The 72,089-nt window shown below is 42.7% G+C and overlaps 1 protein-coding gene across 1 annotated transcript; it reads left to right on the top strand.

Moving 5' to 3' along the window:
- The first annotated feature begins 9,608 nt into the window (after window positions 1-9,608).
- On the top strand, window positions 9,609-30,831 carry LOC117359137. Its single transcript, XM_033941356.1, has 2 exons — window positions 9,609-9,695; window positions 28,726-30,831. Exons 1-2 carry the CDS (start codon window positions 9,609-9,611, stop codon window positions 30,829-30,831), a joined length of 2,193 nt encoding a protein of 730 aa, XP_033797247.1.
- The last annotated feature ends 41,258 nt before the right edge of the window (window positions 30,832-72,089 follow it).

Below are 72,089 nucleotides of genomic sequence, written 5' to 3' on the forward strand. Positions count from 1 at the left end.
CTAAGGGCTCCTTTTACTAAGGTGCGCTAGCGTTTTTAGCGTGCTACATTATCGCGCACGTTAACCCTGCGCTACGTGCCAAAAACTAACGCCAGCTCAATGGAGGCATTAGCGTCTAGCATGCGTGGCACTGCCGCGCATGCTAAGCGTGCGCTAAAACCGCTAGCACAGTTTAGTAAAAGGAGCCCTAAGTTAGGGACGCTGGATCATCTGTTGTTCTATTGTCCCTTGATACTCAATTTTTGGAAGTCGATATGGGGACATATCAATAACGGTTCATAGACAACAACGCGGAAGACAAAGGCGCGCGCCGACAACTGAGCGCAAGACGGAGGCGCGTGCCGAAGAAAATTACTGTTTTTAGGGGCTCCGACGGGGGTTTTTGTTGGGGAGCACCCCCAGTTTACTTACTACAAATCGCGCCGGCGTTGTGGGGTTTTTGGGGGGTTGTAACCCCCCACATTTTACTGCAAACTTAACTTTTTCCCTAAAAACTGGGAAAAAGTGAAGTTTTCAGTAAAATTTGGGGGGTTACAACCCCCCAAACCCACCACAACGCCCCCACAACGCGGCGCGATTTGTATTAAGTAAAGTGGGGGGTTCCCCCCCACACACCCCCGTCGGAGCCCTAAAAACAGTAATTTTCTTCGGTGCGCCTCCGCGCTACGCTCAATTGTCTGCTCGCACCTTTGTCCCGGCGCGCTTTTGACCTGACACCATCAATAACATACTGGAATCATCAATTCCACTAACCTATGATGTAGTCATCTGTGGGACACTATTGCATGTAAAACCCCCATTGGACCGGTATAAATGCCGGCTCTTCATTATCATGAACTGCAAGGTATTGGCGGAATATAAGTCATTAATGCAATGCAATGCAATGACCGGGATTGCCATGCAATTGGAAAAATCGGGATCGGCATAGTTTTACCATTTGGTGGGCAAATTTATGTTTGTGTTATAAGTATGAGAAAATGAACGCTGACATGTTGGGGCATAATAATTTATTCAGATTAGTTTGGGGTCCATTAACGGCTTTTGTTACTTCGGTATAAGAACATAAGCATCGCCTCTGCTGAGTCAGACCATGGGTCCATCTCGCCCAGCAGTCTGCACCCGCGGTGGCCCCCGAGGTCCATGACCTGTATGTGATCTTTTACCTAAAACATTTTATTCCCTAATTACTTAATATCTTGTATAGAAACCATCTAACTATACTCTTCAATCCCCTTTTCCTTCAGGAAATCATCCAATCCCTTTTTGAAACCCAAAATCGTACTGTATCCTACCACCTCTTCTGGAAGCGCATTCCAGGCATCCACCACCCTTGTCTTTTACCTTTAATTTCCTTTAGATTTATACACACATCCAGGGAAGGGGGAAGGGGGGGTTATCTCCTTTGTTTTATTCCTTGATTGAATGTACTGGAAGGGGGGGGGGCGGTAATTCATTTTGTATTGTTACTGATGGATTGCAAGTGCTGATTCTGATTATTAATATATGTATAATTTTATGCACTATGTATCAGCCTTGAAAATTTAATAAAGATTTAAAAAATAAAAAATAAAAAGGTTGCTAAATCAAATCAATGAGCTTTCAAGCAATTTCCAGGTTTTTAACAATTCAAATGTATCATCTGGAATTATTATAAAATGAATCCTATGTTGCAGAGGGGCAGAAATGGGAAGTCACACTCTGATTTCCCCGGTATTTAAACAAAAAGGTTTTGCTAAATGCGTGGCTCTTTGTAAAATGCATATAAGGATCCTACTAAATATACAGCATTCCCCCGGATTCTACATATGGCCCCAAAATATTCAGCCGGTGTCAGACTGTGCAGTAACTTTCTGAAGCTGGTGGTCAATGCTGGGCTATATCAGACAACCAGCATTGAATATCTAGTTTCATTTTTGACTGTAATAACAAACAGTTGAACAAATGTTCAGTGATAACCGTTTAAGTGCTTTGCAGTTAAACATAGGCCTGCTATTTATGCAGCCTATTTTAATCGCTAAATATAGCCGGTTTGGCACTGAAGATCTGTTCCCACCTGGCTTTGTTGTAAGATATAGACAATTAGGGCCGGGTTCTACAAATAGCACTGGTATCGTTGGCCACCTAAAAAATGGCTGTCGATCACGTTTCAATCAGGCAACGGCATTGCTTGTAGAACTACAGAGTTCATAGACAACCCCGCGAAAGACAAAGGCGCGCGCCGACAACTGAGCGCAAGATGGAGGTGCGCGCTGAAGAAAATTACAGTTTTTAGGGGATCCGACGGGGGGTTTTGTTGGGGAGCCCCCCCAGTTTACTTAATAGAGATCGCGCCGGCGTTATGGGGGGGTTTGGGGGGTTGTAACCGTCCACATTTTGCTGTAAACTTAACTTTTTCCCCTAAAAACAGGGAAAAAGTGAAGTTTTCAGTAAAATGTGGGGGGTTACAACCCCCCAAACCCCCCCCAACGCCCCCCCCAACGCGGCGCGATCTCTATTAAGTAAAGTGTGGGGGGATTCCCCCCCATTCCCCCCCCCCGTCGGAGCCCAAAAAACAGTAATTTTCTCTGGCGCGCGCCCCCTTGCTGCGCTCAATTGTCTGGGCGCGCCTTTGTCTCGGCGCGCTTTTGACCTGACACCGAACTACAGCTATCTCAAACATAGGAAATGTAGGCCAGGGTTTTTGAGGCCTACATTCCCAGGGCCTATATTTGGCATGAATCATGTCTACGGAGGCACTTAAGATCATTTCCAGTGTTAGCCATGCCTACTTCAGCCTTAGGCATTCTAAGGCATCCCTGTAAATGTGATCTAGGTGCTGATTTTGTAGTCACCTCTAGGCATGTACATTTTGGATTATAAACTATTATAAAATCAGTTTTAAATGGCTTTGCTCTTAAGTTAGATGCAAAAAATAACAACGTAACAGTTCAAAACATTTTACAGCACAACTTAAGCAATAACTTCAAACAAGGACCTAACCTGCATTGGCGATTCAGCAGAAACATCCACAGCTCAGTGCAGCTCTACGTTTCACTAAGGCTTCCTCATGAACTAACAATGGCCTTCATTATGCTGCTTAAGCGCCCAAAGATTTCCTTAAAATAACCATGGAATAATGGGTTAATGCGTCCAACTTGGGCACCAGCATTTACACTTAGAACTGAAAGGTACAGGCGGAATATAAGCCAGTAATGTAATGTAATGTTTCAGGAGGCGTCCACCCGGGCGCCGAAACACGGACCGTGTCGGGTTATCAGCTGGATCCTTTCAACATAAGGACATCATGTTCATAGCCTTTTTATACGTGTTTTTATTCATGTGCGTCTGTATTTATTTTGAATTTATAGAAATAAAAGATTGCTTGTCTCAAGGCTGATGTGTTCTATCCCACTCCCCACATGTTCTCTTTTTCTAGTTTCACAAAATCTACATTCAAGTCCTGGCATATACTGTATGTTCTAGAGTTCCTATTTCAAACTTCTTTCGATTACCTAATGAGGCCACAATTTCCACTTTCTTTTACTTTAAGACACAGATTTTTTTAAAAATGTGTGTATTTTTAACCTTGGCTAAAATTAACACTTTTCTAAAAAAAAAGGATATGCATGCCTCAGAACTGGTGCAAAACTCAGTGGGGAAATTGTGTGAAACACACATATAAGGTTTCAAGAGTAGGCATGAACTATCTTGGCCACCTGACAACAGTGAAAGGAACAAGGTTCTAGAGAAATAAAGACCCCTGAAGTGGGTTTTATAGCTGAAACACAGTCGTATTGGGATAAGTTCCTCATATGGATTGTACAATAAAGTGTTTAAAAGGAATTCAACTGGCTTGTTTCTTTCTGTCATCCCCATTGTGTTTCATTTAAATTTTCAGCCCATTCTACCTACTGCCTCTTTTGAACTTTCTGCGTTCTGTCCATCAGGTATAGATAGCATATGAACATAAGAGTAGCCTAACTGGGTCAGCCCAAAGATCCATCAAGCCCAGTAACCCGTTCTCATGGTGGCCAATCCAGGTCACTAGTACCTGGCCAAAACCCAATGAGTAGCAACATTCCATGCTACCGATCCAGCGCAAGCAGTGGCTTGCCCCATGTCTTTCTCAATATCAGGACAAAGTTGCAAAATCCCAAGAAGGCGTTAGCAGGTACAGGAAGGCATTGACAAATAGTTGTGTTTTCAACATTTTCTTGAAATTCATCCACCCATCACAGAATTGCAAAATACCAGGTAGCGCATTCCAAAGCTTAATGCCATCCACATTGTTGCCCCGATCTTAACATGAGTGATTGACGTCTTACCCTCTAAACTCAATTTCATACTATTTTCTGGGTTGGTAGATTTCTAGAAACCCCAGTAGCACCATTGGAGAAATGTGATAAAGAATTTGACATATGATACAGAGAACCTTAAACTGTACTCTTTGCTGCATAGGTAACCAATGCAATTGTTTCAACACTGGAGGTATATGAGTACATAAGCATCGCCTCTGCTGAGTCAGACCGTAGGTCCATCATGCCCAGCAGTCTGCTCCCGTGGCGGCCCCACAGGTCAATGACCTGTAAGTGATCTTTTACTTAACATTGTCCTGTATAGTATCCCTCTAATTGTACCCTTCAATCCCCTTTTCCTTCAGGAACTCGTCCAATCCCTTTTTGAAACCTAAAATCATACTCTGCTCTACCACCTCCTCTGGAAGCGCATTCCAGGTGTCCACCACCCTCTGAGTGAAGAAGAACTTCCTAGCATTCGTTCTGAATCTGTCTCCCTTCAATTTTTTTGAGTGCCCACTTGTTCTTGTTGCCCCCGCCAGTCTGAAGAATCTGTCCCTCTCTACCTTCTCTATACCCTTTATGATCTTGTAAGTTTCTATCATGTCCTCTCTAAGCCTCCGCTTTTCCAGGAAAAAGAGCCCCAGCCCCATTCTTGAAACCCCAGTAATCAGTCTTGTAGCAGAGTTAACATCTGCTGTGCCCTCATCTTCACGTTAGAATTCCCAGGTATGCAGAATTACAATAATCTACCCTACTCAGGATTTATGCTTGCACCACACTATGGAAATCAAATGCTGGCTTAGTGAGTTTTCACTAAGGCATAGTGTGTTGACATTTGCATGTGCATAGTGCTATGTGGCCCATATGTATAAAATAGGAAGTGCAGCATTTACTTGTACTGCATGCTAATGTCCATTAGCTTGTGCCGGGGCAGACTGACAGTGATCTGGGCATACTGTATTTACATAGTAATGAAATGTTCCGCATGTATTTGCATGTTTTGCATCTTATTGCTGTCTAGCACAACCAACATTAGAATGCTTTAACAAGCATTAAAGGGCAAATAACACAAGTTTGTGCCCTAACACGGCCTGATTACTACCTCTAAATGAATTAAAGGGAAATTTAAAAACTGCAGGTTCTGAATTCTTCAGGCAGTTTCCATAATTTTCAACTTAAAATGACCAGCAAAGGGAATCATTTATAGTTAATGCCAAGACCGCCTTCAGGGAGAAATCCACAGTTCCAATACACATATCTGCTTTTCCACCTATACAATATTAAAGTCTACATTTGAAAACTTAGAAATAGCTTATTGAGTGAATGAACATATCTCAGCCACTGTTCCACAAAACAACCCTTCCATTTCTGTGAGATCAAACTCCACATATTTTAAATAAATATTGTAGGGGCTAGACCCTGCCAGTATAACTACTCATATAATTCATAACTTATCAACAACTTATTCTGTCAGATGAAATAAAGGGTCTGAGATTGCTTAACTGAGGAGGAGTGGAGAATGTTGATTGCAGGGTGCTGGTCACTGATGTACTCTATGGTCTGGACTGTTTTATGGTTATGGTGCTGTTTGTCATTGATGTGACTTGTTTGTTATATGTTATTTGATATTTTGTGTGTAAGTGTGTAACTCGCCCTGGATAAGGGCGTGAGATAAAAATAAATAAACAAACAAACAAACAGACTCTTGGAATGAATAATACAGAAGTGTGAGGAAAACACTACAATCCAGTAAAGACTGTTCACCACTGGATATACTTTCCTGAATATTGGGCCAGCACCCACTTAACCACTTTACCCTTAAAAACCCTCCCAGTCTTCCTCCTGGTCCCTCTAAAAGCTTTGTGTAGTACCATGGACAGTCTTGAGAGGTTGTGGCAACCATTTTGAACAGGAGCCACAAGGGGCAGCAGTGAGGGGGCTATGCTTCTGTTTCTACTGACTCCTGCTGGACCTCCATGGAGAAAGGTAGGTCCAGGGTGGCCTATTTAAATCACTGGTGGAGGGTGGGATGTTAGAGGCACATTTTTTTTTGGGGGGGGGGAAAGGAGGGGGAAGAACAACATGGCCTAGGGATGGGGGGAAGAGAGGGAAGGAGCTTTTAGAGAGCCTAGAAAGGGGATTGGGAGGATTTTTAAGAGCTGACACCCCCATAGCTAAACAGCTTTTGAGCTATCCTAAATCAGGCCACTTAGCTATGTGGGTGCAAGCACTGAATAATGCTAGCACCCACATTATCCCAGGCTCCTCCACATTGCCACCTCCAGTGCTGCCCATGACCTGCCCACGTTTTGGTTGGGCAGTCTGTGGGGATATTCAGCAGCAGTCTCCAGTTAAGTGCCACTGAATATCCGCACTTAGGCATCAGGAAAAGTTTTTAAGTGAGCATCAGAGACTCCTACCCGCTTAAAACATTGAACTTATTTAAGTATAAAAAAAAAACAATATTCTGTACAATTGTTCAAAGTTCTGGTTGCTGAACTAGAGGAAGAGATTTTCAACTGGCAGGGTTTTGTTTATAAATATTTATCAACACATATAATATGCTACTTAATCCTAAAGCAAAAAAGAAAATAAATATAATTTTTTTTCCTACCTTTGTTGTCTGGTTTCTGCTTTCCTCATCTTCTCGTCATTCTATTCCTTCCATATACTGTCTGCCTTCTCTCAGCCTCTTACATATGGAATCTGCTCTATTGTTATGTTTCTTCCACAAACTGTACCTCTCCCCTCCATTTCTCCCTCTATCCCCCCCCCCATTAGTCTGGCACCCATCTTCTTCTCTCCATACCCCTCATAGTCTGGCATCTCTGTCTTCTTCCCTTCCATCATTCCTTCCCTCCCCCAGGTGTTATTTAGCATCTCTCTCTTCCTTTCCTCCTTTCAGATCTGGTATCCATCTCACCAATCCAACATGTATCTATTTTCTTTATCCCCTCCTTCCATCCAGTATGTGCCTCCTCCCCACTTTCCTTCAGAGTTTTCTTCCCTCTCTCTCCTACCCATTTCCCTTCAGCATCTGTTCTTCGCTCCCCTCCCCCTCTCTCTCCACTTCCCTTTAGCACCCTTCACACAGTCCAGCAGCCCCCCTCCCTCCCTCCCAATTGCCACAGTACGGACATCTCCTTCCTTCCCTTCACCTTCGCTGGCGATTTTCATTTTTATGTCTCCAAGTGGCCTGAGCCTTTTCTCAAGTCGCGTATGGCTGCACTGAAACTTCTCCTCTGAGGCAACTTCCTGTTTCTAGTTGTGTCAGAGGAGAAGTTGCAGGCAGCCGCTTGGAGACAGAAAAATGAAAATCTCCAGCAAAGGTGAGGGGAAGGGATGGAGGGAGATGCCTGGACCATGGTGATTGAGAGGAAGGAGATAGGGGTCTGCTGGAACATGTGATTGGGAGGGGTGCTAAGTGAGGCAACATGCACAAAATACTTAACTGTGGGGACAAGGCCATTCACTGCTCCTCAGGGTGGTGTATAGCCTTGAACCATACCCATGGCAACCAGGTTTTTTTCCTCCCCATTTCAGCGGGTTACTTGCGGCTAGCCACAGGTAACAGTCTAAACTAAACCTTAAGCTTAAATACCACATCTTCTCTATAAAAATAGGGATCAACACGGTTTAAAGAAAATTAAAGAAAAAAATACAATAAAGATAGGGATAATATAGAGGGAAACAAAGATCACAATTTTGAAAAAAAGCCAAGTTTTCAGATGTTTTTGGAATAATTGGAGATAGCCTAGATCACACAGCTAGACAGGAAAATTATTCTAGAGCTCAGTAATTTTGAAAAGAAGACACTTCCCTAGTTTTCTAGTATACAGTAGAGGACGCCTTTTAGCCTAGGAAAGGATAATTTAAGTTTCTGAGTAGGTCTGGTAATCTCAGATCTTGTAGAATTCCAAAATAGAGGAAGGAAGGAAAGATGCCATGCTAGATCTTAAATGTAAAGCAAGCACATTTGAAATAGACTCTAGAAATGATTAGAAGTCAATGAAGTTTTAGTAAAAGCGGAGAAACATGATCAAATTTACTTTTTTCAAAGATCAGCCTAGCCGCTGTATTCTGGATCAACTGAAGTCTTTGAAGACTTTTCTTAGTCAGGCTTAAGAAGACCGCATTACAATAATCCAACCTCGAAAGAATGATTGATTGTACAAGAACAGAAAAATGTTGTTGATGGAAGCAGGATCTCACTTTCCACAACATATGGAGGCAGTCAAACGCTTTGCTATAGTCAATGAAGCAAAAGTATAGGGACATTTGGTATTCTCCAATATATAAACATCAGGTATACAGTAAGTGTACTTTAAACGATAATCAGAACGCAGAAAGATAGCGAAGAACTCCAGAGCGACTTGTATCAGTTAGAGAAATGGGCAGAGCAATGGCAGATGAAGTTCAACGTGGAGAAATGCAAAGTAATGCATTTAGGCAGTAAGAATAAGGAACACGAGTATAGAATGTCAGGAGCAACTCTGGGTAAGAGCGAACAAGAAAGGGACCTGGGTGTACTGATAGATAGGACCCTGAAGCCGTCGGCACAATGCGTGGCAGCGGCAAAGAAAGCGAACAGAATGTTAGGAATGATAAAGAAAGGAATCATGAGCAGATCGGAGAAAGTCATAATGCCGCTTTATAGAGCAATGGTCAGACCACACTTGGAATACTGTGTCCAACATTGGTCTCCCAAACTAAAGAGGGATATAAAACTGCTGGAGAGGGTGCAGAGACGAGCAACGAAGCTAATAAGAGGTATGGAGAACTTGGAATATGAGGAACGACTCAAGAAACTAGGACTGTTCTCCCTTGAGAAGAGGAGGCTGCGAGGGGACATGATAGAGACGTTCAAAATACTGAAAGACATCGATAAAATAGAGCAGAAAAACAAATTATTTACACTGTCCAACGTGACACGGACAAGAGGACATGGTTTAAAGCTAAGGGGGGACAAGTCCAGGACAAATGTCAGGAGGTTCTGCTTTACGCAGCGAGTGTTGAACGCCTGGAATGCTCTTCCACAGGAGGTTATTAAGGAATCCACTGTGCTAGGATTCAAAGGCAAATTAGATGCACATCTCCTTATGAGAGGCATAGAGGGATATGGGTGGTAAAACTACATCAGGTGTATACCTGACTGGGCCTCCGCGTGTGCAGATCGCCGGACTCGATGGACCATGGGTCTGATCCGGAGATGGCAGTTCTTATGTTCTTATGTTCTTATATGTGCCTGTTCTGAGCAGGTATAAGTGATCAAGGGGGCAGTCCTTTAATTGATCACCACCATGATTGGGAGGACTGAGTGCCAGTTCTACAATGTTACCTATGTGGATGGATGGCATTATCAGATCCTGGCTTAAGCCCAAAGATGAGTGCACAAGTTTAGGCATGCTCACAGTAGATGTAAGTAATTGTGCCTAGGAGCTACTGATCATACGCACAATTTCTTAGATAATCCTTTGATGATGTTTATAGTGTTCTCATGTTACCTGCACCACTACTCAAGATGCTGATAAATGACAGCATGAATGTATGGTAATCCTTGTAATATCAGAACGGCAAACTTCATTCCAGAATGTTCCATTGGCTTATAATAACCAGCTTATGCTCAACAAAAGCAGCTGAGTCCTCAGCACAAGAGACAGTTCAAAACAAAAACAGTAACATAATGAGTCTTCTACCCATGTAAACTATGACTTCATATCTATATACAACGCATTTTAACCTCTGCTCATATCTACATATGCCCTCTATTTCTTAGATTCAAATAGTCTTTCTGAGAAGATTGGTTTCATGCAGAGACAGGAATGGAATAGTAATCAGCAATTTCTCACTTCATTCAGAGGAAATCATAGTGAATGCCTGCACGTCTTAACCACACAGAAGAAAACTAGTTACCATGTCTGAATAACATTATTGCTGCATTTTTTGTGTGTGTGTGTGTGTGTGTGAGTTAACTCAAAAGTTTGCAAATTTTTTTTTATCATCAATGAGAAATATATTTGGCCATGAGTATTTGTAATTGTTGACATCCTTTTTCCCATTAATTGCTGAAAAATTGCTGGGGGATCAGTGAGGAGTGCTAAGAGATTTACAAACAGCTAAGGGAACTATTTGTGGGGGGAAAAAATGGCTTGAAGCCATGATTTTGAAAGCATATTTGTTAATAATCTGAGGCAGACAGACTGTGCTCTTTGCTTCTGAAACGCACACACATTTTTTAAAAAGGCATTAGTTTATGTCAGCAAAAGTGACCCATCGAGTGAGATATAGAATTTGAACAATTATACAGAAAGAAAAAATTGTAGTGTCAGGAAAATACCTTTTTTTTTTTTTTTTTTTAAATAATGGGAAAGAGAATCAACACCTTGGTCTATTGTACTGGAAGAACCGCACAAAGCTTTATTCAAAATAGAGAGAGAATCAGAAAATGCTGAAATTACCCAGGACTGTGAGTTAAAAGGAAATTGGCATTCAGCAAGGTGAGGCTGTCCAGACAGTCCATTATCTGCTTAACCACCTGACAGAAGTGAGACACAATTTCCTATGCAATCTGGAACCAGATGCTGTAGCTAAAAACCCAGTTTTACCAGCTTGGCATCTGGGGGTCTGTGATTGCAAAAGTGAAAGAAAATGGACGGCAGGAAAGGCATTCAAATGAAAGTTGAAGGAGGTTAGGATCAATGTCTTGGTCTGGAAGTAAAAATGTGGTACGTGAAAGCTAGGTTTATACCAGGAAACTTATTGTCATCCGGTATTCAGTAAAAATCAGAATGATATGTGAAAACAAATGGCAGAGAAGCAATGATGCAGCACTTTGCCTTCATGAAGCTATATTTTGACTATGAAAAATAATTTTTAGATAGGAGGTCATGATATGAGATTCAGATATGGTAGATGCAGATTAGAGAATGACACGGGGAAAAAATTTGTCCCCGTCCCCGGCCGACTATCCTCTGCACCGCCCCGTCACTGCCATTCCCTTCACCGCCCCGTCACTGCCATTCCCTTCACCGCCCCGTCACCGTCACCGCCATCCCTTTCACCTCCCCGTCACCGTCACCGCAGTATGCATAAAAGCCTCAAACAGGTATGATTTTATATACTTATCTTTATTAACGTATAAAGGAAACATTCTTTACAACTTTACAACTTAGTTAACTATACAAAAACAAAACACAACCTGTACTTTTAATTGTCCTTATTTTTTAACCCGTGGATGAACAACAAATCATCTGCACAAGTGGGTTAAAATGCAAACCTGCTACCATGAAATCTGATTTTTAAGGGCATGCATTCGTGCAATTGTGCCACAGCAAATGGACTTTGGTGCATTTGCCAAGGGAGAATCGCTACTGTGGCTTTGTAAAAGGGGCCCTTACTGAGTGAAGTCCATAGTCACCTAGACCAGTGTTTCTCTCAACCAAGTTTCCCAGGCCAATCTCCACCCCTGACCCCCATCCCCATCATAATAGTAAATAGTTCTAATTGTAATGCAATTTCTTCCATTCATTTTTCATGTATATAATATTAATTCATTATGGTAACCACAAAATTAAAAGAAACACAAAGCACACTGTATGCAGAGAAAATATTAATTAATATTTGTTTCATTTTTCAAAGAGGTCAAGACAGATGACTAAAATATGCAATGTCACTTCAGAAACAACTATAGAAAAATAGACAAATATAATGCAAAATATAGATAACTGATATAAATTCTCAAAACTGACACATTTTGATCACTAAATTGAAAATAGTCATTTTCCATACAATTTTTCTATCACTAATCTTCCCCCACCCCATATATATTCTGCAGGTTTTCAAAGAGATCAAGGCAGATGATTTTATGCAATGTCACATCAGGAACAACTATACAAAAATAGACAAATATACCCTCCGGGGCTCTATTGTGTGCGTGCTGGCTACCCTTCTCTTCCCTCCGAAACCAGAAGTAGCGTCCCGGGGAGGGGAGGGGGGAAGAGAAGGGAAGCCAGAACGCATACGATAGAGCCCCGGCCCGGAGGGAAGCTTACAACTTGCTGCTTTTACTTGCTTCGGGCCTTCCTCACTGCTGGGTCCTGCCTTCGCGGAAACAGAAAGTAGGCAGGTCCTAGCAACGAGGAAGGCCCGAAGCAAGTAAAAGCATGCTGGCAAAAAAAAGCAGGCGTCAAACAAAATTTTCGGCGGCGAGTTAGCCCGGGAAGGAGCATCGGCGGCAGCAGCAGGATTAGCTGGGTGGTCATCTAAATCAGCCGGGGAGAACACTTACTTGTACCTGACGAAGTGAAACGAGTGAATCCAAGCGAGGCAGCGACTGCAAACAAAATTAAAATCCTGGGCTCGGCTCTGAAATCCAATCGCTACTGCTGCGCTACAACCCATTAAATATCAGGTGTGGCAGTAGCGATTGGTCCCCTTCTTTGAGCAAAAAGAACTGACCAATGAAGAGCCTGTATATTAGGGGGCGGAGTCAATGCGGCAACGTGCAAGTCGGGTAGAGACTAGAGAGTTGAGGAGACAGACCACACAGAGACAAACATGGCCGCCGGAAAAAAATCTGACATCCGGTCCCGAACTAAAGACTCACGGTGAAGACAAGGTAAATAGCGGTACATAGAAGGGGGTACATTTGCCTGCGGGGACAAATCTTTTCACCGTTTTTGCGGGCGGTGAAAACTTTTGTCCCCGTGTCTGCGGCGATTTGTCTATGGAGTCTCCAAAGCCCGCAGCCAAACCGCAGCCAGCCCGCGGCTCCCTGCGGGGATCGCTCCCCGTGTCATTCTCTAATGCAGATGTAACCATTTCTTCACAGAAAGGGTAGCGGATGTATTGAACAGCCTCTCAAAACACACGTGAAAGCAAAAGAGAAGCATGGGATAAGCACAGAGGATTCTTAGGCCCCTCTTACTAATATGTGATAATCACTTAGGGCCAAATTCACCAAACGGCATCCCGCCCTTAGGCAGCGGTATGCATCCTACCGGTGACCTGTCAGAAGTGTGCCAGACATTGGCGCCAACAATCCCACCCCGACATTTGCACGCACGCAACTGCTACGGCCACTTTAAGGCCTTCCCCTTTGCACTCTGATGGGGATGTGGGGGGGGGGGGGGAACACCCCACCACACTAACAACTCCTTGCACTTCTTCTGGGGGTGTGGGTGTGGAAGGAACCCCTCCCCCCACTACACTGAAAACTCCCAAAGAGCAAAAATGGGAAAGAGAACAGAAGTTTTCAGTGTATTGGGCGGTCCCCTCATCCCCAACCCCCCTAATGGGAGCACAAGGTGTTGTAAGTGTAGTGAGGGGTTCCCCCTAAACCCTCCTCAGAACGCAAATGGGAAGGCAAACCGGCAGAAGCGGCGGTGCACAAATATCCTGCGCGCAAATGTCGGGGCTTTCGTCAGTGTACCCAACCTATCACCAATTGGGATGCATGTTTTGTTTACAAAAAACTGTAGGCGCCGTTCTTAGGTTTTTCTCTCATGCCTACAGAGGTAGATAGGGATGCCTAAGGCTGGTGTGGGTGTGGTTTGTGCCGGAAGTGGCATGTCCATAGCACACATTAGCATTTAGCGCACGCTAAGATGCACTTAGTAAAAGGACCCCTATATTTTTTTGAGATCCACTTCAATTAGAACAATTCTTCAAAGACTCTGAGAATAAATTATCTTGACAAAAGAATATTTAAGCAATTGAAATGCTGATAAGGACCGTTGGGAAGGTATATCCTAACATATTAATTTCTTTAAGCTATTGAAGACAACTCCATTGAGGGGGGCTGTTTGGTATTTCTTTAAATTGGGTTTTCTTTGTATAATTGAAATGATTACCATTTTTCTTATAAGCTTTTTGGATTGTATGTCACAATTTGAAAAATTCAATTAAAAAAATGAGTAAAAAAGTTTATTTTTGTTTTTAAATTCTTTATTCATTTTTAAATCTTACATCAAGTGTACAAATAATGTAGCCGCCTAGATCACTTCATGCATCTCCCTCTGCATGCTTCAGGATCTACGGGGCAAATTCTATAAATGACATCCCGATTGTAGGCAGCGGTAAACATCCTACTGCTGTTCAACCAGCCAATCAGGATATATGTTTTTATTTTTTTAAAAAAATTTTAAAACACCCCGAGACATGCAGCCTACATTGTAGGCATTTTTGCAAGCCTAGGATTAGAAAATCTGGCAACCCTAAATACGGTTAATGTTTAAAAATTACTCAAATAGCCCGCCTTTCTAAACCAAATCAAAGCATTTCTATCACACTCCAAAGGTGATGAAAGCTAAGCATGAGCATAGTACTGTGGGAAGAGAATGATGGTCTCCAGTTCAAGGGTCTACTAGACTCATGATGCTTTACAGTCAATAGGGGGCGATTTACCATCAACACCTTTTGTCATATCAAGCGGCTTTATGGGGTAAGGATTTGGAACATCTGATAATGTCCTCTAATTCCTTTGAAGAATTTAGGAGAAATTTAAAAACATATTTGTTCTCCAAATACTTGGGTAATTAATTTGCACACACATAGATATTAAAATTTCAGTAACTTGTTTTGTTTAGTTGTAATTATCTGGTCATTTAATCTTGATTTTATTCAGTTGTATATCTTTTTAGTAAACTTTTGAACTTCACGGTCTTGCGGTATATAAGCTGATTGTTATGTTATGTTATGTTATGTTAATAGGCATCTATAGGCATCCCTAGGAGCGTCCATAGGCACTAGACAGATGCCTTATATATAGGCCTTTAAAATGCTGGCCTATATTTAATCAGTACATGCTTCAAGAATGCTATAAATAATCAACTCGCCACCGTGAAATGGATTATTTATAGCGTTCTTGAAGCATGTATTGATTAGATTACAGAACGTTGTATATCCAAACAGCCAGACAGGCATCCTATACAGAATTGCACCTAAGCCCACCTAAAATGAACCCGATTTTTTAACCAACATCCATGTTAGAGAATCGGGTTCCTGCTGAGCTTATTGCGACAAGGGATATCCCTGCCACAAAAAGTTTAACAGCAACCTGTTCCCATCCCCCATGAAGATTACAGGCAGAAGGGTTGCCCAATCCTACATGCCGGAATCACCCACCCCCCATAACGATCACAGCAGCAGGGATACCAAGTCTCTCCTGCTCAGCCACCCCATCCCTAACAAATGCAACAGGAGGGATGCCAAGTCCTTCCTGCCCGGGAACCCTGCTCCCTAATAAATGAGGCAGGAGGGACTGGGCATCCCTCCTGCTGGCGATGTATGGGGGGATGGGTGGTCAAGACTGCTAACTTATCGCAGCAAGGAGATCCCTTGCCACAATAAGCTCAGCAGCCACATCTACTTACAATGTAGGCCAGCATTTTGCTGGTCTACATTGTACACGTCTCCCGCTGATGTACGGCCACCTAGGTCCGCCTAAGGCTACTTTCAGGCCAAACCATACCCACGCCTAGTCTTAGGCGAGCTTAGACAGGCTTGCACGCCTCCCTAGGCTCCCGGAGGTGCCTCAAATGTAGGCAGTCTGCCTCGAGAGTTAAAAAAAACAACATGCATCCCAATGGCGGTTTAGACAGTGGTAGGACGCCTACATTCGGGACGCCATTTATAGAATCCGAGCCTAAGTGTTTCTGTGTGGATTTACAAATGGGATGTGCCCATGAGAAGGGCATGGATGAGTCAGGAGAGCTCCCTTAAAATGTGAGTACATAGTGTTATAGAATAGAGTGGATCCACGCTGAACTTGCACCCCAAGATTTTCACCTGATTTCAGTTGGTGGAGCACCTCACCCCTAAAGTTGAGTATGGATCCCGGCACTATGTGCTATTACATACTAACATAATAAATTACAACATGTTTACTATTTAGCAAGAAAATTGTTTGGTACACTCCAAAAATTAAGGAGAGTTAGACCCTACTTTTACCAACCACACTATAGAATACTTGAACAATCAATTATTCTTTACTTACTGAACTACTACAATATACTACTCTCAGCAGGTACAAAATACTGCTGCAAGACTAATATTCTACAAATCAAGATTCGATCATGTCATGCCGCTACTTATGGAGTTGCATTGGCTCCTGATATAAAAACGGGTTGAGTTCAAGCTATGCTGTATGTCATTTAGTTGAAATTCCTCCTACGTTACCTTAAATGGAAGCACCTAAGTCAGTGATTCCCAAACCTGTCCTGAAGGAACCTCAGGCAGTCAGGTTTTCTGGATTTGCGCTATGACCTGCGAGATAGATTTGCGTGCCATGGAGAAGGAAATGTAAAACGGCCTCGTGAATATTTAGGGCTCCTTTTACAAAGGTGCGCTAGCCGAAAAACTACCACCCGCTCAAGAGGAGGCGGTAGCGGCTAGCGCGCCCGGCATGTTAGTGCGTGCTATTCCGCGCGTTAAGGCCCTAACGCACCTTTGTAAAAGGAGCCCTTAGTGAGGATATCCTAAAAACAGGCCTCAATAAATTTTTACAAAATCTTTTTTTTTTTTTAGTTCAATAATTTTTTATTGAGTATTTTTAGAAAATACAGGAAGCAGTTCAAATACATAAGATCAAAATAAAGCTTTCTGTATAAAGAACCTACAAATCTATATTCAACTATAGAGGAACATAACAGTAAGAAAGGTTCCTACTATTAGAACTGCATGTGAAGAATATATAAGAAAAAAGTGAGGGAGAACAACAAAAAAAAAAAAAAAAAAAAGGGGAATAGGAAGAAAAAGTAGAAAGGAAAAGGAAAGAAAAGGAAGACAGGAGTGTCTACGGAGCAGAACGTACATAGGTATCCAGGAATGACCAAGGTGATTTGTTAAGCTTCAAGTTCATGGGGGTTCTGGATGCATTTTTTTTTCTCATATGCATAGGATTCAAATCTATGATACATACACAGAGAATTCCACCAAAAAGTATAGTCTAATAACGAAGATGATTTCCAATTTTTCAGAATGTGCATGAGAGCAGTCACAAACATGGTATCAATGAGTTTAGGAGGACAATTTGATTGTGCAAAGCAGGGAAGTTGAGAGCGAAGGATTACAATGTCCATAGAGATCTCTTCCGAGCAGTTAGTAATAGATTGCATGGTGATCCAAATGCGAGTCCAAAAGGAGCGGACTAGCGTACAGTGAAAAAGCATGTGGTCAAGAGTTCCCACATCTTTTAAACAGTTTTACAAAATCTAAGAGCCAACAGCCGGACACCCCTCTTGCTTCTCCTTCTCCATCCTTCTATCATTGTCCCTTGACAAATTTAAGTCCAAACTAAAAAAAAAACGTTTCTATTTTTGGGCGCTTATGAGACCTAAGAAAGGACGCTTTACATATCCAACAAGATCAACTTTAGTAATGAACAAGAAACGCTTTTCAGAAGCGACCTCCCTTCTCCCCTCCCTTATGTTCTTTCCACCCTCTCTTACCTCCCTTTTAGTTTTTTCTTTTATTTCAATGTATTTTTTAATTGTCCTTCCCTCTGATTCCTACCATATTATTGGACTTTGTCTCGTCTGTCCACCGTCTTTTAACTATGAAACATTTCTCTTATTTTTGAATGTTATTTTATCCTTTTTAATGTTGGTATTGTAAACCGTCTAGGTATACTTTGATAGATGGTATATCGAGTATAAAATAAACTTGGATCTCCAGTAAAGGGGGGAAATCCCCTTCTAGATCAGCAACAGCTCTTTTAGAAATAATAATAATAATAACTTTATTTTCTATACCGCCAACACCCGAAGAGTTCTAGGCTGTTTACAGATAAGAAGAACTGGACAATTGGTTATAAAAATACAGTATACAAAAGACACAGATATAAAAACTCAACTGTTTCTAAAGTATCTAGACAACTGACCCACTCATCTTCTTTCTCCTCCATAGTGATTCCTCTGTCCTATTAATCTCTTTCTCCTCAACAACGCATTTCCGGTCCTATTAACTTTCCTCTTCCCCCCTCTTAAATTCAATCAATTTGTACCTCGCTTAATCTATTGTAAACCACATAGAACTTAACGGTATTGCGTTATATAAACTGTTATTATTATTATTATTATTATTACATAATTCTTAGTCAGATAGGAATTTCTTAAAAAGTAGGTCTTTACTAGTTTCCTAAAAGAACAGTATGATTCAGTTTGACGGATCATATTATCTAGCCAAGATTGAACTTTGCCTGCTTGAAAGGCCAAGGTTCTATCAAAGAACTTCTTGTAGAAGCAGTTTTTTGGATTCGGAAATATAAATAAGCTGGTTTAATAAGGACTTTTTCCCTTTTTTGTGTCTCTGGGCAAATAAACTTTTGTAAATCAGATTCATATAGTATCTCTGAAATCACTGGCAAAAACCTGCAGTCTCCCTTTCCAAAGCACCCTCTAGATAGAGGAAACAAAAAGGCAATTGAATAGCGAGACAAATCACAATGGAGAAGTAAAAAAAAACATGCCTGGTAGTGTTACAAAAAAATACAAAACAAAACACTAAAATTCAGAGAGGTGGCAATAAATACCAGATGCCAGTGTACAATTTATAGGCTACCTTGCCCCCAGGATTTGTCAAGCCTTGCCTCAAAATAGGGCAGGTTTGAGATTGAGCATGTTTTGAAAATCAGTCCTCTTAAACTTGTTAGTGTCTTGCATATAATTTTGGTGACTTGAATTAGCAGCCTAGCAAAAGAATGCTGGACGTCATCGAGCTTCAGTATGACATTTCTTGCATTCTCATATCTATGAACAGTCGATAGTTTTACTCCAAGGACAATTTATTTTGTTACTTAGGATTTATTTCCCTTTAGGTGTGTGTGAAAGGGTTTGAAATTTTCAGGCAACTCCGTATAAAGCCAAAACTTTCCTGTGCAGCTAAACAAAATTAGCACATTGTAGTGGTCTATACCAGTGGTCTCAAATAGAGAATGACACGGTGACAAAATTCATCACCGTTCCCGTCCCCGTGGATAACCGCGGGAAACCATCTTCATGTCATTCTTTAAAGAGAGAGGGAAGAATTAGAGTATGAATGGCCACAACCACTGACCCACAAGCTTTGCTTCGAAGAATGCTGGTGTAGAAGGACTGAGGTTGAAATAGACACTAGAAAATGACACGGGAAAATTTCCCGTGGTTATCCACGGGGACGGGAACGGTGATGAATTTTGTCACCGTATCATTCTCTAGTCTCAAACTCAAACCCTTTGCAAGGCCACATTTTAGATTTATAGGTACTTGGAGGTCCACAGAAAAGATAGTTAATGTCTTATTAAAGAAATGACAATTTTGCATGAGGTAAAACTCTTTATAGTTTATAAATCTTCCCTTCTTCCGAAGGCTTGCATGTTCCCCCTTTCTTTGCAGCGCCCTCCAGCTTCCCCCCTGGCTTCCCGGTCTTAGTTTCAGTTAGTTACCGCAGCCTGCAGAGAGGATCGCTGGTGCTGTAGTGTTCCTTGCAGGTTGCCATCGGCCTCTGCGGCATGTTCCCTCTGCCGTGGTCCCTCCTCTGCCGTCAGGGGCAGAATCGCGGCAGAGGGGAACATGCTGCTGAGGACGACGGCAGCCTGCAAGGATTGCTATAGCATCAGCAATCCTCTCTGCAGGCTGCGGTAATTATCTGAAGGTAAGAGCAGAAGGCCAGGGAAAAAGCAGGAGGACACTGCAAAGAGCGGGCAGCACTAGTACAGACAGCACTAATACAGACCGCGAGCCACAAAATAGTACCTGGTGGGCCACATGTGGCCCCCGGGCTGCAAGTTTGAGACCACCGGTCTGAACAGTATGTCGAAACTAAGTAAATGTTGATATCTATAGTTAGCTAGGTGCCATTGAATGGTGTTTGAGTCCTAGCGACTTGATGAATTACAGATATAAAAATGAAATTGGTTTTGTGCTAGTCCAGTAAGGTCATCTGGCGTCACCCCCATGGTTGTTTTCAACCTGTCCATGTTTGTATGACAGCAGATCAAGTGTAGCGTGAATCACTGCACATTTTTACAGAATATAGGAACAAATCTGATATGCTCAAACCTTTCTTTTTTCTCTCCATATATTTTTCAGAATATTATAAAAGAAACATAACCTGTTGCTCTTACTCTGAAATGGAAAACATCGTTTGCAGTTTACTTGCGTGTCCACCTTTTTGTACAACGCAAGGCAAGTGCATTCTGACCTTTGGAAAAATGAAATCCAGCTCTTCTTTCACATCAGACACCCTGGGGAGAATCCCAGATTGGACACAAAACATAGGTTTCTTACTTATCACTTATCCATGCTAAAGAATCACGTCTGCAGCCTAGCCAAAAAAATACTGTATGTATAAAATGATTTCTAGATGGAGAACTCAAAGCCTTTCATCAAAGAAAGAAGACCATCGTACAAAATATGAACCCATGTTAAATCTATTATGATTGCAGGTAACTAACAAATGTGTCTGCAGTATGCATTGCTTTTCCCCTTAAAATCCCTTAGAACCACAGTATTATCTCACCAAAGTATACAGTACAGACTTCAACCATAAAACGTGATGAAATGTGTGTGGAAGGCTACTCATTGCCAGCAGTGTTTATTAAGCTCCTTAAGGGTTCAATATGCTCAATATATATATATATGATTTATGTGTATTGTAAGCCACTTTGAAATAAGGAATCCTTTTCAAATCTGTGACCTATGGGCTTTCCTGCCTCAATACATGATGACTGAAATGTTGGTTCCGTTCAAGATGCAGGCTTTAATTGAAAAAGTACAATTATAAAATATATCTAGGACCTAAACTCAATTCAAATTCTACTGTCTTTTATTTAAAGTAACCCATGGTACTGCCCCCAGTTACCTAAACAACTGCCTATACTGCTACCGCACACCCAGAACAAGGAGAACTCAGAGCATTACCGCAAGGATGTACTGAGACTTGAGTCAGTCCAGCGAATGGCCACCCGGATGGTCTCGGGACTCAAAGATCTCCCGTACGAGGAACGGCTGGATAAATTGCGGCTATACTCACTCGAGGAACACAAAGAGAGGGGAGATATGATCGAGACGTTCAAGTACCTCACAGGCCGTATCGAGGTAGAAGAGGATTTCTTTTTTACAAAGGTCCGACAGCGACAAGAGGACATCCATGGAAAATCAGGAGGGGAGAAGTTGCGAGGCAACACCAGGAAATACTTTTTCACCGAAAGAGTGGTTGATCGCTGGAATAGACTTCCACTTCAGGTGATCGAGGCAAGCAGCATGCCTGATTTTAAGAAGAAATGGGATCGTCACGTGGGATCTCTGCACAGAGTTAAATAGGGGAGGGTCATTGGGGTGGGCAGACTAGATGGGCCGCGGCCCTTATCTGCCGTCTTTTTCTATGTTTCTATGTTTCTATGTTCCCCCCTCACAATGGCACCCGACGCAAGAAACTATACGACAACCTTCTAGCGACACAGGCAGCAAAAATTGACCCTACCATCACCAAACTGATGAGAACAACAACAGACATTAAAGTGTTTCGAAAAGAAATCAAAACAATTCTATTCAAAAAACACTTCCCTACTTACTAATCTCCTCCCTACTCACACATGCTTTCCCCCCCCATGTTAACACATTAGTTAGTTAACTCCTCGAACCATACCTACCAATATATATTCAGAAGCCTAATTAAGCACCCTTCTTCAGTATCCAATAAACTTCTTCCTTCAATGTTAGATAATGTTTTTCTGTTACCCGAAAATATTGTTATTCTCCACTGTACTCTGCAATTTACTTGAATCTTTGCTATATAATTCTCTCAAAAAAATCCAGATATCTTCTATTTGTAACTCTCTACTATAACATGTAACTTACATGAATCTTTGTTATGTAATTCTTACAAGAATCTTTGTTATGTAATTCTCATGGAAATGTCCAGATCTCTTCTAATTTGTAATCCGCTTAGAACCGCAAGGCACAGGCGGAATAGAAATCACTAATGTAATGTAATGTAATTGTGAGGTATGGACCCAACACGGTCCGTGTTTCGACAATGCTGTCTTCCTCAGGGGTCCCTAAAAATCCTGATATTAAAACACGTGGATTAAATGCAGAAAATGATACTGAGTCGTGACTCTGTGCAGCTTTTGAGGAATCCTCATCCGCACAGAGTCAAGACTCAGTATCGTTTTCAGTGTTTAATCCACGTGTTTTAATATCAGGACTTTGAGGGAGCCCCCTGCGGAAGACAGCATTGTCGAAACACGGACCGTGTTGGGTCCATACCTCACAATGGTTTAGATCCTAGATATATTTTATGTGGATTATCCAATTGTACTTTTTCAATTAAAGCCTGCATCTTGAACATCACCATCTCCACAGAGTTTTTCATTTTCGCTGGAATTTGCATTTTCTGTGGGACTTAAGGGTCAATCTTTTTTGTTTGTTGAAATGTTGGCTCTACATACTCAAACATGGTAAGACATGGACAACTGCAACAATTGTGATGCTGGCTATGGAGAACAAGGGGCTCTTTTACCAAGCTGTGGGAAATGTTGGAATTAATGAACCTTTATGTGGGTTTTAGCCAGAAGATGGTTGGTTCACTATTTCTTAATTACTGGTCATGTGCTAATGTTATTATTATTTTTAGTTATATATATACCGCTTACCAATGGAGGTTGTCTAAGTGGTTTATATTCAGGTACTCAGGCATTTTCCCTGTCTGTCCCAATTGGTTCACAATCTACCTAATGTACCTGGAGTTAGAGAATGACACGGTGACAAAATTCATCACCGTTCCCGTCCCCACGGGAAACCATCTTCATGTCATTCTTTAAGGAGAGAGGGAAGAATCAGAGTATGAATGGCCACAACCACTGACCCGCAAGCTTTGCTTTGAAGAATGCTGGTGTAGAAGGACTGAGGTTGAAACAGACACTACAGAATGATAGTCTCTGGTATCCAGAGCAGATATTATGATGTCATAATGCCTCATTCCACCAGTGCCTAAGAGCCAATCACATCAGTGATGTCACAATGGCTTCATTATCCTTGGCTCACATAAGAATGAGAGTATGAATGGCCACAACCACTGACCCGCAAGCTTTGCTTTGAATAATGCTGGTGTAGAAGGACAGAGGATGAAATAGACACTAGAAAATGACATGGGTTTATTTCCCGCGGTTATCTGCGGGGATGGGAACGGTGATGAATTTTGTCACCGTGTCATTCTCTACCTGGAGTAATGGGGGGATAAGGTGACTTGCTCAGGATCACAAGGAACAGTGTGGGATTTGAACCCACAACCTCAGGGTGCTGAGGCTGTAGCTCTAACTACTGTGTCACATTGTACTCCAATGCAATAGCAGAAGTGAGCATCACGTATAGCATGATGAAGCCCTTGTGACATCACTGATGAGGTTGGCTCTTAGGCCTTGGTGGAATGAGGTATTATGACATGTGGGAAAGGAATTAAGACTTGTATACTGTCTTTTAACATAAGAACATAAGAACTGCCATCTCCGGATCAGACTTTCGGTCCATCAAGTCTGGCGATCCGCACACACGGAGGCCCAGCCAGGTGTACACCTGGCATAATTTTAGTCACCCATATCCCTCTATGCCTTTTGTAAGGAGATGTGCATCTAGTTTGCATTTAAAACCTAGAACGGTGGATTCCGCAATAACCTCCTCTGGGAGAGCATTCCAGGTGTCCACCACTCGTTGAGTGAAGCAGAACTTCCTGATATTTGTCCTGGACTTGTCCCCCCTTAGCTTCTTGTCCGTGTCACATTGGACATTGTAAATAATTTTTTTTCCTGCTCTATTTTGTCGATTCCTTTCAGTATTTTGAAAGCCTCGATCATATCCCCTCGCAGTCTCCTTTTTTCAAGGGAGAACAATCCCAGTCTCTTAAGTCATTCCTCATATTCCAAGTTCTCCATACCTTTTATTAGCTTCGTTGCTCGTCTCTGCACCTTCTCCAGCAGTTTTATATCCTTCCTTAGGTTGGGAGACCAATGTTGGACACAGTATTCCAAGTGTGGTCTGACCATTGCTCTATAAAGCGGCATTATAACTTTCTCCGATCTATTTGTGATTCCTTTCTTTACCATGCCTAACATTCTATTTGCTTTCTTTGCCGCTGCCGCGCATTGTGCCAACGGTTTCAGGGTCCTATCTATCAGTACACCCAGGTCCTTTTCCTTTTTTGTAGTTATACAACCATACTTAAAGTGGTTTACATACAGGTACTTCAAGCATGTTCCCTGTCTGTCCTGGTGAGCTCATAGTCTATTTAATGTACATGGGGCAGTGGAGGATTAAGTGACTTGCCCAGGATCACAAAGAATAGTGTGAGGTTTGAACCCACAACCTCAGGGTGCAAAGGCTGTAGCTCTAGCCACTAGCTACTCCTCTCCTTGGCATGAAGCTATTATTTATTTAAGCATTTACCGTATTTGCCGGCGTATAAGACGACTCGCCGTATAAGACTACCCCTTCTTCCGCACACCTTCTCTACCGCCCCGGGTGCAGCACAGCCGGCCAGGTCCCCTTACTTTTGTGGCACTTCCCCGACCGACCGACAACAGCCCCGGTCCGACAAACCTCCCTGCCCTTAACCGCGAATCTAAATTACCTTCTTAAAGCTGCTGTAAGAAGGTAATTTAGATTCGCGGCTACAGGGCAGGGAGGATTGTCGGACCCGGGCTGTTATCGGTCGGTCGGGGAAGTGCCACAAAAGTAAGGGAACCTGGCCGGCTGTGCTGCAACCGGGGCGGGGCGGCCGCCCCTCTCTCTAGGTACCGCGAGGCTACTCTCCTTCTCCTTATCTGCCCTGCCTGCAGCACAGAGCCGAACGGAAGTCTTCCCGACGTCAGCGCTGACGTCGGAGGGAGGGAGGGCTTTGTTTAAGCTTTGTTTAAGCCCTCCCTCCCCTCCGACGTCAGCGCTGACGTCGGGAAGACTTCCGTTCGGCTCTGTGCTGCAAGCAGAGAAGGTAGGGAGAAGAAGAACCGCGTACATCCAGAAGACTGAGCATCCAGCCCCGCAGGAGCCCCGCGACCCTCGGAGGCGTCCCCATGGGATCCCCGCGACCCTAGGGGTCGTCCCCACGGGATCCCCGCGACCCTAGGGGCGTCCCCGTGCAGCTCTCTAATGTAAAGTAAGGGCATGTAAACAGTACCCGGCGTATAAGACGACCCCCGACTTTGGGGAGGATTTTAAGGTACTGAAAAGTCGTCTTATACGCCGGCAAATACGGTATATACCACTTATAGACTAAGTAGTTTGCATTCAGTTACTCAAGCATTTTTCCCTGTCTGTTCCGGCAGGCTCACACTCTATCTAATGTACCTGGGGCAGTGGGAGATTAAGTGACTTGCCCAGGGTGCTGAGGCTGTGGCTCTAACCACTGCACCATACACTCCCCCCCCAAATTAGCATGTGAACACTTACCGCCACCGATTTTATTGGTGGTAAGGATTCACTTGCTAATCCTATGCTAACTGATTTGCATAGAAATGCCCTCCTCCCTGATACACCCCCCACCCCCATGGAAAATATTATTTTGCATGTGATTTGTACATATGCAAATGTTGCATACTGCAGTATACCTGAAAGCGACCTGCAAGAAGCCCCTATAAGCTGCATTAATAATAATACTAATAATAATAAATAAGGCATGTTTTAATGCCTAATGCAGCTTTATAAAAGGACCCCTAAGTGATTGTCAGTATATAAAGTTCTGAACATGCAAACAAATCTGATAAAAGGCCACACAAGAGTTTTGAGAGAAAAATAGTACTTTTAAACACTGAAATGGGTAACTCAAAAATAAAAAAATTAGCCTGGATATCTGACTTTGTGTATTGTATGGCATTTACCCCTACTCCACCCCCTTCTACAAAGTCAAATTAGCAGCTGCCGCATGGCAAAAGCCCCAAAGCCCTTTAAATTCATATGGCTTTGGGGCAGTTACCACAGCGGCCTGCACTATCGGGCTTTGTAAAAAAAAGGGGGGGGGGTTAATGCTTTCCATTTCATCTGTGACCCTCTGAAAGGTGATTCTTTATATCACAGCACCATCAAGTATGCCTTACTAAGAGCAGTAGATTCGTTATATTTTAAATGCTTTTCTCTTACCTTGTTTATTTTGGATTTAGAAGGTAATTCACAATATTAAGGAGGATTGACATTGGAACTGCTCAAGTAATGCTTGTATTGAGTCACCAATCCAATCAGAGGCTACTTTGACTCTTTCTTGAAGAAAATGAATGTGTACAGTAGGGAAAAAAGCCCACATGCACACAATATGAAAACCACTGAACATTCAGAGAAGTGCAAGCATAATGCAGTCAAACTGGTGATGCCTTTCAGCGTGCTCAAATATTATTAGCACGGATATCTTGAGTCCTAAAAAGAAAAGACTGGAAGGAGGCAGGAATGCGCCAAAGAAAACAATCTAAAGTCACCAGTCATTCATGGAATTAAGCATAGTGAAGACAGAGATTTAAGGAATAGATAGATGTGAAGCCAATCTATGTTCCTTCGAGCGAAATCTAAATGTCAATTAAAAAAAAAATAAATCCCCAGAAACTCGTATAATTTTACCAGGGAGTACAGAATAGTGAGGAAGATTAGTGGAAACCATTTAGATGGTAGAGAGAAAGGGAAAATAGTTTTTTTGGGGGGAAAGGTGATTCATGTAAGTTAAATGAGATAAATCAAGCTTTAGAATATGTCGAGAAACCAATAGGAAAATTTAGCATCAAATAAAGTAATGCATCTCAGCCACAGTGAGAGTAAGCTGTATTTTAGGAAAGAGTAAATATATATTAAGCAAGTAGGTTCATATTGATTGAAAGTCGAGAATTAGAATTGAAGGTACAGTCATGCATAGACTCTTGTGGAATTTGCTTCCTTTGTCTATTAGGCTTCAATCATCTTTAGAGAGATTTGAAGACATTTCTCTTTAATGATGATTATTAGACCATTTTACAGCTGGTATGCAAAATCTTTGAAGACATGTAGTTGTTCCTTATGTGTTGTTTCCCTTTCCCCCTTCTTTTCTGTTATAAAATTGTAGGTCATCCCCTGGCCCTCACTTTCATATGATGCTTCTAAAATGCGCTGCCCTTATGTAGGGTAATTTTTTTTTTTTTTTTTTTAAGATTATAAACTGCTTAGATGGTTATAACCGTATTGCAGGATATCAAATTTTTAAGAAACTTGGAAACTTGGAATTGACGATATAATCATGAATGGGCAAGTGTTGTTCTTCACAATTCACATTAATATCTGTTTCTTTGTATTGCTATGGTGCTTATTTCAGACACAGTATTTGCGTTTCAGCTGTTCATAAACTGGCACCTAGACGTTCATATTGTATGGACATCCGAATCCAGATTTTACAAAACTGGAATAGGAATGCCTAAAACAGAAGAATACGCATCTGGCAAGGGGCGTGGTTTGGGTATGTGCTTGGTAGGGCTTGGGCAGGCTAAAAATGTGCATGTTCTTTCCCCATTGCAGAAGGGGAAGGAACATACATGTCTATAAAGGTTGGAAGTTAGACCTTCTTTCTGGAACATCTAAAGGACTCTTGTTAAATAGGTCAGTAATTGTTTGCACTTACCTTGCATTCAATGAAAAACATCCAGGGAGTGTGCCCAACATCTGCCCAGCATATACCCCATAACCCCATATTCCATGGTCTTGCCTCCCACAAACTCATGCCCCTCTTCTGGAACCCTTGGCAGCTCTAAGGCCCCACCCACTAACATTGCTGATCTCCCTCCCAACCCTCCCTTTATGGCAGATCTTCTTCCTGAGCTCACTTTGTGTCTAATCCATCTCCCAAATCCTATACCTTCCGATCCCTCCTACATACAATCCCACCGAAAATAAGAGCCATGGCACCTTCAAACCTTACCCTCACCCTCCCCCACAATAAAAATTCCCCAACCTGCACAGTAAATCTATATATATAAAATCGGAGGTATGTATGTGTGTATGTATGTGTGTATGTGCTGCGATCACGCAAAAACGGCTTGACCGATTTGAACGAAATTTGGTATGCAGATCCCTCACTACCTGGGATGATATGTTCTGGGGGTCTCGTGGCCCACCTGCACACGTGGGCGGAGCTACAAATAGAAAATCAGATTTCACCCATTCATGTCAATGGAAAAAATGTAAAAAGCTGCCATTCTCACAATAATTCAAAAACGGCTTGACCGATTTGAACGAAACTTGGTATGCAGATCCCTCACTACCTGGGGTGATATGTTCTGGGGGTCTCGCGGCCCACCTGCACACGTGGGTGGAGCTACAAACAGAAAATCAGATTTCACCCATTCATGTCAATGGAAAAAATGTAAACAGCTGCCATTCTCACAGTAAATCAAAAACGGCTTGACCGCTTTGAACGAAACTTGGTATGCAGATCCCTCACTACCTGGGGTGATATTGGAAACATTCAGGACCTTGGTGCCTTAGTCATACTACCATCTTCATTTACAGGCAGCCCCAGACACATGCACGAATACACACAAGATGCTATGACTTATGTGAGGGCATACGGTAGACCAGATTTATTTATCACATTCACTTGCAATCCAACTTGGACAGAGATTAAGGCGTTGCTTATCAATGGTCAGTTACCCAGTGAACGCCATGACTTGATTGCCAGAATATTTCATCAGAAGCAGTTGAAACTAATTGATGTTATAACAAAAGGACATGTCTTTGGAATGGCAAGATGCTGGATGTACACAATTGAATGGCAAAAGCGGGGACTGCCACACTCACACAATTTAATCTGGTTGAGGGACAAAATTCAGCCAAACCAAATTGATGATGTTATATCTGCTGAGTTGCCTGACCCAGACCAAGATCCTGACCTTTATGCGGTTATAACAAAAAACATGATCCACGGACCATGTGGATATCTGAATCCCAGCTCTCCTTGTATGAAGGATGGGAAGTGTACTAAGCGATATCCAAGACAATTGATACAAGATACTCAAACTGGAAATGATGGTTATCCTCTTTATAGACGACGAGCTATTGAAGATGGAGGATTCAAGGCAAAACTAACGTTGCGCAGCAAAATCGAGATAGAAATCGACAATAGATGGGTTGTGCCATATTCGCCGTTGTTATCAAAAATGTTTCAGGCACACATCAACGTGGAGTACCGTAACAGTGTAAAATCAATCAAATATGTGTGCAAGTATATTAACAAAGGTAGTGATATGGCAGTTTTCAGCCTAAACTCTCAGAGTCCAAACGATGAAGTGATGCGGTACCAATTGGGAAGATACATTAGCAGTAATGAGGCAGTTTGGCGAATTCTTACTTTTACCATTCATCAAAGACACCCTATTGTTCTTCACCTCAGCGTTCATTTAGAAAATGGTCAGAGAGTGTATTTTACAACAGAGAGCGCCTCTAGACTGGCTTATCAGCCATCAAATACAACCTTAACAGCATTCTTTCAACTTTGTCAGCAGGATGCTTTTGCAAGGACTTTGTTGTATCCTGAGATTCCAAGATATTACACATGGAATATATCCAGGAAAGTTTTCTGTAGAAGAAAAATTGGTAAGCCTGTCCCTGAAGATGATGTCTTCACAAGTGATGCCTTGGGGCGAGTGTACACAGTTCACCCCAATAACGCAGAATGCTTTTTCCTTAGGATGCTACTTCACTCAGTTCGAGGACCCAGATCTTTTGCTGAAATAAGAACAGTTAACGGGAACATCTGCCAGACATTTAGAGAGGCATGTCAGAAGCTGGGTTTACTGGAAGGAGACCAGCATTGGAATGACACACTGCGAGAAGCTGAATTAATCTCCCTACCACAGCAATTCAGAAACCTTTTTGCTATAATACTGACTACATGCAGTCCATCCAATCCAAATAGTTTATGGGAAAAATATAAAGAGGCCCTAAGTGAAGATTTACTTGCCAAAGTCCAGAAGGAAAACCCCACATTAGAAATTACCTTCTGTACTGACCTTTTCAACAAGGCACTGATTATTCTTGAAGACAAGTGTGTGGCCATGATCAATAAAACATTGCTACAACTCGGCCTGCCTGCACCAGTCCGAGAACCACAAGATGTGCTTTATACAGATTACATACGTGAAAAAAACTATAATATCAAAGACCTGAGTGCATACGTTGCCAAGAACAAGCCACTTCTGAATAAAGATCAAAAAATAGCATACCAAATTATTATGGATCACGTAGCAAAACAAGAAGACGCTAACCTTTTCCTGGATGCTTCTGGGGGTACAGGGAAAACATTTTTGACTAATTTAATTCTGGCCACAATCAGGGCTCAGAGAGAAGTTGCTCTTGCCATTGCCTCTTCAGGAATTGCTGCAACATTAATGGAAGGGGGCAGGACAGCCCATTCAGCACTCAAATTGCCACTTGACATTGTCAGGCAAGAAAATCCTACCTGCAACATAAGTAAGGCAAGTGGTTGTGCACAAGTGCTTAAAACATGTAAATTGATTGTATGGGATGAATGCACCATGGCTCACAAGAAAGCTCTTGAGGCCTTCATGTCACTCTGAGAGATCTGAGAGGAAATGACAACCTGATGGGAGGAGCTCTGGTACTTCTATGTGGAGATTTTCATCAAACTCTGCCTGTCATCCCAAAGTCAACACCAGCTGATGAGATACATGCATGTTTAAAACATTCATTTCTGTGGAGACATGTGCAACAAATAACTTTAAAACAAAACATGAGAGTAGATTTGGGGGATGAAAGTGCGCTAATTTTCTCGAACCAACTACTCGAAATCGGAGAAGGTAGATTACCCGTTGAGTCTTCTAGCAAAATAAAATTGGCTTATAATTTTTGTAATCTGGTGTCATCAGTTGCTGAGCTAATAGATGCTGTCTATCCAGCAGTTAAAGAAAACTATATCAATTTTAACTGGTTGCGAGAGAGGGCCATTCTTGCTGCTAAAAATGAAGATGTCCATGGAATAAACAATCAAATACTTGCCATGTTACCAGGCGCAGTCACAGAATACAAGTCTATTGATACAGTAGTAGATGCTGATGAGGTCATCAATTTCCCAACAGAATTCCTTAACTCACTTGATCCAGCTGGATTACCACCACATCGTCTTTTACTTAAAGTGGGATCTCCAGTTATTTTACTTCGCAACCTTGACCCACCAAAACTTTGCAATGGCACAAGGCTTTGTGTAAAGAGGTTACTGGCCAATGTATTTGAAGCAACTATCTTAACCGGAAAGGGACAAGGTGAAACCGTATTTATCCCGCGCATACCACTTATTCCAACAGATCTTCCTTTTCAGTTTAAGAGATTGCAAATTCCAGTGAGCCTTGCATTCTCTATCACAATCAACAAATCACAAGGACAGACTATTACATACTGTGGAGTGGATTTAAGATCCCCCTGTTTTTCCCATGGACAACTCTATGTTGCTTGCTCAAGGGTGGATTCACCCAAGAATTTATATGTTCTTGCTCCTGGAGGTGAAACTAAAAATGTTGTTTATAATCAAGTTTTGTGTTAGTTGTATTTTATTCATTTTGTCGAATATTTCACATTATAATTTGAATATTGTACTTTTTATAAAGCTGTAAAAAAATAATTTCATTCACCACTATAAAGTTTCTTTTTTTGAATCCATTTACTATGTTATTGCTATAATTAAATACCCGTGCAACGCCGGGGCTTCAGCTAGTATCCTTATAATGGATAGCAGTGGTCCAATAGGGCACCAGAATCCAAGATGGCACCTCAGCCTTCAAACACTCTCCCAGGAAGCAGTACAGAGGGACTGTTGCTACCCATAGACACTGTAACAGGGCATCTTCCATAGATCCTGGTAGGCTGGAGGAGAATGGAGTTCGGAAGATGGGTAAGGGTAGGGATTGAGGGTGCTGCACCTATTTCTTCTGAGATAGGGTTGTGTGTAGAAGAGACAGAAGGCATATAGGGGGGTCTGTAGAGAGACTGGACAGAGGGATATTTTTGAAAGGATGTCCAAGGCAGAATAGGGATATCCAGGTCATAATGTCCAAAATAGATGTCCATCTTAAAGGTATTTTGCAACAGGAATATATATCACAGTTTATTTATTTTTGAAAATACATAAGATAGATGTCCATGTGCCGGAGAACGTCCAACATATGAATGGGGAGGGGGGGAAAAGCAAGCATCCTGTCTGGCAGCATCCTTAGAAGAATGGCACACATTTTCTGCAGAGCAGAGGAGCCTCCTATAGGTCAGTGAAGTGGACTTTGACTATGGGACCAGGTTCATAGATCTCTTTAACTATGTTATTTGGAATTGTGAGCTCTCCGATGATTACAAAAATATATCTATCAAATCTAAATGTCACCACTTCAATAGCCTTTTGGCATGCAGGTGGCTTATATATTTAAGTACATTAAGTATTTTTCTGTTTCTGGAGGACTCACAATTAAAAAAAATAAAATAATACAAGTGGGATTTGAAATTGTGTCCCTTGGTTTACAGTCCACTATACTAACCATTCAGCTACTACTTAGACTTCCTGCTTTGCTAAGAATGCCTGAAGCCTGGCATCCCCTTTCAGTTTCACATTCAGGAGAGAGGGAGGGAGACAGCAAATACTGGGGGATTAAGGAGGTGTCATGCCTAAGTCCTACCAGTGGTCAGCTCCTCAACCAGAGCACCTTTCTGTGCCCTAGACATGACTGAATAAGTCTAGCTTAGGACGTCCTTCTTTTCAGACTTGAAGGCTTCGTCTTCTTCAGTAATTACTGTTGAATCTCCAGCTTTCAGGCCCTCCCTCATCCTATCCAAAACAGGCCCTTCCTGGATGGGGGCAGGGCAGGGGCATAATGGGGCAAGCCTGGGGGCTTGTCTAGGTGTCCAGATTTTCCAAAAAGAAAATCTGGTAACCCCCTATATGCTTAGAAGTAATTTTTTTTAGCATAGGGGGTGGGTCTGGAGGTAGAGGGTGGGTATGCTCTGTACTAATCTGTTAACACAGCTTCTTTGTCACACACTAACCGATTAGCATGGGCTTAGTGCGCGAGCCTTTACCATTTACCTAAAACTGGGAATATATTTATTGGACTTTACTAAGTTTGAAAGGAATTTTGTGTGCTGTTATTATGTCAATGATAGAGTCTGATATGACATTGTCTATTATGATCACAAATAATATTTTAATAAGGATTTGAATGTGACTGGTTTATATAGACTGAAATTCAAAATAAAGTTTAATCATGATTAATATTTAAACTAGTGGTTTTCCTTGATCTTTGTACAACATGTGTGTACATAGAGCATTATAAATACAATTATAAAATTGGGCATATCATGCATTAAATATATTTTAAAATTATCGAACAGCTGAAGAGTATAACATTACAATGTAATGTTCACATAATAGGCTCTTTTTACAAATCTGTGGTAGTGATTCACGGTTCAGCAAATGCGACAAAGCCCATACGAATCGAATGGCCATCGTTGCATTTACTTTATGGGATTCACTACTGTGGCTTTGTAAAAGGAGCCCAAAGTGAGATTTGAAGGTAACCATACAACAAATCTTGTTAATATCATTGAAAAAAAATATCTGAGAAATCCAAACTAGATGTGTTACTTGTTCACAGATAATACATATTCATAATGCTGAAAAAATGCTTAGGATCCAATGGGGATAGTGGTGGATTGTTCTAACACTGTTATAGGTCAAACAGGGATTTAGAGTATAATGAGAATTAAATTGAGATGGATGGACATCTGATATGCAACCCAAAAACCAGTAATTCAGCAAAATAAATTAAGCAGGAGCTGAATGAGGACAGCAGGATGGAGAAAGCTGGCACAACAACTAGGCAAAGCATTAGCCATTCAGTTGTAGATACAATTCCTGCAAATCTTCATGTAACTTAATTTCACTTCTTGGAAAATGTTCAATTAGTATTTATAGAGCCATCAGAAGCGGCACCCCATCTACACAAAGTAGAAACTCGAGGGGTTATCTTGCCGCTGACACTTCCTCATAGGCTCCTATACTAATTTATCAAAGTTGTTCCTAAGCTAAGAACATAAGAACATAAGCAGTGCCTCTGCTGGGTCAGACCAGAGGTCCATCATGCCCAGCAGTCCATTCACACGGCGGCCCATCAGGTCCAGGACCAGTATAGTAATCCTCTATCTATACCTTTCTATCCCTTTTTCCTTCAGGAAATCATCTAATCCCCTCTTGAACCCCGATACCGTACTCTGTCCTATCATACCCTCTGGAAGCGCATTCCAGGTGTCCACCACCCTTTGGGTGAAGAAGAACTTCCTAACATTGGTTCTGAATCTGTCCCCTCTTAATTTTTCTGAATGCCCTCTCGTTTTTGTAGTTTTCAAAAGTTTGAAGAACCTGTCCCTCTCCACTTTCTCTATGCCCTTCATGATATTGTAAGTCTCTATCAAGTCCCTTCTAAGCCTCCGCTTTTCCAGGGAAAAGAGCCCAAGTTTCTCTAATTTTTCAGCATATGAAAGGTTTTCCACACCCTTTATCAATCACTCTTTTCTGTACCCTCTCGAGTATCGCCATATCCTTCTTAAGTTACGGCGACCAATATTGGACACAGTACTCCAGATGCAGGCGCACCATCGTCCGATACAACGGCAGAATTACTTCTTTCGTTCTGGTTGTAATACCTTTCTTGATAATACCCAGCATTCTATTTGCCTTCTTAGAGGCCACTGTGCACTGTGCCGACGGCTTCATTGTCCTGTCCACTATTACCCCCAAGTCCTTTTCTAGGGTACTTTCGCCCATTAACAGCCCTCCCATCGTATAGCTGTACTTCGGGTTTCTGTTTCCTACATGCAAGACTTTACATTTTTCTACATTAAACTTCATCTGCCATCTTGTCGCCCACTCTTCTAATTTGTTCAGGTCCCTTTGTAAATCCTCACAGTCCTCTTTAGTCCCAACTCCACTAAATAGTTTGGTGTCGTCTGCAAATTTTATTACTTTGCACTTCGTCCCTGTTTCTAGATCATTTATAAGTACATTGAACAGCAGCGGCCCAAGTACGGATCCCTGCAGAACACCACTTGTGACCCTCCTCCAGTCAGAGTAGTGGCCCTTCACTCCTACCCTTTGCTTTCTACCTGCCAACCAATTTTTAATCCATCTATGTACGTCTCCTTCCACCCCATGGTTCTTCAGTTTCCGTAGTAGGTGTTCATGGGGTACCTTGTCAAAGGCTTTTTAGAAATTTAAGTATACAATATCTATGTCTAATAAATATAATTTTTTGATTTTTTTTTAAATAGTTTAAATTGTCATCTTTAAGTAGATAGTATTGAAAATTTAATCAACTTATATTTTTAATCGTTCCGGTTCAGATAACCCGATTCCAGGAACAGTTAGCCACAAACGCCAACATTCATGTTTCATAAACAATACTTCTTCAGGGCGTGGCACAAGTATTGAGGGGGGTGGGAATGTCAGTCGCCTTTTGCAACAATGTAACAGAATATTCTGTTACATTGTAGCAAAATGGTGACTGTCATTCACAACCCTCTCAAAATTTGTGCCACGCCCTGAAGAAGTATTCTACTTTGTGTAGATGGGGTGCCGCTTCTGATGGCTCTATAAATACAAATTGAACATTTTCTAAGAAGTGAAATTAAGTTACATGAAGATTTGCAGAATTTGATGAACTGGATATTAACTGCAAAATCTGAAAGAGAGTTCTCAGCCTGTTTAATTGGTAGATACAATTCCAGCACCTACAATGTAGATGCCTTCTAGTGCCTACTTTTTTTTAACAAGTTTTCTCTATGCAGCCTCTGTCAAATGAATCCAAATGGGGACACTAAAATTTGCTTCCCAAAATTGAGTGATTAAAGAAAGTATTTCTAATAGAAAATCACTCTTGTAAAATCACTCAGTACTTAAAACGTGTATCAACTAGTAATGAAACTGATGCTCAGAGACTCGAAGGCAATAAACCCCAAAACTACTGCCTCACCAACCAATCGTCGCATGTTCCAAAAACTTTAGTTGATATCAGGAATGATGGATTTTCTCATAACGCTGTGTACCACACAGTCTACTGTATTCACATATAGTTAGAATCCCAAAGTAGCAAACTTATCTTAGCAAGCTAAGATTACACGGTGATAAAATTCATCACCGTCCCCGTCCCCACAGATAACCGCGGGAAATAATCCCATGTCATTTTCTAGTGTCTATTTCAGCCTCGGTCCTTCTACACCAGCATTCTTCAAAGCAAAGCTTGCGGGTCAGTGGCTGTGCTTATGTGAGCAAAGGATAATGAAGCCATTGTGACATCACTGATGTGATTGGCTCTTAGGCACTGGTGGAATGAGGCATTATGACATCACAATATCTGCTCTGGATACCAGAGACTGTCATTCTGTAGTGTCTGTTTCAACCTCAGTCCTTCTACACCAGCATTCTTCAAAGCAAAGCTTGCGGGTCAGTGGTTGTGGCCATTCATACTCTGATTCTTATGGGAGCCAAGGATAATGAAGCCATTGTGACATCACTGATGTGATTGGCTCTTAGGCACTGGTGGAATGAGGCATTATGACATCACAATATCTGCTCTGGATACCAGAGACTGTCATTCTGTAGTGTCTGTTTCAACCTCAGTCCTTCTACACCAGCATTCTTCAAAGCAAAGCTTGCGGGTCAGTGGTTGTGGCCATCCATACTCTGATTCTTCCCTCTCTCCTTAAAGAATGACATGAAGACGGTTTCCCACGGTTATCCGCAGGGACGGGAACGGTGATGAATTTTGTCACCGTGTCATTCTCTAATTCTAACTATGGGCTTCTTTCACTAAGGTGTGCTAGCGTTTTTAGCGCAAGCAGGAAATGATAGCGCACTACACCACGTGCTAAGCTTCTAGAACTAATGTCAGCTCAATGCTGGCGTTAAGGTCCAGTGCACGGGGCAATGTAGCACACGTTATTCTGCGCGTTAAAGCCCTAGCGCACCTTAGTAAAAGGAGCCCTATATGGTACACAGCGTTATGAGAAAATCCATCATTCCTGATATCAACTAAAGTTTTTGGAACATGCAATGATTGGGTGGTGAGGCTAATGGCTCTGAGCATCAGTTTCATTACTAGTTGATACACTTTTTAAGTACTGAGTTTTACTCTTTACAAGAGTGATTTTCTATTAGATATGATACTTTCTCTATGCAGCCTAGCATTCTTCAGACAACAGCCACCACCTTGTCACATTCCTTTCATCTAGCTGCCCATTATGCCTGGAATAAATTACTCGAGTTTGTCCACAAAGCCCCTTTTTGATATAGCCTTCAACCCATAACCCTACTCCCCATTGCCCACCAACCCAGCCAACAGATTAGCAGTTCCCCTTAAATGTATCCATGACATCCTGTTTATCTTTGGGAAGCAGAGATGAGATTGTGATGTCATAATGCATCAGTCCACCAATAAGAGCCAACCTCATCAGTGATGTCACAATGGCTTGATTGTCCTGTACTCCCCTCCGTCCTCCAACCCAGCCAGCTGATTAACCGTTCCCCTTAACTGTATCCATGACATCCTGTTTGTCTGTCTCGGCTGTTTAGATTGTATGCTCTTTGGAGCAGGGACTGTCTGTCTGTACAGCATTGCGAATGTCTAGTAGCGCTATAGAAATAATTCATAGCAGCAGTAGTAGTAGTATTAGTATAAAGAGTTTCAGTCTTTGGGAAGCAGAGCTAAGATTGTGATGTCATAATGCCTCATTCCACCAATGCCTAAGAGCCAACGTCATCAGTGATGTCACAATGGCTTGATGGTCCTGTACTCCCCTTTGCCCACCAACCCAGCCAGCAGATTAACTGTCCCCTTAACTGTATCCATGGCATCCTGTTTGTCTGTCTAGATTGTAAGCTCTTTCGAGCAGGGTCTGTTTTCTTCTTCTTTGTAACTCTGTACAGTGCTGCGTACGTCTGGTAGTGCTATATAAATAATTGATAGTAGCAGTAGTAGGTGTCAAGCATGCAATTAAAATTGAAGACACAGCTGATTTCTAAATAAGTCAAGAATATGTACGAGGGACCACTGAAAAGTTCTCAGCTCAACCAGCAAAGGTGGGGCAGTCTCCACTGAGGGTTATACACTTAATCCAGTGATTGTTCACTTTTTTTTGTTCTGTCAGAAAAATACATAGACAGATTTTCAAATAAACGCAGGGCCTCTAAGTTACCATTGTTCTTACATCAGCTGATCACTTTTATTTGCCAAACTAGTCAAATAATTCTTGGGGGGTCTATATTCAAAGCAATTTAACTAGTTATAAATGGCTCTCGGATGATCAAATCACTATTTGGGGATTTCTGCATGGCACTTAACCGGTTAGTGCAGCTTAATATCATCATTGACTGTTAGTCTCAAAGCTGGCTAGTTTGTTTGGTCTATGGGCAGAGTCAGTACCTATGTGGTTAAGTGCCAGTACTTACCAGCACTTAACTACCTACATTTAGTAGTTAAATCAGAACACATGAAACTCAGTTATGTTTTATTATGGTGTTGCTTATGTGGTTAAATATTGAATATCGCCCACAATTGCATATGAGACAGCAGGCCAAATAAACCTGGATATTTAATGCCAATATCTAGCTATGGTCCGGCTGTAAATATTTGGGAATAACACCTGCAATGGCTAAGAAAAAAAAACCCCAAAACATTCACTGCTGCCAGCTGAATATTGACCTCTTGGTCTTTATTTCTTGCCATCTTGAATTTGGATAAAACACATCCTAGCAGGTCCTGGCGTCTGATGTTTGTGGTCAAAGAATTTTGGTAATTGACTTCTTCAATCTGCAAATGAGGCTTCCTGTGGGACTTTACTAGCTGCAAATATTTGAGCTCACCTATAAAGAAAAAAAAAAATGCAAAGAAATCCCTGACTTCTTACATTAGGTTATGTCAGTGTACATGATACGATATGACATGACATTACCTGGTGTATCCTGAGGCAGTGAAATCTGCATATTATAATCTGCGAGAAGACTGGAGTCTGAAAGAACATCCTGCATTTCTCCAGGGTAATTATTTGTGAATGGCAGGTTTTCAGAAATGGCAGAACACTTCTTAATAATGCTGCCTTATTAACAATCCAGGCAACTCTTTAGTGTTGAGGTATGATTATTTTTTTTGGAAACCTTTACCAAACAATAATATGCAAATAGCTTCAGTATTTAGTTTTGCTATTTTCATTAATGTGTGTATGTTGCATTGTCATCCCCCCAGGTTTAAGTGGCCCTGGGATTTTAATTCATTTGAACAGAACCTGGCACAAGAATTAGAATGACAATTAATGGTACAATGACATCTGTGGAGTAAAAATATTCAGTCCAGCATTTGACTTGGAGCGTGCCAGGGTGGATGCACAGTGTTCTTTGAACACAATCAGCAGCACGGGCTTTTGATTATAGCCACAACAGAGGAAAGAAAGCATGATGAACTGAAAACTCAAAAATATAAAAGGGTTTTTTAAAATGTATATCGACCAGGAGAAACATATTTTTTCCTAGTAAAACTATCTGAACTTACTATAAGGGTATTTCTATAAAGGGCACTCACTTTAATGGGGAAGTGTCTAAATGGCTGAGTCAAAATATTAAAAAAAAGTGTAACAGGAACCAAGACTTCTCAATATATGAAAGTCAAAAATGGATCTTAAATATAGGTATTAAGAAGTGAGGTAATACAATTTTCACATACACTCAGAATTGTGTAATCCGACCAAGAGCCTTGGCTCCTATAGCCGAACCCACCGTCCCATCACTGGGTATGACTTTAATGCAAAATAATAGTAAATAAGGCAACGTGCTCTTTGAATGCTAGATTTGTTCTCAATGGCAATAAGAGGAAAAACCACTCCACTTAGCTTTAAGGTGTGTTAGCAGGTCCCGACATGAGCCATGTTTCGAGGGTCTGTTTCAAGGAACCCAAAGGAGATATGCAAAACTTCAAATGCCAGAGAAATAGTTGCTGAGTGATTCGGACAAAACACTTGTGATCAGAAGAGACTTTTCAACCTATGAACACAAGTGTTTTGTCCAAATCACTCAGCAACTATTTTTCTGGCATTTGAAGTTTTACACATCTCCTTTGGGTTCCTTGAAACAGACCCTCGAAACATGGCCCATGACGGGACCTTATAACACACCTTAAAGCTAAGTGGAGTGGTTTTTCCTCTTATTGCCATTGAGAACAAATCTAGCATTCAAAGAGCACGTTGCCTTATTTACTATTATTTTGCATTAAAGTCATACACAGTGATGGGACGGTGGGTTCGGCTATAGGAGCCAAGGCTCTTGGTCGGATTACACAATTCTGAGTGTATGTGAAAATTGTATTACCTCACTTCTTAATACCTATATTTAAGATCCATTTTTGACTTTCATATATTGAGAAGTCTTGGTTCCTGTTACACTTTTGTTATCGATTTTGACCTCTCTATTTTGTACATTTTGAGAGCATTCACCTCACTACCAATTATCTCTGACTGAGTCAAAATATATACATGCATTTTATAAAGGGTGTGAAAATGGCCATGACCTTTATAAAATAGCTGTGTATTGCAATAAATGCAAGCACACATATGTGGAAAGGTGTCCAACAAGCCCTGTTGTATGTGTATGCATGAATGCATGCATGTGATATATGAGTTGTAAGCTTAGTGACCTTTGCAAAACGGATGCCAACACAAGACTTCCTAACTTGGGACAGCAGATATCCTCCTTCTGGTAAAGTTGTTTCTGGAACAGGAACACACATTTTTTTCCCCTGTGCCTGACCATGCATGAGGACAGTCTTGGAAAGGCTCCAAAAGAGATTCAACAAGCTGGCTTGATTTCCCAGAGAGGTAAGGTACAATAAACGCTAGAGCTGAGAGGCAAGCCCTAGTTAAAAATGTCTGAATTTATGCAAAAGAATTAGCACACATGGATTTGATTGGTAGATGGGCCAGAGACATATTACCAGAAGAAGAATACATTTGGGGCTAGGAAAGGGATAGAAAGGTGATATTCTATGTGGATATTCTACGTTGGATCTTATGTGGCCAGAACACATATGACCCAACTGTACTCACACAGGGACATCCCACTTCACCTGTACAAACATAAGTCTCCCCATGCAGTCCTAGCATATAAGTCATAAGTGTCAGAACGGGGGAGGCTACAGGGGCCATGGCCTCCCCTAAAATTCTTGGTCACTCTGGTTTTGGCTCTTCTGCCCACCCTTCTCCCTGTGTTTGCTTAAATCTTCAGACAGCCACCACGCAGCATCAAACAGCAGGCCTGCCCCGGAACCCTTCATTCTACTTTCGGGGGCAGGCCTGCTCATGGACGCTGCAAGGCAGCTGCTGAAGATTTAAAAAGAAAGCATTGGGAGGAGGTGGGGGGACGACGACTCGGGAGCTGTTTAGAGGTTATGCGCCAGGGCGGAGGTCCCCCCCCCAAACAAAGCAGTGTTTCACTGCCTATGTAAGTGGTACAACCCAATAGCACGTGGAAGAAAGATAAGGAGTTCAGTCTTGGTCATGTTTAATTTTAGATAGCAGCGAGTCAACCATGTAGCAATGTCCAACAGATAGGATGAGACTCACATCTGGATTCCTGTAGAAATTTCAGGTGTAGAGAGGTAGATTTGCAAGTCATCAGTATAAAGGAAATACTGGAACCCACTGGAAGAGATTAGAGCATCAAAGGAAGAATATAGATGGAGAAAAGAAGAGGTCCTAGGAAAGATCCCTAAGGTCTACTGGCTGATAGTAGAATGACAGTGGAGGAGGATCCTCCAGAGTTTATGCTCAAAGTAATGTAATGTAATGTAATTTATTTCTTATATACCGCTACATCCGTTAGGTTCTAAGCGGTTTACAGAAAATATACATTAAGATTAGAAATAAGAAAGGTACTTGAAAAATTCCCTTACTGTCCCGAAGGCTCACAATCTAACTAAAGTACCTGGAGGGTAATAGAGAAGTGAAAAGTAGAGTTAGAGGAAAAATAAAAATAAAATAAACATTTTAACAAGACAGCATTGATCTAAATACTTTGGAAGGTAGAAGAGAGGAGAGAAAAGAATAGAAGCATGATGAAGTGATGAAGTGGAGCAAGTAAGTTTAGGAGGAGCGATTGACGTTTCCAGAAAGGGCTTCTTCAGGGAAGAGACTTGGCCGACAGTCCCAGGATGCCTACGTCTCCTCCCCTGAGATGTTCTCCCATCCATGCATTCCCTCCCAGACACACTGCCCGTGCCCCAGCCGCTCCAAGGAGGCTGCCCCAGATGAGGCCCACGGTGAATGCAGGATTCTCTCCTCTGCGGGAAAGCCCCCGGAGCCGACAGTCGATCTTCTTAGCGGATTGCAGGGGGGAATAGTTAACACTCTTGGTAGTATCGGGTCTGTGTGCTCTCGGTGGTTGTGGCTGGTCTCGTTGCTGCTTAGGTGTAATAGCAGTTGATCTCCACTGCTGCTGATATTTAAAAGCAGGCAGATTGATCTCTCCAATGGACTGCAGGGGGAGGAGTTCACACTCCTGGCAGGATCGGGTCTGTGGGTTCTTGGTGGTTGTGGTAGGTCTCGCTGCTGCTTGTATGTAAAAGCAGTTGTTTTTCTACTGCTGCTGATATTTAAAGCAGGTAGATTGATCTCTTAAACGGGATATAGGGGGAGGAGCTCACAAGCCTGGCTGGATCGGGGCAAGGGCTCCTATTATAGGCAGCTGGTCTTGCTGCTACTTAGGTGTTAAAGCAGTTGATCTTCCTAGCGGACTGCAGGAGGTGTGGAGCTCACACTCCTGTCATGATCTGGTCTATGGGCTCTTGGTAGTTGCGGTTGGTCCCAATGCTGCTTAGGTGTAAAAGCAGTTGTTCTCCCACTGCTGCTGATATTTAAAAGCAGGTAGATTGATCTATCCAATGGAATGCTGGGGGAAGATCTTATATGTCTGGCTGGATCCTGGCAAAGGGTTCCCGGTAGTGGCGGCTGGTCCTATTGCTGCTTAGGTGTAAAAAACAGTTGATCTTCTTATCGGATTGTAGGGGGGGCGGATCTCACATTCCTGGCAGGTTCGGGTCTGTGGGTTCTTGGTGGTTGCGGATGGACCCGCTGCTGCTTAGGTGTAAAAGCAGTTGTTTTCCCAATGCTGCTGATATTTAAAAGCAGGCAGATTGATCTCTCCAACAAATTGTATGGTGAAGAGCATACACGTCTGGCTGGATTGGGACAAAAGCTCTCGATAGTGGCAGCTGGTCTTAGTGCTGCTTAGGTGTAAAAGCAGTTGATCTCTTACTTCTGATGATATTTAAAAGCAAGCATATTGATTTTTCCAAAGTGTGATGGAAAAGATAAGACTAATACCATGAGAAAAGAAAGACCTGAAACTCAAGTGAGGGCAGCATATTGATGAGTAGGCAGTGATCTAGAGTGTCAAAAACCACAAATAAATCAAGGAGGATGAGGACAGAGTAGAGGCCTTTGGATCTGGCCAGGAACAGGTATTTGTATTTCTTTATATATACCCTGCCTTTCCCAAGGCAGGTCACAGTAAAGTACATATGCAAACAGAATCACATACGATACAACAAATCAAACAGCAATATAGCACAATAATAATAATGTAAAGCCTCCTAAAATTACAAAGAGGCTACCAGCGCCTCGCATCAAAAAAAACTATAAATCAAGTCCCATATTTCATCTTACAGAAGAGATGTTTCTTCAACATTTTCTTAAAACTACTCAAACTAGATTATCGTAAATATCCCGGAAGTTTATTCCACTCACAAGGACCCACAGAAGAAAACATGCTAGCTCTAGACACGGCTAGCTGCAACTGTTTTACTGTGGGAATATGTAGGTCATTGTGAGTCACCAAGCGCAACATACGCTGTGGTTCATATGGCAGAATGTTATCCATCAAATGTTTTGGAGCCTTATTGTGTATACAAAGATGCACCATAACCAGTAATTTATAAAGGATTTGATGTTCTAATTTTAACCAATACAAAGATATATGGCATTCTGACACATGATCACTCTTTCTTAATCAAAACAGAGTTTGAACAATTGCATTCTGGGCTACCTGTAGCATACTCAGTGCTGATGCGGGTATACGCAGAAGCACCAAATTGCAGTAGTCTAAGCATGACAATACTAATCTCTGCAAGACAGTCCTAAACATGAAGGCAGACAAGTATGATTGCAAACTGTTCAACAGATGCAATTTAACAAATACCTTTTTTTTACTACTGCACATGCATGCCCTCTGAACATCAGACTAGAATCCAGTAGAACCCCTACATATTTTACCTCCGTTGATATTACAGGTCATTGGAAACTCTAGAAATGGCAGTTTCCATAGAATGAAGTGTGTGAAAGCCCGATTGGAGTGGGTCAAGGATAGCTTGAGATGAAAGAAAGTCAAGACAATGATGGTGGACAGCATGTTCAAGTAGCTTGGATATGAAGAGGAGAAGGGAGGTAGGTGATATTTAAGATAGAGTCCAGAGAGGGTTTTTTGAGAAGTAGCATAACTACAGCATATTTGAAGGCTTCGGGCACAGTCACAGTGGAGAGCGATAGGTTGAGGATATGGCAGATTAAGGCGATGACAGTAGGAGAGATAGTGATCAGTAGAAATGTGGGGATGGTGTCAGAAGAACAGATAGTGAGTTTGGAGAAGGAAATGTGCAGTTTCCTCTTCAATGATTTCAGGAAAGGAGGAAAAGGTGACAAGGGTTGATTGAGGGACCGGAGGAGGAAGAGATGGAGGCAATTTGGTTGAGAACTCAAAGTTCATCTTGTGAACCTTGTTATGGAAGTACTCATCCATAGTCTGGGGAGAAAGCAAAGGAGGGATCAGAGGTAAGGGCACTTTGAGTAGAGAGCTGAGTGTGGCAAACAGATGGTAAGGATTGGATCCAAGAGAATTAGTCAAGTGGATGCAGTAGTCTTGTTTCACAAGTGAAATGGCAGATTGGAAAGAGGTCAGCAGAAATCTAAAGTGCACAAAGTCATCATAAATGTGGGATTTCAGCCAGTGAGGTTTCAAAGATCAGGCACAGGAATGTAAGTAGCAGTCAGGACTGGGGTTTGTCATGTCTTACATAATGTGAAACAGGAGGAACGAGGGTATCATGAGCACAGTAGGGAGTAGTATTATAGGAAGAGACTGCCTCATTGACAGACTTACATAGCTTAGTGTTTGAGAGGAGAGGGGAGACTGTAGTGGTGAGGATTGGTTTTGTCTGGGGGGAGGGTGATAAATTTGGAGAGGTAGAGAAGTGAATAGACAGATGGAGTGGACTTCTAATGAGGAAAAGAAGTGTGGCTGAGGTAAGAGAAGAGGTTTAAATCTACAGGAGGGTGAGAATAGCAGCCCGACCTCTCATAGCTGCCTATTTTTCTTAATTCAAACTTTCCTCTTTTAACACTGCTGCAAAATTAAAGATATTTCAGCAACTTTAGCAATATTGAAGGTGCGGATAAAGTTTAAATAATTGATGAAGAAATTTGGCTGATGCAGATATAATATAAAGATATGTGGAAATTGAACTGTATTATTGAATATGTTTATCTGCTACTGAGACTTATGGCTACGTGGTTAATGAGATAGATTTAAAAGTATTTAATATAGTTTGGATTTGGAGATTTTTTTTAGAAATGAAAGAAAGAAAGAAATGTTAAAGAAGAAAATATAAAATAAAAAAAATAAAGCATAAAGAAAATTTAGGGGGAGGTGCTTCTGCCAATGACTGGAGTGGGAGCAATGTAAAAGCTTATTACCTGAAAAGGTATATAGCGCCCTTATTCTGAGGCTTTTCCTACCTCCTTAAGAAGATACACCACTGGTCATTCTGGTGTGATTTTCTTGCTACTTTTTAACGAATGTTGGTTTTAAGAAAGGTTTGGATAATTTCCTGGAGGAACAGTCCATGTCTATCATTGAGAAAGACATGATGGAAGTCACTGTTTGCCCTGGATCAGTAGCATGGAATGTTGCTACTCCTTGGGTTTTGGCACGGGGAAAAAAATCAGTCCCCGTCACTGCCCCGTCACCGGACCATCGTCCCCTTCACCGTCCCATGTCCACCCTGCCATTCCCTTCACCGCCCTGTCCCCATCCCCGCAGCATCCATACAAGTCTCAGTACTGCAATATTTAGCTTATTCCTTCCTTATAAATCAAAGTTCTGGCTGCTGGAGAAAGAGATGTTCAGCTGGCAGGACTTTGTTTACAAATTTTTATCAACACAACTAATATACTACTTTATCCTAAAGCAAAAAGAAAAGAAAATAAATAAATAGAATTTTTTTTTTCTACCTTTGTGTCTGGTCTCTGCTTTCCTCATCTTCTCAATCAATTCCTTCCATCCACTGTCTGTCTTTTTTCTGTGCCTTACATTTGCTCTGTTACTGTGCCTCTCCCTTCACCCCTCCCCCAATTGGTCTGGCACCCATCTTCTTCCCTCTGCTCCCTCATAGTCTGGCATCTCTGTCTTCTTCCCTTCCAGCATATTCTCCCCATTCCTTTCAGCATCTTTTCCCCACTCTATGTTCCCCATTTCTCTTCAGCGTCTTCTCCACACTCTCTCTTCCCCATTTCCCAGTGTCTTCTCCCTACTCTCTCTTCACCATTTCCCAGCTTCTTCTCCCCACGTCTTCCACCCCACCTTCCCCAGGTCCCTTCAGCATCTGTTTTTCTCCACCCTACCTTTCTTCCCTTTCTCCCTCCCTGCCCCTTACCTTCGCGGCAGGCAATTTCTAAATATGTTTCCTACCAGCAGCCAGAGCGTTGAAATTGCATGTGGCTGCAGGAAAAGTCGTCTCTGATGCAACTTCCGGTTGCATCAGAGATGACCTTTATGGCAGCCACATGTGATTTCAATGCTCCGGCTGCTGGTAAGAAGCACATTTAGAGAAATTCCATGCCGCGAAGGTAAGGCATGGAGGAAGATGCTCAGGTGGCGGTGGCAATCAAGATAGAGGGAGGGAGGGAGATGCTTGGGTGGCGGTGATCGGGCTCAGGTGGCGGCGGCGATCAAGATGGAGGGAGGGAGATGCTTGGGCGGCAGCAGCAGCGATTGGCGGTGGCTATCAGTATGGAGGGAGGGAGCACGATCTGTGACTGCACACGTTACCTCCTTTCACTGTAGAAACAATGCCATTCACCGCTCCACAGAGTGGTGAATGGCCTTCTCCCTGTATCTGCGGAGACTACTTACTTTCTCTCCCCTGTTTCGGAGGTTTAACCACAGCTACCCACAGCTAGCCATGGTAACAACCACCATGTCATTCTCTAGTACTAAGGACCTGGATTGGCCACTGTAATAACGGGCTAGTGGGCTTGATGGACCATTGGTCTGACCCAGCTTATGTGTGCCAAGTATAGGACAATCAAGCCATTGTAGCATCACGATGAGGTTGGCTCTGAGGCAGTGTGGAATGAGGCATTATGACATCACAATCTCAGCTCTGGAATGTTGCTCTCATTGCGGTTCCAGAATCTTGCTGTTCTTTGAGATGCTGGAATGTTGCTACTCCTTGGGTTTTGGCCAGGTACTAGGTCACCGTGAGAACAGGCTTTGATAAGAACATAAGAACATAAGAAGTTGCCTCCACTGGGTCAGACCAGAGGTCCATCGTGCCCAGTGGTCCGCTCCCGCGGCGGCCCATCAGGTCCATGACCTGCGACGTGGTTTCTGACTATTCCTATAAGCTACCTCTACTTCTATCTGTAGCCCTCAATCCCCATTGGTCTGATCCAGTAAGGCCATTCTTATGTCTTATCTATCATTCATACCTTTACCATTTTCAGTTTAAAGTATGTACTATGATTAACAAAGCACTGTATTTGGTTTTCCCTTCCTATCTAATCACTGTTTTGTTTCCTTTCACTACTCCTCGCTTCTTCAGCTCTTCATGCGATTTTCGGCTGGTCACTCCATCAGTCTCTGTTGCTTGTCTTGACTCAAGAAATAATGCCTTATTTTCCCTGGGACCCTCTTTGTTTAACTGCCTCCCCATGCAATTACATCTTGAATCATCTTACCCCAGATTGAAAGCTGCCTTTAAAACATCTATTTTCTCTGGCAAGAGGGTGTCTGATGGTATGCATTTGTTTGGTATCTCTCTTTACTTCCTGCTTTTGAATTCCCATTTCCTCTTTCCTTTAAATGTCACACTTCCTTTCTGTGGGGAGTATGTGGTGCAGTGGTTAGAGCTACAAATCTCATACTGCTCCTTGTGACCCTGGCAAGTCACTTAATCTCCATTGCCCCAGGTACATTAGCTAGAGTGGGAGCCCACCATGACAGTTAGAAGAACTCCAAACCCTTTTGCCTTCCCTCCACTCAAGGGCACTCAGCGCAAAAAGATGTTTGATAACCTTCTGGCGACGCAAGCAGCAAAACTTAACCACTCCATCTCCAACCTGTTGATGGCAACGGGCGACTTCAAAACTTTTTGAAAAGAAATCAAAACTCTACTTTTCAAAAGATTTATCCAGATATCTTAACCCAACCCTTCCCCCTCCTCCTAGATAAATTCTCCCCCAAAACCTCCACTTAAATAATCTCTTCCTCCCCAAAACACCAACCAAGTATTCAGATCCCTGAAATGTAACGTAATCTTATTTGTACTCTAACTGTAATCTATTTGTTATATCACACAGTAATGTACAGTCAATTTAATATCCAATTTGCAAGTTCTTCCGGAATTAATCCAGCTACCTCTCCTCCCTTGTAACCAAAAAAAACAAAAAAAACAACCAATACTGTTGTAACTTCACTGGAAATGTCCAGTTAGCTCTTTTGTAATCCGCCTTGAACTGCAAGGTATAGGCGGAATAGAAGTCCCTAATGTAATGTAATGTAAAAATGCTTAAGTACCTTAATAATTTGTAATCCACATAGAATTATAGGATATGCAGAATATAAATTAATTAAATTATGCGTCCTTGTTATAAATTTGTACAGTCTCTTAGGGCTCCTTTTATAAAGCCACTGAAGTGATTCTCCCGTGGCAAATGTACCAAAGCCCAAAGGAATTGAATGGGCTTCAGGGAATCACTACTGCAGCTTTGTAAAAGGAGTCTTAGGCCCTCTTTTACCGATTAGCGCACACTAAACGCTAACGCATGCATGTTAGTCTATGCGTTTAGTGCGCTCTAATTCGAACAGTGTACGCTAATCGGTTAGCGCACCTTAGTGAAAGAGGGGGTAAGTCTGTTGAAAGACAGTATATTAAATCTGCAAAAAACAAAAATAATAGTATTTATGGAGTCGCTTATTAATGGCCAACAGCCTCCTAAGTGCAATTAGTAAATGACCCTGTTAATTAATTACTTGGCATCATTTCAGCAAAAGGAAATACCTAAGGCAAACTTCTACCTTTTTTTTTTTTTTTTTGTAAATATTTTTGTTCTTGGGTTATGTTTTTCTTTAGAACTTTATACGGCATTATAGAGTATTCAGTAGGAAATTTATGTCTTTACTGCTGTTCAAGTCATGTCATAACTTTGCTTTCTACTGCCTCTAGCTAAAAAATACTGTGTTTTCCTTATGATTTGAGGCTCTTTGGCTTTGGGCTTCAAATCATTTTAGGCAGAAGAATTAGAGTGACAAATAATAGCATGCCAAATGTTTTGCAAGGAAATTATTTACACCCTGTTAACCCTTTTGTGGACACTGGCATAGGCTCCTTCAAAGAGCAACAAAAAGAAATCCAACCAAATCTGCAGGAAAACCACCGAAACAGGAAAACCAAACAAAAACTGCAGACAATGTACACGATGCAGGCAAAAATTTATTGTACCAAAGTTATAATATAAAAACCTTTTTACCAACCAAGGGACCCAACACGGTCCATGTTTCGGACAACACGCCTTCGTCAGGGGTCCATGGTAAATAAGGTATAAAATGTACCGCAAAAAATGAAGATGACAACAAATGCCTGTCTGTTGAATACGCAGAAAACACTGCCAAAAATGAAGCCACTCAAATATATGTTTATCATTCCATGAAACCTTTGTTGTCAAGTATACCAGTTTGGAAATCAGTAAGTTGGGATGAGGAGTGTCATACAGGTTGTATCATGTGTTTTTTGTGTATTAACACAGCATTTGATTCTTTTATTCTTTTTTTTTTTTTCTATATCCATTTTACATTTTAACAAAATCAAACAATTTGTACAGAAAGATTGAATGATTATACAAGATTTAAAAAGAAAAATACATTTTTCCAGTAACTTCTCTATTCAAACAATCTCAAGCCCTCATTTTGATCCGAGTTTACGAGTGAATATTAATGAACTTCAAAAGATAAATTCTATGCAAGAAAAAGGTATCTAGGACTTTACAACCGTAGTTTTAGGGCTCCTTCTACAAAGGTGTGCTAGCGTTTTTAACGCGCGCGCTAGCCGAAAATCTACCGCCTGCTCAAAAGGAGATGGTAGCGGCTAGCGCATGCGGCAATGTTGCACGCGTTATTCCGTGCGTTAAGGCCCTAACCCTGCCTTTGTAAAAGGAGTCCTTAATGTGGTCTACCATGTTAGCACGCTTTATTATGTTAATATGACTTATTTTTCTCCAGTTCTTAATTTATTCAATGGAACCTGGTTTCTAATCATTCAAATTAACGGTGTTAGCATGCAACAAGAGGGTAAAACACGCTAGTAATTCTAGCCTCCGCAGCACAATGATTGCAAGAGCCAATGCTCACACCTTTTCAGAGGAATTTCCCCTTTCAATTCAGTCCAGACATTGTACCAACAATTATGGTCCAAGTGTCAAAGAATGTGGCTCCTTCTGAAAGCAAGCTTATATTTATTTATTCATTCATTTTGCTACAAAGATACATACACAAAGTTTTCAGGAACAGAGATACATACATTAGGAACATAAGCATTGCCTCTGCCGAGTCAGACCATAGGTCCATCACGCACAGCAGTCCGCTCCCGCGGCGGCCCCCAAGGTCAAGGACCTATAGTGATCTATTACTCAAGGGCGTTTTGTATTGTATAGTAACCCTCTAATTATACCCCTGGATCCCCTTTCCCTTCAGGAATTCGTCCAATCCCTTTTTGAAACCCAAAATCGTACTCTGCTCAACCACCTCCTCTGGAAGCGCATTCCAGGTGTCCACCACCCTCTGGGTGAAGAAGAACTTCCTAGCATTTGTTCTAAATCTATCTCCCCTCAATTTTTTTGAGTGCCCTCTAGTTTTTGTTGCCCCCACCAGTCTGAAGAATCTGTCTCTCTCTACCTTCACCATACCCTTCATGATCTTATAAGTTTCTATCATATCCCCTCTAAGTCTCTGCTTTTCCAGGGAAAAGAGCCCAGCTTCTCCAGCCTCTCAGCATATGAGAGGTTTTCCATGCCCTTTATCATTTTTGTTGCTCTTCTCTGGACCCTCTCGAGTATCGCCATATCTTTCTTTAGGTACGGCGACCAGTACTGGACGCAGTATTCCAGATGCAGTCGCACCATTGCCCTGTACAGCGGGAGGATAACTTCCTTGGTTCTGGTAGTGATACCTTTTTTTGATAATGCCCAACATTATCATCTTTTTTGAGGCCGCTGCGCATTGTGCTGCCGGTTTCATTGTTCTATCCACCAAAATCCCTAAGTCCTTTTCTAGGTTCCCTTTTCCCAATGTCACCTCCCTCCCCCCCCCCCCATTGTGTAATTATACATCGGGTTCCCTTTCCCTATGTGCATAACTTTACATTTCTCTACATTGAAGCTCATCTGCCATTTATTTGTCCACTCAGTCAGTTTGTTCAGGTCCTTTTGGAGTTCTTTACATTCCTCAACAGATCTAACTGTACCGGAGAGTTTTATGTCATCCACAAATTTTACAACTTCACATTTTGTCCCTGTTTCCAAGTCATTAATAAATATATTGAATAGCAGTGGTCCCAGCACTGACCCTTGTGGGACGCCACTTGTGACCCCTTTCCAGTCAGAATAGTGTCTCTTTATTCCTACCCTCTGTTTCCTGTTTGCTAGCCAGTTTCTGATCCATCTGTGTATTTCCCCTTCCACCCCGTGGTTCCACAGTTTCTTTAGAAGGCGCTCATGAGGTACCTTGTCGAAGGCTTTCTGGAAGTCTAGGTATACTATGTCTATGGGGTCACCTTTGTCCAAATGTTTGCTTATCCCCTTGAAGAAGTGCAGCAGGTTTGTTTGGCAAGATCTTCCAGTACAGAAACCATGCTGGCTTGTTCTCATCAGCTTATTTTTTTCTATGTGCTCACTGATACTGTCCTTGATTAATGATTCGGCCATCTTTCCCGGAAGTGAGGTTAAGCTGACCGGTCTATAATTCCCCGGGTCGCCTCTGGATCCCTTCTTGAAGATAGGTGTAACATTCGCTATCCTCCAGTCTTCTGGTATTACCCCTGTTTTCAGAGTCGATAGCATGCTTCAGGATCAAAAGACAAAGCTATAGAATCAATAACGTACAACTTATAGAGAATGTGACTAAGAACACATACTTTGCAGAATCTAAGAAAATAAATCATAGAGTCACGAATGGGTAGTAACATATCTGCAGTGAACGGTAGAAGAACTGGTTAGCAGCCATAGGGGCTCTGAGGTAAGGTACGTTGAAGCAAGGTCTCTCAGAGTTTGAGACCAGAATTGATCTGATCAATGAAAAGAAGCGTATTTACTGTTTTCCAGAAAGTCAGTAGGTTATCAATTGCCCTAATGGCAGGAGGGAGTTGATTCCATAATTTAGGTATGCTATAGGAATATGATCGCTATATGAAGTCTAAGCTTGGCCAACAGGCGATGCCATGGAGCAATCATTTCCATATTATCCCTGGTACTCTCAATCTTCAACTACTGTAATGCAATCCTGTTGGGTGTTTCAAATAGTATAAATCACAGCAGATAGATTTCTGCTGGGAAAATCAAAGCAGACGAATGCCATTCCGCTACTGAGTTATCCTGGCTCCTGATTGGAAGCAGGGTAAAATTCAAGATCATGTTGCTGACACACAAAATCATCCATCTGTCATAACCGCAATACCTAGCAACTAGGCTGAGTACCTGAATGTAAACCACTTAGGCTATAAGTGTAATTGTAATTGTAATTGTAATTTATTTCTTATATACCGCTACATCCGTTAGGTTCTAAGCGGTTTACAGAAAATATACATTAAGATTAGAAATAAGAAAGGTACTTGAAAAATTCCCTTACTGTCCCGAAGGCTCACAATCTAACTAAAGTACCTGGAGGGTAATAGAGAAGTGAAAAGTAGAGTTAGAGGAAAAATAAAAATAAAATAAACATTTTAACAAGACAGCATTGATCTAAATACTTTGGAAGGTAGAAGAGAGGAGAGAAAGGAATAGAAGCATGATGAAGTGATGAAGTGGAGCAAGTAAGTTTAGGAGGAGCGATTGACGTTTCCAGAAAGGGCTTCTTCAGGGAAGAGACTTGGCCGACAGTCCCAGGATGCCTATGTCTCCTCCCCTGAGATGTTCTCCCATCCATGCATTCCCTCCCAGACACACTGCCCGTGCCCCAGCCGCTCCAAGGAGGCTGCCCCAGATGAGGCCCACGGTGAATGCAGAATGTGGTATATAAATACTAAAAATAAAATAAATACACCAACACGTACCCTACGCTCGAGCCAAGAATACCTACTGGAAATACCCTCCTTCTGAAATATCAAATAAAAAGCATCAGGAACAGAATGTTCTCAGTGATGGCCCCAATGTGGTGGAACTCTGTACCAAAAGAACTAAAACTAGAAAAGGACACCAAAAAAAGTTCAAGAAAACAATAAAGACAATACTCTTCACAGAACACTTTAGCAAATAAAGAAACCCTTAGATGGAATAGCAACATGGAGGAAACAGCAGGTTACACCCCCCTCCCACACACACACACACTTGGAACATGAAAGGGTGAACTCACAAATAATACAAGGAAAGACGAGCATGTGACAATTCAGAAACAATAATTATAGTGTACATATATAGATGACTATAAATAGGTGAGATTCACATATATTTAGCTCATGTATTGTAACACCATTACTGAAACTCATATACTGTAACACCACTACTGAAACTCATGCAAACCACCCAGAATTGACCTCATCTGGAGTACTGCATTCAATTCTGGTCTCCTTAGCTCAAGAAAGATATAGTGGTGCTAGAAAAGGTTCAAAGAAGAGCGGCCAAGATGGTAAAGGGGATGGAACTCCTCTCGTATGAGGAAAGACTAAAATGGTTAGTGCTCTTCAGCTTGGAAAAGAAGCAGCTGAGGGGAGAAATGATTGAAGTCTACAAAATCCTGAGTGGAGTAGAATGGGTACAAGTGGATCGATTTTTCACTCCATCAAAAATTACAAAGACTGGGGGACACTCAATGAAGTTAATACTTTTAAAATCAATTGAAGGAATTTTTTTTTCACTCAGAGAATAGTTAAGCTCTAGAACACATTGCCAGAGGTTGTGGTAAGCATAGCTGGTTTTAAGAAAAGTTTGGACAAGTTCCTGGAGGAAAAGTCCATAGGCTGTTATTGAGAAAGACACTGTTTGCCCTGGATCGGTAGCATAGAATGTTGCTACTCCTTGGGTTTTGGCCAGGTACTAGTGACCTGGATTGGCCACCGTGGGAATGGGCTACTGGGCTTGATGGACCATTGGTCTGACCCAGTAAGGCTATTTTTATATTCTTAGTAGTGGTATAGAAGCTTCCAATAAACAATAAACTTGGCCTCTTTGAAAGAGGTATAATCTGGGGAGTGACTCCAAGCCACCCACCTGATAACTTGCAGTATTTGTCATGCTAGGATACCATGTTTTAGTAAGAGTTAAAATGGATGTTTCTTAGCTGAAAATTATGAACTTTGGCTGAAACCACGATAAAATATTATCCAAGTTATGAGTATTGATTGTGTAACATAAGATATATAGATTTTTGTAGGCTAATCAAAAGAAAACAAATAAATGATGATGGATGATTTTTTGTTGTTGCTGCAATTTTATGGCATACCGTTCAAAGGATGTGGAACCAGTTAACTGTATTGCAATAACATGCTAATTCACATTAAAATGTACAGTTATTAAGGTGTGCTGCAACCCCAATGTGTGTTGTTTGCCCCCTAATATATTAAAGGACAATAATGTGCGTTATATTACTGTAACAAATGTTAAAGTAAATTACTAGGGTATATATGCTAATGTGATGCAAAGTATGCAAATGCATGCAAAAATTGTTAAATGACTCATATAACAAATAACACAGCTTGCAAGCCTGTTCAGAAGCACTGGGCCATAAAGCCACAGCCTGATGCTCCTGGCTGCTTCTTAAAGGCACTCAAAATAAGGAGCTGCCTGTTTCCCCCCCTCTCCCCCAAATTGCATCTTCCCCCTGAATCCCTCTCACAATCATATTCCAACTTTAATATCTCTTTTCAATGTTGCTGAAATAAACATTCTCCTGCCCTAAAGTCCCCCCCCCACACACAACTATATTGCCCCTATCAAAAGGCCCTTAATCACCAAAACTACCCTCTACCCTCTTGTATGTTTAGTAATCCCTGGATTTTAGGATCACCACTACATACAAATTAGCCTTCTTTGTGGTCAATGTTTCCACTTATGTTCATAGCAAATACTAGTAATTTTTTCTCCTCCTGGCCTCAGATAGCTCCCTATTTGAAGCACAAAGAGCCATATTATTTGGTGGGAGCTTACGTCAAAAAATGCCTAGGATGGAAATAAGAATTTGCTTATGGTTCATTATTGTACCTTAAAAAAAATTACTGCCTGCGACAGTCAGCATTTATTTAAGCTCTGACTGTTACCAGATACTTTAGACCTGGAAATTAAAACCAGGTCATGTCCTGGCACTGACATTGAATATCCTCATAAGAGCAGACCCACTCTGGTTACCTGGACTTATGCAAGTCTCAGCCAATCAGTTGGGACCTGTATATGATATTTATGTGAGAATCAGATGAATATCAATCAGAATCCACAAAAGGGAATTATTTCTGATTCTTCCCCCCCCCCCCCCATGGAAAATGGAGTGCCCCTCTCCTATCCCCAGCTGCCAAGGACAGCATCTTCTCCTAGACCTTTAAAAAAAAAAAAGAAATGTACCTCTCCTGCATAATTCACCCTCCACCCTCATAGACCTCCTGGGCCAACATTTACATGCACGCATGGTCTAATGGTCTTGCAGGGATTGATTTCCACTCACTTCTCCCCATGCTAGCTCCGGAATCACAATGGTTGCCACAACCTCTGATGACATTGTTCTGATACTGCTATAGTACCACTAGACTGCTTCTAGAAGTCATGGCAGCCATTTTGAGACTAGAGTCAGCATGGGCAGTCACGACTGGGGATTGTTCCCACCCGAAAGGCCATTAAGCTACCAGGGCATGTGAAGGTAGGCCCCGGGGAACCTACAGGGGGTAGAGGGAGAGTTTCTGAGAGGGTTAAGGAGGAATGCTACATTTGACGGAAAGCTGGAAGGGAAGTCAGTTTGTTTTCAGGAGGAAGAGGAAGGACAGAACCCAGCAATATTTGGCCAGAGTCTAGAAGCTAAGCAGGTGCTGGTCAGTGCTCCTATTTGGTAATGGCACTGGCATTTGCATAACTAACACTGAGGTCAGTGAAGTAAATGGGCCAGTGATGTAAATGCGCTGACGCTCATAGAATTATTTTGATCATCGGAGCTTTTACCTTATCAGCCTGCAGTAAAAACCTCTACCGTAGCTTTGTGAAAGGAGCCCTAAGTGTATAAAGATAGAACTACCCAAAAAACTAAAACTAAAAAAACCTGCCCTATCACCAGTGCCTATAAATCTCCCTGATTAAATCAGGCTCCTCCACGATTGAAGCTCCCCATGCTGGTCAGTTTTTGCTATTGAAATTAGAGACAATATCCAGCTGCACTGCCTGGTTAAGTGTCGCTGAATATCAGTGGCTTACCTGCTGAGAGCACTTGATTAAGCAGGCAAGAGCCTTTAGCATGCACACAATTGGTTGAACACATTAACTTGCAAATTAACACGCATGCAATTTGGCCCAGATTCTCTAACTGGTGCAGATTTTTTTTAGGTGCTGGTAGGTGCCCAAGCTCAGTAAAAAAAAATGGCAGTCAAATGACGTTTTTAACTGAGTTTTAAGGCGCCTTCCAGCACCTAAAAAAAATCAGCGCTGTAATTGCATCTCCATCGGTGCTTTTAACCGCCTAGCACCACAGCCTAAAGCACCGATGGAGGCACGATTCACGACACAGGCATCAGAAATGTAAGCCTGGAAAACCCAGGACTATATTTCCAGTGCTTATCTTTCCCACAGGTACAATTCTCTATATGGTGTTGTTGCATGATTGAGATGTGATTGGAGGCAACTTTTTAGGCGGCTACAGATATCGGATGCAGATTTCCATACCATATAGAGAATCCTGGCCTTTAAGTAGGGTTACCAAATTTTCCTTCGGGAAAATTCAGACCCTTGGCCATGCCTCAAGGACCGCCCAGTTTTACCTCTTTCCCACCCTGTTTCTCCCCCAGCTCCGCCCCCAGACGGCATCCGTGCATGCACGCACACAATGCAATGATGTCATATACACGCACGTGTGACATTACCGCATTGCGTTCGTGCATATGTGGATGCCCCTTCCTGACACAATTATGTCGGGAAGCTTTTCAAAACCAGGACAAAGTGTCGGGTTTTGAAAAGCCATCCGGACCCCCGGACATATCCTCAAAAGCATGACATGTCCAGGGACATCCAGACGTATGGTAACCCTATTGCACATTTTAAAGTCTTATAATGAATATCAAACTTTTTAATTACAACAGCCATGTGCGATGAGTCAATACAATACATAAACATCTGGAAACATTTGCAAGCACATGAAAAATGATTTGCCTGTGCATTTCCCTATTCTGGAGAGATGCCAGGCAGATAGAAAAGTATTAGTGATCCACCATATTTTAGTAGAGACATTCTTCACAGATGGAAATATATTCAATTATATTTATTAAGCTCAACAATAGTAAGTAACAATCAAAACAAATAAGCTCAGTATTTTATATAAGAAAATCTATATCTATGAATAACCCAACACAACTCACTCCCCAAAATAAATAACCCCCCTCCCTCCCAGGGTCCTCCTTCCAAATACATTTCAACCCAGAAAAATTTAACCAGGTAACCATATAAAATAAAGGAAAACAAAATAAAGAAATTCAACAGTTTAGCAAGCAGCTTCGAGCCAGCGGAGTCATTGTTGTCCAGAAGGGTTCCCAAGTCCGTTGAAAAATCCGACCTGGAAGAGAAGAAAAATCCAACACATCTCTCCTTTCCCACATCAAAAGGGTAATCATCCGACATCGCCAAAAAGAATAATCAGGAGCTGTATCTTCAAGCCAATGAGTTAAAATACATTTCAGGGCCACCAAGACAGTCCATTTCAGAAAAGCAGTAGCACCCCTCAGTCGAGGAAAATAATGAGGAACAGTCCCAAATAATAACAAAGGAGAACGATGAATGGATATTTTCCAAATGCGCTCCACAAAGACAAAAACAGCATTCCAAAAAACTTGAATAGCAGGGCAAGTCCAAAAGCATATGTCCCAAACTCGCCTCAGAAGCCTGACATCTCAAACAGGCTGCATTTTCGCGAAAGTGAGATAGATATGCCCTCTTTGGAGAAATATACAAGCAGAAAACTAACTTATATTGTTGTTCCCAAAAAGTAGTATATTTCCGAAAGGCTGACAATCGACGAATAGCCTGTGAGAATACATCTTCCGGCAAATTTACAGCAAGATCACGAATCCAGGCTTCCCGTAAATGGGAATGGTCAAACAAGGGGGACTCATCCCTCAAATGGCGATGATGAAGTTTAAGGGGAACTGGAAGTTGAGAACCAATAGTAAAAGCTGTAGAAAGTAGTTTTTGACAGGAGGCAGTCAAAGAACTAGAGGGCAAAGAAAAAACATAATGATGAATTTGCATATAAGCAAAATAATCAGTGGAGGGGAGACCAAACTCCTCTTGCAACTGCGCAAAAGATTTGATTTTACCATCATCATCAACCAATTGAAAAATATATTGAATCCCCCTCGTCTCCCACCGAGCAAAACTCGGACCATCTATCCCCGGCAAGAAGGAGCTATTAAAACGAATAGGCAAAAATGGAGTCACAGAAGCAGAAATAGAATGAAATTTACAGACCCAGTGCCAAACCTTCCGCAAAGGATGGTGAAGCACTTTCGCAGTGAGAGGCTCAGGCACAAGAGAAGGAAGAGAATGAAAATAAGCACTAAAATGAGTAGAACGAAAACAAAAAAGTTCTAGAGCAGTGTTAGTGAACATTGAGGTACCCCTAAAAAAATCATTAATATGTCGCATGCCACAACCCACAGTCAAATAATGAAGACTCAATAAACCTAATCCACCCCGTGAACACAGAGTTGCGGCCCTCGTATAAGGCAAACGAAGTCGCTTCCCGGACCAAAGAAACCTCTGAACCAAACATATCAGTCTTCTCTCATCCCTAAAAGACAAATAAAGAGGAAGAACCTGAAAAATATTTAACCAACAGGGAACAATAAGCATGTTTTAAAGATGTACCCGACCTAAAAGAGAAAAAGGAAGACTTCCCCAGAGATGTAATTTGTTCTGAAGGGCCTGAAACAATGGTTCCACATTCAAGCGATGCAAATGAGATAAGTCCTGTGGAATAAACCCCCCCAAGTATTTCAAGGTAGAGTCCGCCCAACGAAGAGGAAATTCACCCCTCCACTTAGAACGCAACTCAGGGGGAAATGGCATGGCCAAAGATTTATCCAAATTAAGAGACAAACCAGAATAAAAACCAAATTCAGAAATGAGATCTAACGCTATCGGTAAAGATTCTTCAGGTCTAGTAAGTACCAAAAACATATCATCCGCATTAATGAATTATTTGTGGTGAATATCCTGTAAACTAGACCAATGTTTGGCCCTAGAGAACTCAAATTACTTATTGCTGTATCTTCAATGTTTTTTATTCTAAGTTCCCTGCCAGTTGTAAAATCAGCTACTTATATGGAGAAACTACAAGTTATTTTGTTTGAGTGGATCTATGATTACACAATAGTGAACAATTATAGTAATGTTATTGTTATAAATTTGTCGAGTAAAAGATTATAATTACTTGCATGGGTAAAATGTACGAGTACAGTGTTTCTACTGTTCTTTTGCTTTAAAGCATTACTGGTTTTGAATAAAGAAAAAAGAATAAAGCAGGAAATAGGTAGAGAAGAATAGGAAATTAAAATAAATTGTTTTTACAAATGGTTTATACTTTTAAGTATATTGCAACACCTCAATGACATGATTGCTTCAAGAAAAAAATGGGATTTTGAAACTTGTTAAAGCTATTATTATTGGATACTTATAAGGGGGGGAATAAAAGCAACCAGTTTCCCTTGAGGCTTTCAGCAAGAGGATTTGGCTATTCTTTTAAAAATATGGTAATATAAGTCACTGAATAATATCATGCAGTTATTTATGAGGGTGGTTTGAAAAGTCTGGTAAGTTTCAAGTTTTCAAGTTTCAAGTTTTATTTGAAATGTGATGAATCGCTTAATCTTAATACAAAGCGATGAACAAATGTAAAAAAAAATAATAATAAATCACCAAATTCGGGGAGACAGTATCAATAACATAGACAAATCACATAGCGTAGACAGGACCAATAGGGAAGTGGGGGAAGAAATACAATGTATGATAGTAAATGAGATGAGTTAGGGATATAACAATAGTGAGGGATAATTAAAAAAAAAAAAAAAAAGTTAAACAGCATAGTCTCCATTGAGGGCTATACACTTACCCCCCCTTTTTTTTTACAAAACCACGATAGCTTTTTAAATGCAGAGAGCCACACTGAATGCTCCACGCTGCTCCCTATGCTCATAGGAACTCTGTGAGTGTCGGGTGCAGTGCGGAGCATTCAGCGTGGCTTCCTGCGCTAATAAGCGCTATCGCAGTTTAGTAAAAAGGGAGGGGGGTTAGTTCAGCAAGGGGTCCTTTTATTAAGGCAAGCTAACCAATTTAATGCATACTAAATGCTAAGGCGCCCATAGAATATAATGGATGCCTTAGCATTTAGCGCGCGCTAAATCAGTTTGCGTACCTTAATAAAAGGACCCCCAATTTTCCAGGATTTTACATAGTGTAGGAAAAATAGCTTGTGGATAACTGGAAACTCGCTGGACTAAGGGCTCCTTTTATCAAGGGGCGCTACGGGGGTTAGCGCGTCGGACATTTCAGGAGAGTGTGGCGCAGTGGTTAAAGCTACAGCCTCAGCAGCCTGAGGTTGTGGGTTCAATCCCACGCTGCTCCTTGTGACACTGGACAAGTCACTTAATCCCCCCATTGCCCCAGGTGCATTAGATAGATTGTGAGCCCATCGGGACAGACAGGGAAAAATGCTTGAGTACCTGAATAAATCCATGTAAACCGATCTGAGCTCCCCTGGGATAACGGTATAGAAAATTGAATAAATAAAAAATCATGCTCTAAGCCCTGTGGCAAGCCAAAAAACTAACGCCTCGTCAATGGAGGTGTTAGCAACTAGCGCGGCAGGCGTTTTTAACGCATGGTATTCCGCGCATTAAACCCCTACCGTGCCTTGATAAAAGGACCCCTAATTGTATAGCTCTCGATGGAGATTACGCTGTTTAACTTGCTTTTGTACCAACATTTTCAAACCACCCTCGTATACAGGTACGAGAAAGATATGAACCTTATTTTTCTGTGGGGGTATTTAATAACGGTATCAAAATATAGGCTGACTGATCCTAAGCGTTGAACTAATACTTCTTCATATCAAATGATGGTAAACTGAATGATGAGTGACGTAGCTATTGGCCGACTGCCTTTTCAACACTACCATGAACATTTTTTTTTTTTTTTTTTTGCATACATAATTGCTGTCAAAGTGGACATCCTAATACCAGATGGATTTTAATGCAAATCCGCTCAACGGATGTGTTAATTTAATTCAGTCCCCAAAAAAATGCATTGCTAGACAAACAAATGACATATGACATGCACAAAATATCTCTCTATCTAGACACCTTAAAATATAGAAAAAGCTATCAATTCTGACTTTAAAACCCTTAAAAAGAATCTCAATAAAATCTCACATCCATATTTCTTATTACAATATATCAATCAATTTTTAAAATTATTTCACTTATTATAAGGCGATTGTGATTGATGTTTTAGAAAGAAAAGTGAGCCTTTTCTAGTTATAGCTCCTGAAGGCGCTTAATAGCGAATCACAGACCTGTGTCAGACTTTGATTGTGGAGTTATACGTCTTGGAGGAGCTACAGAGAGCAACGGCATATTTGGAACACTGAGAGAACTTTGGCATGACAATGAAAATCTAAGGCCCTCTTTTACTAAGGTGCTCTAACTGATGCACGTGCTAATAGATTTAGCGGGCGCTAAACGCTAACGCATGCATGTTAGTCTATGGATGCGTTAGCGTTTAGCACATGCTAATTCGATTAGCGTGCGCTAATTCGATTAGAGCACCTCAGTAAAAGAGGGGGCAAGTGAAATGGTGCTGTGAAACTAAAACTAAGGAACTGGCTTTCTTAGACAAAATCCTAATTCCGTATGAATCTAACAGATGCCTAAGATCCTCCAGTCAACATTTGCTTTGGGTCCCCTTTTGAAAATTATAAACACCCGTCTTTCTACAATATTCTCAGTAACTGCTCCTTCCGGAAAGCTGTAAAGCCCCTCCTCTTCAACTAAAATTCCAACTGCAATCAACCCCCCATCGCCCCCTTAAATTCCCCCTTCCTTTCTGCACTCACTTCTCCATTCATAACCTATACTTAAGTTGCTGTATAGTCTTTGCACTGTCCAAATGTATTCCACTGTCAAATCGTGCACTCAGCACTTGTTGCCCCCCTGGCATGTAGGACCTGGTACAAACGACACTCAGACAATTTCAACTCAGAGTGGAATTTATTAGGCCGCAGCCAGCAGCGCAATATAACATTACTTATCTGCAACAGATGAACATAACATAACAACATAACGTAACAACATAACATAACAACAGCCGCACAGCATATGCCTATCTCCCTGCACGATGTAGGGGGCCGTACAAGCTTCCCCGGCTCGCCGGACCCTTCCCGTGCAAGGAGGTGTCCTCTCCTCAGCGTTAGGTTGCAGTGAAGCTCATGGCCTGGCCTCCCTGCCGTCCAAGCAAGGTGACGTGCCCTATTTCTTAACACTGCCCATATGTATGCTTTTAGACATATGCTGTGCTTACCTTCCAGGTGAATGGCTGCGACGATAGTCGAGGGTGGGTGGGAGGGATGCTGCCTCCTTCTCCTAGCTCTGGGGTCGCCGAAAAGGGTGCGTCCCCCTTCCCACTCCTCTTTTATCTACCCCCCCTTCCCCCCCCCTTCCCCGCCCCCCCTTTTCCCCGCCCCCCCCCCCCTGCTAGTGGCAACGGCTTCGGCCGATTTGCCATCGCTCCTCCCTATGGGGATCGGAGCTGATTCTCAAATCGTGCACTCAGCACTTGTTGCCCCCCTGGCATGTAGGACCTGGTACAAACGACACTCAGACAATTTCAACTCAGAGTGGAATTTATTAGGCCGCAGCCAGCAGCGCAATATAACATTACTTATCTGCAACAGATGAACATAACATAACAACATAACGTAACAACATAACATAACAACAGCCGCACAGCATATGCCTATCTCCCTGCACGATGTAGGGGGCCGTACAAGCTTCCCCGGCTCGCCGGACCCTTCCCGTGCAAGGAGGTGTCCTCTCCTCAGCGTTAGGTTGCAGTGAAGCTCATGGCCTGGCCTCCCTGCCGTCCAAGCAAGGTGACGTGCCCTATTTCTTAACACTGCCCATATGTATGCTTTTAGACATATGCTGTGCTTACCTTCCACTACCCGTGCTAGCGAAACCTCGCTTAGCGCGGGTTCCCCCCAAGTGTCATGGCTGCGGCCCGGGATGCATCAGTAGCGCTTCTAGTAGCGCTTCTATGCCATCCTGTAGGGTACTGAGGAATATGTCTAGGCTGAGCTGATCCCATAGCATCCAAGTGACCACTGCTTCGGACATCAGGAAGCCGAGATTAATACCCCCAGGTCTCACCTGAGTTCTTCTCTTGGCCCAATGCACGAAGGAGTGGCCGCAGATCCAGATGTGTCTCAGAGATGTGTCTCAGAGAACCTGCAACCGGGAAGAGGAGATGGGAGAAGAGTTAGTGGAATATCGATTAGTGAGCAATGGGTAGACGGATGTATTTTTGGAATGCAGCCGACTTCCATCTCCCCAAGACTTTTATTTGATTGTCTGAGAGACCTTGGTCTGCCGCGGTGGTTGCTGCTCCTATGCGAAAGCAGTGCGTGCGGAAATGTTTGTCTTGCATACCTAGATGAATCATGGAGAGTTGCAAAATTTTGCAAATTGAAAACGGGACAGCGGAGACCCGTCGTAATGTAGCAAGAGAAGGCCGGGTGCCATGGGCCTGAGGGCCATATAACGTAGAAATTGTTTATTGGGAAGGCACGTAGATCGTTGGAGGGGAGTAATGATAGCCAGGCGCCTCTGGCTAGTTGGTCGGTTTTAGATCTAGGTATCTTGATAGATAAGGAGGTCTCTGAGAAATGGACGTTGGCTAGTAACATGCCTCCTAACGCTCCCGGACGTTTGGAGGCTGGGACCAGTTCACTAACGCGTAGGGCGCCATGAAAAGCCAGGCAATAGGCACACCGGAACAGCGTCACCTCGTATGCATCGAAACTCACGCTGGAGAGTGTGGCCGCTATCTTAGTTCTTCGTATGCCCGACTGTTTGGAGTGTAATATAGACTTGACAGTGATGTTGTAGCGTAGGCAAAGGAGTACAATGTGTCTTAACAAATTGATAATGGGTAAGGATTTGGAGGTTAACCTATTAATGGCTTCGACTACAGCCGAGTTGTCAGACCGAAACACAATGGACCTATGTGTTAACAATATACCCTGTGTTAACAATCTACCCCATAGGTATAGGGAGACCATGATAGGAACAGCTCCAGAAATGTAATGTATTTAAGGATGCCTGAGCTAACCCATAAACTAGGCCATTTTGCTGAAGACCATGCCCCCTGAAAGTATATACCGAAACCCTGGCTGCCTGCTGCATCAGTATAGAGCTGTAGGGCGTCGGCATTTTCGGTAGACGATTGCCAGACCACGCGTCCATTGAAATTGGTCAGGAATGAGTCCCATAGTCTGAGGTCGTCCCTGATAGTTCTGGTAATTGTAATGTGGTGGTGGGGCTTATCTGCTCCCACTGTAGCTCTAGCTAGTTGTCTTGCGAAAATTCTGCCTATGGGAATCACCCTGGTGACAAACGCTAGTAAGCCCAGAAGTTCTTGGAATTGGCGTAATGTAGCCTTTTTCCGTGTACACATGTGATGTATTGCTGAATGAAGTTTATCGAGTTTGTCTGCCGGAAGGCGTGAGACTTGATTAATCACGTCCAGCTCAATACCTAGGAAGGTGAGAACACTTGACGGGCCTACTGTTTTTTCTTGGGCTAGTGGGATGCCAAATTGTTTGGCCAGTTGATGGAATGACGACATTAAATGTTCACAGTCATTCTGAGTCTTAGCAATGAACAGGAAGTCATCTAAGTAGTGGACAGCTAAACCATGTGACGTTGTCTGACCAAATACCCAATTTACAAATGTACTAAACTGCTCGAAGTAAGCACAAGAAACAGAACATCCCATGGGCATACATTTATCAAAATAGAATTGCCCGTTCCAGTGAAAACCCAGTAGGGGAAAATTTGGGGGTGTACCGGCAAAAGTCTAAAAGCAGATTCTATGTCAACTTTTGCCAACATAGTACTAGGGCCAGATGCTTTTATGAATGATATGGCTTGGTATAGTGAGGTGTACTGTACGGAGCATAACGCTGGGTCGATGAAATCATTAACTGCTGCCCCGGCCGGGTGGGAAAGGTTATGGATGAGGCGGGACTTGCCAGGCTCTTTTTTTTTTTTTTTTTTTTTTTTGGAATTACTCCAATGGGAGAAACAAGGAAGGCGGGAAAAGGTGGCGTGTCGAAGGGGCCCGCTAACCGACCGAGTTGTAATTCTTTTTCGATCTTATCTTGGACTAAGGGGCCCGCTAACCGACCGAGTTGTAATTCTTTTTCGATCTTATCTTGGACTATTTGTTTGTGCGCATGGCATGATGTGGAGTTTTTAGGAATTCTAAGCTGTAGATTGAGTGGGCCGGTGTAAGGTATGGAGAAGCCGTCTAAGAAGCCTCTCGTGATGGCGTGTGCGTCCTCCCTCATCGGGTATAATCTTAACCATGGGAGCAAAGCGCTAGCCTTGATGGGGGAGGGGGCCAGGTGCATCGGTGTGTGTTGGGGCAGGTTGAGTGAACGATCTGCGGCCTTTTGCATTCCTGCACTGGCTAGCAGGGTGCGTACCTCCGCAGGAGTGGCAGGCATGTCTGTATTTACAGTTGGTATATGTGCAATGGCTTCTGTTGAATAGCCTACAGATCTGCTTTCCTGCCATGTGGCCCCCTTGTCGAGGAAATTGGGGAAGCGGCCGTGGTCTGTCTCTGAACCCTTGGGTCCCGCTAGTGGATCTGTCTGGGAACCTATCGGGCAGAAATGGCCGCAAAGCGCACATTTCGTCCATCCATAGATCAAATACTCATGTTATTGCTATGTTTTCTGCCATACTTTTCCTGAATTTAATGGCGTAGTTGAGCCAGGCCCATCCCCCGTATTTCTTGTGCGCCCGGATAATTGTGTCCAAATATCAGATTAAGTAGGGGGATATCTTTGGCTCTCTTTCTACTACTACCTCATGTATATGTGGAAGGCGGATATCCAGTTAGTTAAGGATTTATAGATTTTTGGTTTTCTCTCTTTTTCTAACTGTATGTATATCCTATCAGTCTCTATGTAGTGCCTCACGTATACTACGTGCTAGCGTAAGCTGGTCCTCCGCCTGCCCATTAGCCAACCTGAGAGATGAGGGCATAATGTGTGAAGAGAGAGCATCTCGTGTAACGGGCGCAATCTCATGTGCTAGAGGTGAGTATGTTGGTGTTAGTGGCTCACCTGGGACCAACAGCGGCTGTGCTGGTAACATCGGCTGTGCTGGAGGTGGGTATGTCGGTGCTGGTGCAGAAGTCGTTGGTGCACCGTTTGAACCCTGTGCTGAAGTATCTGCCTCTGGAACTCCGCCATTAAGGCAACTAGATCTTGCTGGGATTGTGCTGCCGTAGAAGCTGGCGCTGAAGTTGAGGCCGTGGAAGCCTCTGCTGTTAGAGCCGCTGATGTTGTGTATTGCTGAATTTGTGCTGCCGTAGAAGCTGGCGCTGCAGTTGAGGCCGTGGAAGCCTCTGCTGTTGTATATTGCTGAAATTGTGCTGCCGTAGAAGCTGCCGCTGCAGTTGAGGCCGTGGAAGCCTCGGCTGTTAGAGCCGCTGATGTTGTGGCACGCGTAGTCCTAGTCTTTTTCTGACTAGTCGCTGAGGGCTGTATCTGAGCTGCTGGTTTTGCTCGTGGCTTACGTTGAGCTGCTGGTTTTGCTCGCGACTTACGTTGAGCCGGCATGTCTATAAGAAGTACTAAAAGAATTGAGACAGTAAGGCTGGCTCTATAAATATGCATAAGATGCAATATAAAGACGTATAAAGACGTCAATAACAAAGGCAGGCAAGAGAACCAGCTGGAGACCAGCGCGTTGGTGCCACGTTGCAAAGCATATACAGATAGCAAGAGAACCAGCTGGAGACCAGCGCGTTGGTGACCCGTTGCATAGCAAATACAGATAGCAAGAGAACCAGCTGGAGACCAGCGCGTTGGTGCCACGTTGCATAGCAAATACAGATAGCAAGAGAAGCAGCTGGAGACCAGCGCGTTGGTGACACGTTGCATAGCAAATACAGATAGCAAGAGAACCAGCTGGAGACCAGCGCGTTGGTGCCACGTTGCATAGCAAATACAGATAGCAAGAGAACCAGCTGGAGACCAGCGCGTTGGTGACACGTTGCATAGCAAATACAGATAGCAAGAGAACCAGCTGGAGACCAGCGCGTTGGTGACACGTTGCATAGCAAATACAGATAGCAAGAGAACCAGCTGGAGACCAGCGCGTTGGTGCCACGTTGCATAGCATATACAGATAGCAAGAGAACCAGCTGGAGACCAGCGCGTTGGTGACACGTTGCATAGCAAATACAGATAGCAAGAGAACCAGCTGGAGACCAGCGCGTTGGTGCCACGTTGCATAGCAAATACAGATAGCAAGAGAACCAGCTGGAGACCAGCGCGTTGGTGACACGTTGCATAGCAAATACAGATAGCAAGAGAACCAGCTGGAGACCAGCGCGTTGGTGCCACGTTGCATAGCATATACAGATAGCAAGAGAACCAGCTGAAGACCAGCGCGTTGGTGACACGTTGCATAGCAAATACAGATAGCCAACAAAGAATATAATGGCCAATAGCAAATAATAGCCTGAAATAGCATTTAAACAGTAGACAAGCGCGTTGGTGCCAAGTTGTTGTTGTTGTATAGTTGCATAGCATATCCACTTAGCACAAATTAGCATATAATGGCCTGAAGTAGCATTTAAATAGCATATACAGATAGCCAAATTAGCATATAATGCCATGACATAAAATGGCACATAGCATGCAGCCTTTTATAGCATAAAATGGCACATAGCATGAAATAAAAGTAATTGCCATAATTAGCTTGAATGTCCTATACTAGCGGACGAGTTGTGCAGGAGAGTTAAAGTAAAAGCCAAATAATAGCATAAAATGGCAGTTAGTGCAGCCGCTAGTAAAGTCTTACCTTAGTCGGGCTACCAGGCAGGGGCCAAGTGGGTGGTGCCTTCTGTCCCTTGGGTTCTGGAGGTGCAGCGCATCCAACCCCTAGGGCGCTTATGCAGCTGCCAGATGGCGGAACACCGGGCCGCAAGCCCCAACGCGGCCCGCGAGGAGGGAGTCGCTGTCTCTGGACTCCCGCGCTCGATACCGCGAGCCGCTAGCCCCCAAGCGGCCCGCGGCCTGGGAGGAGGGAGTCGCCGTCCCCGAACGCCCGCGCCGCCCCCCACAACCTGGCCCGCGGCCTAGGAAGAAGGGCGTATGTCGAAGCCACGAGCCGCTAGCCCCCACGTGGCCTGCGGCCTGGGAGGAGGGAGTCGCCGTCCCTGAACGCCTGCGCCGCCCTTGGTACGCTTAATCCCCTGACCTATAGGTGGCAGGGTACTCACTAGCTTTAACACGTGGGGTAAAACCCACAAAAAGGCGTGCTAAGGCAGTAAAAGGATGGTTATTATAAATATCAAGATAAGTAGATTTTATCTTCAAGGAGTCAGGGAGTATGTTGATGCCGCGGCGCTAGCCCCCCACGTGGCCCGCGGCCTGGGAGGAGGGGGGGGTTGTCGTCCCCGAACGCCGGCGCCGCCCTCCAGCGTGAAGAGAGTCGTTCGGCGCCGCGAGCCGCCAGCTCACACGCGGCCCACGCAGAGGCGCCGCCCCCCCCAACGACCAGCCGACCCCGAACGCCAACGCGAGCCGACAACCCCAACGCGGCCCGCGGCCTGGTAGTAGGGGAGCGCCGGTCTGGTGCGGCCGGTGCCGCGCTTTTGCGCCGCGGGCCACTGGCTCCGACGCGGCTCGCGGCCTGGGAGGAAGGAAGCGCCGGTCTGGTGCGGTCGGCCATTGGTGCCGGAGGGGGAGAAGGAGCCCCCAAGCGGCCCGGCCGGGAGGAGGGGAGCGCCGGTACGGTGCGTTTTTGCGTCGCGGGCCACTGGCTCCAACGCGGCCCGCGGTATGAGAGGAGGGAAGACTACCGGCTAAGGGCAGGAATCCGATCAGACGGAAGCCACGACGCTCCCGGGCAGGCGGACCAGCCCGCACGTGTGGGGCGACCCGCCCCGCCCTCCCCCTCAGATCCGAGGCCTGCTATCGCGCGCTAGGGAGTGTAGCACCCCTTCTCGACGCAGACCACCCGATGAATGAAGCCCGCTGCCGCGTGGACGCCCCAAACAACGAGATCTTACCTAGTAAGTTGATGAGTGATATTGATATTTAGTTAAGTAGCGTTTTTTTTTTTTTTTTGAGATTTTCGAAGGAAGCTGGGTGGCGGTGGAGCTATGGAGATGGAAATGCTGCCTCCTTCTCCTAGCTCTGGGGTCGCCGAAAAGGGTGCGTCCCCCTTCCCACTCCTCTTTTATCTACCCCCCCCCTTCCCCCCCCTTCCCCGCCCCCCCCCTTTTCCCCGCCCCCCCCCCTGCTAGTGGCAACGGCTTCGGCCGATTTGCCATCGCTCCTCCCTATGGGGATCGGAGCTGATTCTGAATGTTTGCTTATAACCTGTTCTGAGCTACTGGGAGGAAGGGATAGAAATCGAATTAATTGTTATTCTTTATTTTTATCAACTTTCATTGCATTTGTGGGGGTTTAGTATGATTCTTTCAATAAAAAAGTTATAAACTAAATTTGGGGGGGGTGGATAGGGGGAGAGGTCAATAGGAAAAGGGAAGGGGGGTAGGAATTAGGGGGAGGGTATTGAGAGATATAGTGGGTATTTTGGAAATATATTTTGAAGAAATGAAAGATATTTGATGGAAATTAATATGATGAATTTTAATTTAATGACTATTTTATTGTATTATAATATTGTATATTTACTGATTTCTTCAATAAAAATGTTATAAATTAAATAAATAAAATAAATACTATTTGGAATACCTTGCCAACTCTTCTCCGGGCAGAGCAAACTTTAGATAAATTCAAAGTAGCTTAAAAAAGCTTTCTATTTAATGATGCCTTCGACTACTGACCCCCTCTTTTACTAAGGTGCGCTAACCGATTAGCGTGCACTAATCAAATTAGCGTGCACTAACATGTCCATAGACTAACATGCACGCGTTAGCGTTTAGCGTGTGCTAATCGATTAGCGCATCTTAATGAAAGAGGGCCTCAGTATTTGCTGTGTTTTGTTTTGGTTTTTTTTGCTTGGGCCTTGACAGTTGACAATTTTCATTACGAGACGGTGTCAGGATGTCAGCTGGCTCACTTGAACTTTTCTGTTGGATTTCACATTACTGTTGTGAGCCTATTACCAGGGTATTGACGAGTTGTTGTTGTTGTTTTAAGCCAGGGGTAGGGAACTCCGGTCCTCGAGAACTGTATTCCAGTCGGGTTTTCAGGATTTCCCCAATGAATATGCATTGAAAGCAGTGCATGCAAATAGATCTCATGCATATTCATTGGGGAAATCCTGAAAACCCGACTGGAATACGGCTCTCGAGGACAGGAGTTCCCTACCCCTGTTTTAAGCTATTGAACTGTACCTGACCAGGTGGGGGAAGGGAGAGTCGGGGCACTCCAGAGATGTTACTGGTAGCTCTCCAGGGGGTTTGGACATACAATATAAGACTATTGCTTTGTCTCCAGCTCCCTAGACAGGAAACACTCTATGGCCTTGATTCTATAAAAGATGGGGGTGGGGGTATGGTTTATGGTCCTAGCTAATGTGACATCTACAATGTTGCGATATTAAAAAACCCAAAACAAAAACATTTTCTGATGTTGCTTAAGAACCTATCACTCAGAACCCTGTACTGTGACCTCTTGTTCTAGAACAGGGGTAGGGAACTCTGGTCCTCGAGAGCTGTATTCCAGTCGGGTTTTCAGGATTTCCCCAATGAATAT

Source organism: Geotrypetes seraphini, chromosome 4 (genome assembly GCF_902459505.1).
Source record: "Geotrypetes seraphini chromosome 4, aGeoSer1.1, whole genome shotgun sequence".
Lineage (NCBI taxonomy): Eukaryota > Metazoa > Chordata > Amphibia > Gymnophiona > Dermophiidae > Geotrypetes > Geotrypetes seraphini.

Bases quoted from the DNA above. Each gene is read 5' to 3' on its own strand.
- LOC117359137 (XM_033941356.1), top strand. From the start codon at position 9,609: ATGTTACCTATGTGGATGGATGGCATTATCAGATCCTGGCTTAAGCCC. The intron at 9,696-28,725 runs GTAAGTAATTGT...GGAAACATTCAG, and splicing joins TAGGCATGCTCACAGTAGAT to GACCTTGGTGCCTTAGTCAT.